General features: G+C 43.3%; 1 protein-coding gene across 4 annotated transcripts; it reads left to right on the plus strand.

Moving 5' to 3' along the window:
- The first annotated feature begins 8,443 nt into the window (after positions 1-8,443).
- GPR75 (G protein-coupled receptor 75) lies at positions 8,444-52,667 on the plus strand. 4 transcript variants are annotated; one of them, XM_085613134.1, is made up of 2 exons: positions 8,444-8,541; positions 45,364-52,667. In XM_085613134.1, the coding sequence occupies exon 2, from the start codon at positions 45,469-45,471 to the stop codon at positions 47,080-47,082; it is 1,614 nt and encodes a 537-aa protein (XP_085469260.1). In that variant the 5' UTR covers positions 8,444-8,541; positions 45,364-45,468; the 3' UTR covers positions 47,083-52,667. The 4 variants fall into 4 exon arrangements, with proteins under 4 accessions (XP_085469260.1, XP_085469258.1, XP_085469257.1 ...); XM_085613132.1 differs by lacking the exon at positions 8,444-8,541 and adding an exon at positions 15,057-15,469; XM_085613131.1 differs by lacking the exon at positions 8,444-8,541 and adding an exon at positions 15,411-15,578.
- The last annotated feature ends 19,422 nt before the right edge of the window (positions 52,668-72,089 follow it).

The following is a 72,089-nucleotide window of genomic DNA, read 5'->3' on the forward strand; positions in this document are numbered from 1 at the left end:
TAAAGAGCATGATTAAAGGACTCCCAGAAAAGCTTAGGCGAGGATGGGACATACTCTTGTCCTGCCTTTTATTTGCATACAGGGAGGTGCCTCAAAAGGGGGTTGGTTACAGCCCTTTTGAACTTTTGTTTGGTCACCCTGTCAGAGGTCAATTGTGTCTGGATAAGGAAGGATGAGAATTACCTCTCAAGACCCTCAAACAGGACATAGTGGACTATGTACTTGGTCTCCGCTCCAGGATGGCTGAGTATATGAAAAAGGGAACCAAAAACCTTAAGGCTAGCCAGGAATTACAAAAAGCCTGGCATGACCAAAAGGCTGTACTGTCTACCTGCCAGGCCAGAAAGTGTGGGTGTTGGAGCCTGTGGCCCCAGCAGCCACCCAGGACAAATGGAGTGGCCCCCATACAATTGTTGAGCAGAAAGGGGAGGTCACCTACTTGGTAGACCTTGGAACCCCTAGGAGTCCTCACAGGGTACTTCATGTCAACAGACTAAAACCATATGTTGACAGGGCAGACATGGGCTTGCCCATGGCTACTGATGAAGGACAGGAGGTAGAGACTGACCCATTCCCTGACCTGCTTTCTCAGAATCCTGATGATGGGTCAGTTGATGGTGTAGCCTTGGCAGGCACCCTCACTGCCCAGCAGCAAACTGACTGCAGAAAACTTCTCAGCAAGTTCAGAAATATGTTTTCTCTGACTCCAAGTCAGACCACCTGGTGCACTCATGAAGTGGACACTGGGGACAGTCTGCCTGTGAAGAATAAGATCTACAAGCAACCTGACCATGTCAGTGACTGTATAAGGACAGAAGTCCAAAAGATGTTGGATTTGTGAGTTATTGAACCTTCAGTTAGCCCTTGGGCTAGTCCAGTAGTCCTGGTACCTAAACCTCACGCCACACTAATGTATTTACAACTTTTGCACAGTGACAGTGTTCTCCATGTAACTGAATTCTTAAAACTGTCTGTTAAATTGAGAACCTGTATGGACCAATGAGGTTGCTTCTTCACTGTTTGACTGCCTCATCTACCTCAGGAACCTATATGGATTATACTATGCCTGCGCTATTTGCACTTTACTGACTATGAATTCATTGTACGGTATTGGTGATATCCTTGTTTTTTCTGTTTGGTTATGAATTATGGCACTATTTAATATTTGTCTTTTAACTGTGATGTTTATATGTATACTTTTATGGTTTGAATCAAAACCGAAATAAAGTCTCTATTGATTGATTGACTAGGAGGGTGTGTTTAGCAATAAATACATATATTTTATATATATACCTGGTGTGGACATCTTTCATTTAGTAACTCAAGAGATTATAGACTGGTAAAACAAGCTGCTTTACATTCCTTCAAGACTTAGCCTGAAGGCTGCTCTCCATAGCTACCACTAGGATAGCTTTCAATAAATGTTGTCTTTAACCTATAACCAATAAGGGGTTGTTTGGACTGATACAAGGTGCCCACTAGAACTAGTGGACAGCATATATCAGGCCAACTTCTCACACTCTTTGCTAGCCATTTACCCTGATTTGGGATTAATCTTCATTAGAACGGATTTCCTACACTCAGCCAAGAGCCCTGATTTGGTATTTCATAAAAACACCATAGCTCTTTGGCTCAAACCTCATGGATGGAGATCAACCTGTTTGCCATTCAAATGCGCTTCTTCAGCCATATCCATCATTTTTGCTGGCAGACCCAAAACAACCAGTTGCTGATCTTGCCATTGTTTCAATGATCTTTCAAGACCTGTGCATGGATCTTGCCTCATCTTAAACCGATAGGTTATCATGTCTGGGTCTAGATTAGGAGTATAACATACTTTATTCTGTGGTCTAGAACACCCTGCCTTTAGGACATTCCTCACCTCCCTATCTAAAGGCTTCCTTAACCACTATTTTATAAACTTGCTTACATGGTCCAAAGGCCACCAATCAATACTTCTTGGGTGACGTATATTGTAGGGACTGAACATCTCTTCCCCCACAGGATCTTTTACCACAGCATCAGATGATGAACTAGCATCACCGTTATTGTCATCATTTAAATCATCATCCTGATTGATATCCAAAATGTATTCATCATACATTTGCTGTGCCCCTTGCATAACACTATCAGTTTCCATCATATATTCATTATCTGTTAAATCTTACGTGCCGCCAAAGATACCCTTTGCTTTGAATGTCACCTCGGACACCCACTTTTGTCATGGAGTTCAATCTATTTGTGCTGTTTGTATCCAAATGCTTAGTTTTCCAAAGCCTCTTTCCCTGTTTTCTTACTTTCTTATATCTTTCCTCCTCAGATAATGACCCAAATTCCTCACCTGATCCATCATCCTTTCTTTTCCTGTCCAAAGCAATATCCACAACTTCCCTCACCGAAGTTTTAACCTCACTCTGAATCAACCTCCTTACACTTTCCTTGCTAGCCCTACCTTCCACCACATACTGCTCCTAATTATTACCTTCTTTGGGCATCGTTCCTACCACACACTGACTTAAACACTTAAACTGTACCCATCCACACCTGACAAACAGCTGATGCCTGTTCACCAAACCCCTTCCTAATATACTTTTTCCTGCTTCCTCACAGATTTAATCTCCTCAGCTGATCGAGAGTGTGCCTTCCATCCCATAAAAATTGTAAAAGCTGTAAGCCGGCGACATATTGTCATGTGTTTTAATTCTTAAATGCCTAATCGCAGATGGCCGCCATGATCTCATAAGATTACAGAAAACCAATCAATGGGCACCCCCGTAATGAACAGTGGGCGTGCGGATAATCCTGAAACCTGTCACGCCACTGAGCTTTTTTTTTTTTTAACAGAGTCCACGCGCCGACCTTTGCTCCCCTTTACAGGAGTCCTCTGATTTTCGCACTACAACACGCGCTGGTTACTGGTCACCGAAGAAACGGTAAGCCTCAGACTGCACGTACACAACATCGGGCCACCTGCCTGCTCTAAGACGCGAGATAGACTCCCACCTCCCGAATGGCAAAACGGAGGGAGTCTATACACGATTTCTAAAATCATAAAACCTTCACATTCATAAATGTTTCCTTTTTCTTACTTTTTGTATAAAACTAAGACCTCATAAAAAATCAACAAATGGAAACGCTTAACCATACGCTCCGCTTCTGAAACTTAGAAGCTTCTTTAACCACAAACCTCTCTCACACAATCTCACAATCCTTACATACTTTCCAATATAGCACTGAAATGATAGATAAAAGGTACTTATCTGAACAGGAGCAGCTTTTAAAAGAGGAGGAAAGTTCTACGTCAATGACATTTATTGATTGTTAAAGTTCCAGTTCTGGGTGGTTCTTGTTCGGAAAGGTTCTTTAAAGGCGCTGCTGCAGGAGTGGCAAATAAAAGGTTATGCATAATGGTAGCCTCCAATCTTGTAGTGAAATCTTGAAGGCGAAAGTGGTGGCCACTTTCAGAAAGGCCAGGCAAATGAATAGGTCAGCTTCATTCACAATACAAATACCTCTTCAGTCAGGATGGAGTATTTTTCCTGGCCACTTCCATCTCCTTCCTATGCTTTCTGAGCTACAAGGCAAGTTTCAATGGTGGGTTTTCCCGACAGCCTAAGACATGTTTCTGTGTTTGATATGCATTGCATAGAATAACACAAGTAAGGAGGCAAAGTAGTATTTAGGTGGACTGGAAAAGAAAGGGTTGGGCAGGGGAACAGATGTATATTGACCACCATCCCACCAGACAGCTGGAGTATCATGGCAGTGACCCACTGTTTCATCTCAAAGCAGGAGTCAGAGTACTCTCCAGCACTGGTATGTTCCACTGACCTCAGGTTGTGAGAGGACTGTGTCTCTCTAATATATGTGCTCGGTACATGGAAGATGGTGGGAAGTTTCTCTTCACTCCACATTCCTGGCATCTGTGTCTCCACAGGTCCTGTGGAGCACTGAGGGCCTGAGAGGGGTTAAAGTGCAGAGGAAACATTGATGTCAAACATGGAGTTCTTCTTTGGATGCCTTTATTTGCAAACACCATGTCCCTATAACAGCAGGTGGATCTAACCATACATCTATGCCTCTCAAAGATAGCTGTGGTTTCCTCGTTGGCTGTCTGAGGATTCCAAACCAAGATGGCCTTTACCTCTTTCACTGCTATATAATTCCCTCCATAAGCATATATAAGCAGGCTTGGGACAGAGAAGTGTGTGCTGCAAGAGGTTAATTCCCTGATGTTTTATGGCGTTCCCTACCCAACTGGTATTATTTTTGTCCCCTATTTTTGCCCTTTTTCACTAGGATTCATTGTGGATTTTTCCACCTAACTAGAATCTTCTTAAGAAGAAACTTTACCCCTTTATTTTGTCTATTAAAATGTAGGGTGGCACCATAGCTACTGGAAGGAGTTGCCCTTTCCTAGGACAATCGAGAAGGAATTTAGAGAGACTTACTGACAAATTACCCCACTAGAGACTCTCTTGGCCAGTGCGTGTGATGGATCCTGTTCACAATTTGGCACAAGAGTTACAACAGCTCCGTTTGGAAAATTAAGCATTAAAAGAGACCTTAGTATTAAGGTCCAAAGATATCCTTCAGGCACCCTGCTTTTCATGGGATCTAGTTAGGTTAATGAAATGTTTAGATTCCCTAGCAGTGCATTTTAGTTTGACTGATACAAGATCAAGTAAAGTTTGAGCTTGTCACTAAGGAATACATATTGGGTCCAGACAGGTGGCCAAATTCGTAAGGGTTCCAGAACAGAAGCAGGAACAGTGGGAGAAGACAGTAACACTCTAGAAGAGCCACTGTGGCTACTTAGAAGTCTATAGAAGTAACCTCTTTCACCCACTGAAATGTCTTGCGGTAGGATGGCAGGAATCCAAAAGAGCAAGCTATCAGGTCAATTTTGGATCCTTGGTAGCCATTACAAAATGGCAAGCTTCAGCTGAGGATCATCTTTACGGTCTCATAGTAAAGTGGGAGTACCCACACCGGGGTAAAATGACATGGTCTAACTGCAAATCCTCACTGATGAGGCCTATGTTGGCCAAAACCTGTCTGGAAATGTTTGTATTCCCATACAGAGGGGACTTGGCTCGGCATTTTGGGCTGGAATGTTTCAATTGCAGTACGGCCAATGCCAATGCGCATCTAGCTTGTCTCTTTACTGGAGTGACATGGAGTGAAAAACGAATGGCTGAAATGTGACCCCAAGCGACTGCCACTGGCTGAGATGTTTTGAAAGCATTCTACCTATTAACTTTGTGTTTTCCTTTGTACAACAGGTATGCACACAAGAGGGTCCTTCACCTGCTGAGCTACAGGACTTTGGCTGTACTTCACAGATAAGGCCTAAGAAGGCTGATACAGGTCTGGGGTTGCTTGAATTTGTGGATGTGGAACATTACAGTACAGTTGTAGAGTGGCCTTTGCCATAGCTTTTAGTGTTGCTTATAATTTTGCCTTTGCAGTGTGATCTAGGGCAAGAGAGCAGTGGTGAATGCAAAGATAGAGGGTGTGGTAATAAGCAAAGAACAGGACAGTAGCGTTTGGGGGCTCTGCTTTCTTCCATATTTCAATGCACCCTAATAGCCAGTATCTTTTTGCTTTCTCGTTTTTTGGTGGGGGTGTGCAGGAACTGTTAAATCAAGTGGTCTTGTCTCAAACAAGAGTATACAGAGTCACCGTCTATATTTTCACAGGCTCTGAAGAAAGATTTGGACACCCTCAACTTCAGGGAAGGATGAAAGGTGGTTACATTTGTGGATGATTTCTTAATTGCTTTGGACTCTTTCAACCAGTGTGAGGGCATTTCCCTGTACCTGCTCACTGAAATGACTAAAGGGCAGCACACATCTTCAAAAGATAAGTTACATTTCTGCTTACACAGTTTTCGATATTTAGGCTATGTCATCTCAGTAGGGGAGCCTGTCCGTCCAGCACAATGAAGCAACCCGTAACCTACCTGGACTCATTACCATCTCAAAAGTAAGCACTTTAGGATATACCAATATCAAGCTACTGCAAGATTTTGTTGCAAGAAAGATATGCCACAAACACTGCAATGGTCCAAAGAGGTAGAACAGGTCTTTGTAACTTGGAAACAAGTACTGTCCTCTGCAACTGCTTTGGAATTACCAGATTATAATAAGCATTTCATGTTGTTCTGCAATTAGAGGGTGGCTTTGCTTTGGGAGTGTTTGTACAAGAGGACAAAAAGAAATTGTCTGCTTACTATTCTATTACTAGTGGAGAAGTGTGGCTCACTGGTTAGAGTAGGCAGACCTGGAAGCAGAAGTCAGCCTGGGACCAGGGTTCAATTCTCGGCTCAGCTGGGTCTTGAGTCCATAAATTGTCCATGGACTCGATAATTCTCACTCCAGTGCATACTCGATTCATGGGTTCACACTCTGCGACTCTGGGCAATAGCTTGCTTAATCTCCACAATGGCCCCTCGCGGCGGGATGCCTGGCTTTCACCTTGTGGATACCCTGCTGGGTTATCTCACGGGGGAATACCAGGACGGGTTCCCTAAGCAAGCGCTTAGAGACCGGTTGGTGATTTGCGCTATATAAATATCTGCACATTTACATTTACTATTCGTCTACACGTAATGCCACTGGAGCAGGGCTGCCTCTCTGCTTGTGCACGGTGTCCACAATGTGTCTTACCACATCCCATAATTTCTTTATCATTATTATAACTCTGCCGAGGGGGTACAGTACGAAATAGAAGCCACTACAAACAAGAAGGAATAAAGCAACTGACTTCTACCACACCAATACTAGGAAAAAAGAACACCATCGCCCTCAACCCTTCTGCTGCGAACGGTATCTAACTTCCAACAGCAGCATCTTAGAAACTTGAGAAGTATATTCTCCACTGTGAAACCTGCTGTAAGGCAAAAATATAAGAGGGTGAGATGGCCTTATAATGGCTGCTGGAATTAAAGAAGCTCATGATGAATGAGGTATCTAAGAAATACAAATATAATAAATAAGACAGGGCACCTTGTAAACATTATTACCATGTAGAGATGGAACAAGTCAAAAGATGAGCACCAGAGGATTGACGTATACTCAGCAAATAATCATACGGAATGAAAAATAAAATGAGCAAGCCGCAGGGGGTAAGAATGGCAGCCAAAGTGCTCAAATAAAATAACCCCACCCAACCATAACGCAACCGGTCTATGGGTGCCACACAAAATGTGATTTATGTAAGGGTGCAATGCGCAATGAAACCTGTGTATTGGTATGGGTCTATGCAGTGTCACATAAAAGGGTGACATGAGTGATGGGGATTGTCCAGTCAGATATGCCACAAAACCTTGATCTGCTCAGGGCCATTGGAATTATGCAACAGTGGTCATTTAGGTATTTTATCCACGAGTACAAAATTGAAACAATTCTTCTGGTAGCCAGGTTTAAACAAAAAGGTTGCTACTTTGATTGATAAATGTCCTCAGTGCTTGGTTTCGGACAAACATTGGATCCCCACTGTCAAGCCACTCCATCCTGTTACTTTGCCTTCAGGCCCCTGGGTGAAGGTAGCTTTCGGTTTTTCTAGGCCTTTCAGTTTGTTACTCTCTGACCAGAATGTTTTATTGTGCCAGTTGATTACTACTCTAAATGGGTCCACTACTCCTTTGTGGATTCACCAAGCACAAAGTCAGCTATTGATTTTCTTAAAAATGTATTTTTAATTAAAGGATGTCCACAATTTTTGGTTACAGACAACGGTACCCATTTTGTGTCTAGAGAGATGAACAATTTTATAACAAGCTTAGATGCTACACCTTTGAAAGTAGTTCTCTACAGCCCATCTTCCTATGGTTTGGTGGAAATTGCCAATCGCATTTTGAAAGAAGGTATTCAAACTGCTCTTTCTGCTAGATTGGAAGTAGTAGAATTTTTAGAGGACAAAATTTGGAGTTACTTAACTACTCCTCACTCGATCAATGGGGTAGCTCACTTGAATTGTTTGAGAGGTAGAGATGCCACATCTAAGCTTATTGCAGGGTGGCTACAACTAGTCTCAGGGCGTAAGTCAGTTAGGAATGATAGCCCCTCACTTAGTGTAAGAGAAAGAGTGTTGGACAAACAGAGCAAACAAAAGAATTGTTATGATAATAATTAGAGGGTACGTGATGTAGATCTCAAGGTAAATGATTTTGTCTTAATAAGAAAACCACACAGAGTCTTGAAGGGTAAATCACAATATACTTCTCCAGTGAAAGTGATCAAAACTGGGGAAGCTTCAGGTTTTGTTACAAGGCAGAGGGTGGTGTAACAAGAATAGTTTGGTTCCTCTTTCCAAAAATAAAGCTGTCATTTATAATCAGACAAGCAAATTAAAAGAGATTTTGATTCCATGTTACCCACAGATGTTATTATATATAATGGAAACAGTGGTACTGGTGTCAATGGGTCTGGTTCCCAGAACGTTGCCAACCCTAATACTTCTGAACAGTTGGTCACAGGAGCAAGTGTCCCAGCCATTCCAGGTGCTGTAGTCCGTCGTTCCTTTGGAGTAGTTAAGGTACCGGCAAATCTCAAGGAATATGAATTGTATTGAATTAGAAAAAAATTATATATATGAATTGTATTATCCTTATCTTTCTTTTATTATCGGGAAAGGTGATGTGGTATATGCTTATTATTGTTTTCTTTTATCTTCATTGTATTTTGTAATCATTGTTTCTTGTAAAGTGTATTTCTTTGGTTGGGGTTTCATGTTCTTTAGAACGGGCTGGACAGTTCTTGGTACTTCAGCAGGTTTTCTGCTGAGTCCCTCGAAGCATCCAGACGCATCCTGAGTCGTTCCTCTGGATTAAATACTTCTTGAGTTCATACTCCTATTGGGTGCTGACCTCTTCTATTACCCTTCCCACATTTCTGAACCACTGCTGCTAGAACCCCCGACCTTAAAAAAGGATTGATTTATGGCTCAATACCCCTTCAGGAAGTGCTTCAAGTCTGGAACTCCTTACTTCTGAACATATATACCACTCTTTCGCAGTATAGCTTTAATTCTGAGCTGAAATCTCTTCATGAAAGGCATTTTCGTTAATTTCTCTTCTCTGTTCTACATAATTGGCTTAGTTTCCGTAATGATCAGTGCCTTGAGGCTTACCTCTAGAGCTTCTTTGACGTCACTGGTCTCATTCCTGTACCTGTCACCAGCCCACATCCTGTTACTCAGTATTTGTAACTGTTGTGATGGATACCTTACTTTAATGCTTTTTGTCTAGTGTAAATGTCCCAACATCCTTATGTACTATACGTTATAAGGCTTATGTAACAGTCAGTTTCTTTTTCAAAGCCCTTGAGCATATTTGAGAAATGTCTGCACTATAGAAAATGCCATAAATTAAAAAAACTAACCACAGTAAACCAACACGTGCTTTAGAACTGCCAACCCGGATCCTGGCGGGCCCAGCTGCGCCGATATGGCTATCACGCCCAACCTGAGCCCCACGAACAAGAGCAGGAAGCAAAGAGGGGTCTGTCTGGCTAGCGAGAAGAGACCATGACAGGTCGCTCACTCACACCAGCCAGTTTCGTACTCCGCGCAGCCACCACTTCAGCTCCAGAAAGCAACGTGACAGCAGCGAAAACTAACCTACCGGCCCGGCCTAGGACATACTATCGCAGTGGGGTCCATTACTGTGACTATTACGTCTCGGGCAGACAAACCGCCAATCAAGCTAAAGCCCGCTCCAAAGAGGTCGACTCCAACTGACGGCCGAGGTCCGGAGGGGCTAATCAAAGACACATGATGACTCCACAACCAATTAGCATTTCGGAATTTTATTTTGTGCACTAGGATTGGCGAAGGTTAAGCAGAACAATGCAATCGCAGGTCAGTTTACAATTAACAATACCTCTCACTCGCAGACGACTCTCAGAATACGTTCAGGTGGTGGGATTGGTTGTTATGTAACCCAGAAAAGCCCAAATTACAGACAAACAACATCCATTGAAAGATCAACAAGAGGCCATGGAGTTTAGGGTATTCGCGGATTATACCTCTGAGTAGCAGGCAGATGGTCATCTTATAATATATACACATTATGTATGTTGTGGGCCAAATATGCATTATTTTTTTACAGCATGCACAGGTAGAGAGAGATAGGCTATTTGCTACTGCATGCAGCTATGGAGTTATTTAATCCCTGGTCGCAGATATACAGAGAGTACTATAGTAGTCACCAAAATGTATGTGCAGTTTGCAGTGCAGTTACGGTTTGCAGAGGAAAATACCTACAGTATGTAGGGCAATTTTTAGCTGCACTGTTGTATTTGGTGCATTATACTATGCAGTTACTGTTTGTTACACTATGCACGGGCACAAATCTACTTTATTCGTTATGCTGTTATCAAAAATTACTGTTTACTACCCAGGTCAAACAGGATTACTTTAGAAGTCATCCCAGAGTCATTGGATGATCATCCACTTACTGTAGAAGCCATTTTCACATCATCAGACATCATCAAACTCTTTAAGTCATCAGTAAAGTTTAGAAACTTGAGCCTGATTATTCAAGGACGACTTGAAAATGAGTATCTGATGACTTCACAAGGTGTGACTAATCCTGATGACTTCAGGAGGATTTAAAAATGAGTATCTGATGACTTCACAGACTATTCCCGATGACTTCAGAAGGATTTAAGAATGAGTAGCTGAGCACTTCACAAGGTGTGACTATTCCAGAAGACTTCAGGAGGATTTAAGAATGAGTATCTGATTACTTCTTAAGGTCCAGTTGTTCTTGATGATTTGAGGATGATTAGAAAATACACATCCAAACTGCACCAGCCTCATTTCTTTTTAACATGATGAAATTGCTCCTGATGCTTTGAGAATGATTTGCTGATACCCCAAGAATATACACACTATTTTGGTTTCATTTTTTGGAAGAGAGGTCCAACCTGCTGTGTGATTTCAGAATTATTAGCTGATTACTACTCAGTGAACACTATTTAGGTATTAAGCGAGTCATCTTTAAATGCAATTAGCATGCAGTGTGCTTCATAAAATGATGTACAAAAATGTCACAGGTAAATATTTTTTTTATTTTACATCAATTTTATTTATAATAAACAGTATTCTCAACATGCTAATATTGATTCCATTTGATCAATTGTATGTAGGGCCAATAGAATTAGGCCGCAATTGAGTATGAAATTACTGGGCAGTATTACCTAAAACATGCAGCTTGGTAAAACAAATTATGAATTCAATGAATGAAAATTAAACAGCATGTTCTGTGAAATGTAGCTACATGGCATTTTAAAAAGGCGTTGCAGACCTGAGCAACTTGAAACTTTACATACTTTTTTGTAACTGTGCAGAGCGCAATACTGCAAAGTAATTAAAAATATAGCAGCTTCAGCAAAATTCTGCGGCAGTGAGAAACCATTCCTACTATGGCAACTTTCGGTGGGTGGGCTGTTGCCGCTTGGCTGTGGTCTCCATCGGAGACCCTCTCTGAGATTGTGAGTTGAACATTAAGCACTATCTCCTGCAATTGGCTAGATCACTTGGTCTTACACCCCCCATAGACATTGCTTCCGGAGCTAGAGCGCCACCCTAGTCCCCACCTTTTTATTGTCCAGTGTTCTACTTTGGAAAACCAAAGGCTGGAACACACTAAGCTAGAAAGAAAGTTTAATGTACAAATTTCAGATCAAGTGGCCAAAACTTTGCCTTGGTCAACCCATGAAGGTGGACGTTTCCTGACTTTGTGGGTGAAGGGTGAATCTTCACCTGCCTCTATTTTCACCACATGGAGGTCTGGATACAAAGTTCATCCCAGTGCTCTATACGCCTACTTACCCACCAATTGCTAAGCACTTTACTGATCAAAAGTCAGACTGATTGACTTTACCACTGCTTGCAATACTGCATTTTCTTTTTTTCACGTGGAAATACTTAGTCTAAATCATGTATTTGCACATGTATACATAGGGGAGTGCAAAATCTGCTGACTTTTTTTCACAAATAAATTTACAAAATTGCACAAATTGCGATAATTACGTAAAATGCAAATCCATCATTTTGTACTACGTTGTAGTGTGAAATGTGTCGATTTTTGGTGCAAGGACGCATTTACACAAATGCACTGTGTGTATGTGTGGCATTTGTATTTGCAAACCGGAGCAAAAGGATGAAAGGCAAAAATACAGTCAAAAGATTGTATTGGAGGAAAAGCTGGTTTCTGGCAGTAAAGGTGGACGGTTATTAAAGAGGTGCGTCTTCAGCTCTCTCCTAAATTGAAGCATGGTTGGAGTGGTTTAGGTAGCTCTAGGAATTTCATTCTAAATGCTGGATGGATAAATGCAGAAGCATATAGTATGCCTGGCGGGAGAAGAGCATTGTTGGGACAGTGTGGAGTCTGGAAGGCCGTTGAGTAGGGCTTTACAACCATCTGCATGTGAGAGTACAAGGACTGGGACAGCAGTTCTGAAGTAATTTTCTCCCAAGAATGGTTTCACTTTATTCAGTACAGAGATGGTATCCAACCGTCTTGGTTTTCTTAAGGATACACTCCTTCAGGGTGAGGTCAGCATCTAGACTATAGACTGAATCCGAATGACTTGGCATGGGTGAACGGTGGGGTTCAAATACATCCGTGTTCATGTCACTGTGCCAAGTTTGCACTACTTGTTGTTTTTGACAAATAGTGTGAATTGTGTCTCGTTGGGGTTGAGCTTCAGGTATATGTTGGACATCCAGATCTGGATGAGATGAAGGCAATGTTTGAGGTGGTATCTTTTCTTTGGGAACTGGATGCATATTGTATTCCTGACATACAGAGATACAATTACCATATTCTTAAATGTATTTTAAAGTTATTGTATTGACAGTATATGCTATACTCTGGGCGACTGGAATTATACGATTTAGTGTAGCAGTATTTTCCACATTATTATGGATTTGCTGCAGTTCGCACATAATCCATCATCTACTGCCTAATCTGCAGATTTTTAACAAGAAAAAATGTTCTGTTAAACAGATCAAGCATTATTAAAAATGCAACAACACATGTTGCTGCAAAGTGGAAGACCCTTTTCAAAGGTTGACTGGTCATCTTTCTGTTGCTTGTTGCTGTATTTCGGTTGTCAGACTAGTAGACGGTATTAACATGTGTATAACTGACAAAGTAATAAGGTAATAGTAAATCAAAATGTGCTGCTTTACGCTGCATAATTTGCCTTCTCTTGCTGCATAATTTGGTAAAGCTTGCCGCATAATTTGATCCAACCCTGCTGCATAATTCCAGTGGCCTGTACAAAGAAGGAGACTTTGTGAGAAAGAGGCATAATTGTACTCCTATTTGCCAGCATTCCAGTGTTAGGTATGATGCTTCTGGCTTTTATCGAAAAAATGCTGTTATTTTACCGTTCTCTTGCTTAAACTTCCTTCACTTTGGGTTAAAGAAATTCCTCCGATTTTTCCCACATTGCTGCTCTTGCACGTGCTTGTGTGCTAGCTATCATTTGACCTGCTTAGCAGTCCATTTATTTTAAGCAAATAAAAATACCAATAAACAAAAATATCTATATTTTTAGTGAAATAGTTGCAATTTGTGTGTGCAGTTTCATATAGTACAAGGGCAACGTATGTTTAGTGTTTTGTTTATAAGCACAGGCACATTTAGTGATTACCCAGGATGTTAAGCAGACGCCAAGAAAAACATGTTGAGTCTAAAAGTCCTGTACCAAATTGGAACCGGTGCCCTATCCTGTGCCCAGAAATTAGAAACTTCATTACAACTGATTTTAAAAACCGCTTGCGGCAGTGTAGTTTTCTGTATTTGACCTTTTCAATAAAAATAATAAAGATTTGCTTATAAAAAGTGACTGGGGAAATACAGTTTTTGTACTGTGTATTTGTGTGCGATTCTAAAATGCTCCACTGAAAATTTGAAAAAATGCCCTGTGGAAATTGTCTTTGCCGCATGTTTTACCAAAAGGCATTCCCGTCTTTCACTGTTTTGTCAGCACAAGTGCAAATTGTGCATGAGAAAAAACACTGGTTGAAAACACAATATTCATGAAACCCTGATTTCATATTAGGTCAAACAATGTTTGCACCTGATTTTAAACTTACATTGGCAATCAATTGAAGTCAATGAGGAAAATTCCCCATTTTCCCCCCCAAATCTCTCACTTTCTTTTTTTTAAAAAATATTTGCATAAATCCCCCTTCGCGCGCACGTATAATAATCTGCCATTGCATTGCTCTGCTCTAAAAAAATGTTACATTTCCTGTATTTTACCCAGTCCCCGTTCTTGCACATCCCAATCTATACGCGTCAACACAAAGAAACTCATGCAGAGACCTAAAACATCGAGAGAAATGCATTTTCCAATTAACTTCCATTTAGGCATTTTTAAGTGTAAGGAAAAAAATAAAGTTACTTTTGCTGAAAAAAAATGAATTCTATAAACTAAATCAGAGCGCTGGTTTTAAACTTTACCAAAAAGAGTGTACTGAAACGCTAGATTGTTTTATTCAGCTGCATTGTTTCCACGCAATTTTATCTCCACCTGCAACAACACGGGAGAAGATGTAGCCTTGCGTCGGCCCAGCTCCCTGTGCCTGCCAAATACTGAATGTTATACACTCCATATTTACCACCCTTTGCCATGAACGTAACTGCGCTCATGTAAAGCGCTCCAATACCTTCGGGTCGAGTTCGGTATATAAATCTGCAAAAAACAAACGAACAGCTAGCTGAACCACCAATTTACAATAATCATACATGTCAACATTTCAGAAGATTAAAGTGGGAGATTTAAAAAAATAAAAATCGGGAGAATGAGGCCTTGAATCGGGTTACTGTCATGTATGGGCTTTGGAAGTGTGCTGCTGCAGGATCGGACATTTGAAACGCAAATGCACGTTTTTTCTTACCTTCCAGAAGCATGGAGCGCAATGGCAGGCAGAGAGAGGGTGATGCAAGTGTTGTGCACTGGCCTGCCAGGTTGCTGGCAGTGCATACAACACCCCCGCTCCGCCCACCCCTCGTGTGTGTGTGTCAGTCTGGGCTGAAACAGCTTCCCTGGCACGCACACAGCCGCCCCAAGGACTTCGCAGGTCTTTAAAAGACCATTCATTTGTTAATGAGTCTTTGTTGGTTTTTCACCCCTTCTAGAGCCCCTGCATCGCCACTCTGACTATTGCTGGAAGAATTAGCACATTACACAATACCATGCCCTGTCAGCTGAAACTCCGAGGAATCGGGTTTTTTCTTGCAGGAATCGGGAGACTAGCCTTGAAATCGGTAGTCTCCCGCCTGAGTCGGGAGGATTGGCATGTCTGAAGAATTTGTGCGTTTTCAAACCCATTTCTACAGCTCTTCGGGGCGGACATCCGGTAGCGCCGGAAGGGACGTCACCCAGGAAGTAACGTCACCTGCCTGTGCCGACATTTTTAGGAACACCCGAGGATCGAAGAGGTACTCGACATAGGATAATAAATGCATTTTTTTGCTCTTTTCAAATGCATTATTCAGCAACTAACGACTCGAAAATCTCACATTCAGCCCGTTTCCGAATTGCTTTGAGGTAAAAGCGTGATCAGCGAAATAGTGGGGATTGTTTTCAGAAATGGCGGGCCCCTGGTAACTAATTGAGGGGGTATTGGGTATTTGTCATTCTGGCATTGCATCGCGTCTACACTATTATTCCAATCTGCAGCAGTCTTCCTCATCGTTTAATTGTGGCCTGACTCTGAGCATGCTTTTGTATATAAGCACAATTACGTTTTATTTTACCTAAAACTAGTCAGTTGTGTTATTATTCTGATGGCCTTCATTGTCTTCAGTTTGCCGGATCCGCCCTTGTTTTTGGTCGTGTTTATAATATGACGGTCCTTTAGACAGGCAGGCAGAAGAACGGTAAATTAATACGGCGTATTTCTTGTTTATTAGGCTTACAGCTGTCTTTGTCCTGGACTCTTTATAACGTTCTGCAGTGAGTCATTGTCTTTAGTATTCAGTATAACATGTACTGCATTTAATATTTACAGTATGCACGGGAGTACATATATACTGTTTGGTACAGTATGACATTCAGTCATTATTTAGTATAATACGCAGTGGATTATACGTTGACAATATTTACTGCAGTATGCCCCGGCGGTTAATATTTTTTTGCGGTAGGCACTGAAGTATTTTTACTACAATATACCCTGCAATCAGTATTTACTTCAGTATACACTAGATTATATTTACACCATGTAATACAATGCGCAGTGCAGTCAATATTTTCCACAGCACACACTGCAGAATCTTTACAGTATTTACTACATTGCGCTCTACAGTCCGTATTTTTACCAGCCTTTACAATGAATTACACGGTGCCTCGGGGACTTTTAAAAAGATGGGGTACAGCAGTTCTGGAATGGGACTTTGAGAACCCATAATTGGGGGGGGGGGGGGGTAAGATGTGCAAAGGAAAAGTTTTGGTTTCACAAAGTGCGGAGTCAAACTGTTAACTTACACTTTAAAGAATAGAATCTTCCGTGATTACATTGGCAACAAGGATAAAATGTGATCGCAAGTTTGTTCTAGCTTACTTACTTGGTCACAAAAAGTTGGCATTCTAAAACATCTCATAGGGTTAAGACACCTGCTGCAAAGATCTTTGTGTGCCCAGCAATTTTCAGGAGGGTTTAATAACGGTAAAACAAATCTGGTGAATAATGCAGCTCCGGGAGAGTTTTGTGTCTTTTCCAGTCGCTGATTTGACTCATGAGGTTGCATAAAGGATTAATGCCTGCTGCAAAGCACATTTTTGAACATGCAGATCACAAATTTGTATTTTATCTAGATAGGTAAGTGGGTTACTGCTTTTGACGCAGAGATCCTTTTTGTTATTTCCAGTTTACAAGTTACAGTTACAGTCCTAATGTAGCACAGTGTGCTATCAACCGGCATCAAGGAGCTGCATGCAAACTGCAAGTAATCGGTTTAGGTCTTTATTGTTCTTCTCTCCAGCTGTTGTTATTCTAAGATTGCAAAGAAGGGTTTCTTTGGGTAGTAATAAAGTCGTTAGTACAGACAACCCCAAACACTAAGTTGCATTTTATATCCTAATTTGTGTTTCACCTGACCATGCCCTTTTAACGTATTAGACCCTCCAGGATATTGCGACATAGACCAGGAAATTTTGCAGCACAATATCTGAAAATTTGCAGCACGATATTGAGATTTTTATTAACATTTCGGCACCACTTTATTTAATTACAGTTTGAGTCACCAAGTAGAAGATATATAAAGGCCCCCCCACGCTATCTTTGGGCCTATAGGACTCACTGCAGCATCTGTGAGTGGGAGATCAGGATGTATTCTCTTTTTAAAATGTGATTAGTTAATGATCTCAAAAGACTGAGGTTTTTACAGCACAACACTGAATGATCCTAAGCAAGAATATAAGCAAGTTATTGAGGGACTCCCCTGATTGGGCTTGTGAACTAAGCCTGCACTGGGACAACAGATGTCACAGAGGCAGAGTGCTGGATAGTTGCTGCAGTGAGAGCATATGCACCCAATTCCTTTTATATTATCAGGGTCACCGGACTGGTGACACCTGTGAGAAATGGGTTTGGCAGAAGGTGGGGACAGCCAGCCCATTTAGAGAGTGAACTGTTCTTTGACATGTCTTAAAGAGACCCTGCATTCCTCCCGAAAAACAAAGCAATGTCAAAAATCCAATGGAAAAACAATACAGGACACTGCAATAAGTCTATCAATCGTGTAGCCTCTCAGCATAACCGTGCAGGACAACTGTACAAACAATGCCATCTGCAACAGGACACCATAATTTAACCTGATGGGGAGTAATGACATGAAACCGATGTTGAGAAGTATCTTATGGAAAACTATAAGGATCCTTTGACAGCGTGCATGGCAGGATAATGACCGGTGCAGAGTCGGTCTACCCTGCTGATGCTTGTGGCAGTTCATGTGTATTATCCATCAATTTGAACAGTGCATCAGGAGCATTGCTAGAGTTGTGTGTAGTCCACAGTGTAGCTTGGTTTCCACTTGTGTGGTGCAGGGCTCTCCAAAGAACTCCCTTGGGGCACCTCAAACTCTTGTATCCTTTATTGGAACAGCAACTTGTCCATCTTTTGCATCAGGCGGTTCCTTGAATATTTCACCATAGGACTGAGTGTGGTCTGTTTGAGTTGCATATGTGTGCTACTTGTGGGTCCCAGCAGGACTGCTGATGAACCACGGACACTCTGGGGCAGGGGGATTATGATCAAGGGGTGCTGAAGATTGGACTAGGATAGTGATAGGGTGAGCAGATTTAAAGTCACTGTATGACTGTTGCATTGAATTTCCAAAGATACTTCATGAACTTTCCTCAGTAATGGTGGGATTCCAGTTAAATTGTAAATTGCTATGCTGATGGTAGAGGTGATGCACTTCTACCGGAACTGACAGGTTCCCTAATCCGCTGGGATACGCATGTCTTTGGCTTGTGCGAGTGTTAGCTATTATTGGTGTGGATGGGATGGTTTGTGAGGCTGCTAGTGATGGTGTCTGAACGGTTGCTGTGGGAAGATTCTGTTGCGTATGCATGCAGCTTATTCCTGGTTTTCTTGCTAGGCCTTCACCAAGTTGTCGTTGCTACTCTGTGGCCTGCCTGATGTGAGTTAATCAATGCACTTCTGTTCAGTGGTACATGTCTGTTAAGATAGTGATCTTTAGGTTTTATCAAACCGGATCAGAAGATATGAGAAGAGTATTCTCTTTTCATCTTCGTCGGAGTAGTCTTCATGTTCGCCGGTGTGGACTGGGGGATCACTCTGTTTTGTTCCTGGTATTTAGGCTGGGATATTTAAATAGGCCAACTGGGCCTTAAGGTGGTTGAATGTCTTCACTGTAGTGTATGGAGCACACTGTGAACTAGTGCCCCTCCTCTTCCCCTTACAAGGATGACAAAAACTGTCTGATGTGATATCATGCCACGTGCTTTCCTTCATCAGGGAGACCGTGAGTTGGAGCTATGCAGCAGCGAGCAGTGCTTGGAAAGGCAGGCAAGTCTGCAGCAGTGAGGAACTGCTTCTTGGGGCTTGATTATGTGGTGTGCTGGATTTTTCAGAGTGTTCATATCATGTGTCGTAGACCTCTTCTCTAGCACTTCGCCTTCAATGACTCATTTGTCATAAAGGCGCTCTGCATGCCAGTGAACACCTGACTGGAGGCACTGATAGCAGACACTTTGTGTGGCTATTCTGTAAATGTTTTACATAATTCTCAGTTCAGTGCTGGGGCTCTCAAGCACAGAAAATAACTATACAGGCACTGTTGTATGCCAGCAAGTCAATGGATCCAGAGGTGGGGGGGGGGGGGGGGCACTATGTGTCTTGATACAGCAGCTTTAGGTCTTAAATGTGTGGTTCTCACCATGTGTTTTTATGTATAGCTAAGCCTATCTTAAACTGGTGTGTCCCTCTGGACCCGTCTCCTTAGCGGCTAGGAGAGCAGGGCCTAAACTTCTGTTGTTTCACCCAGCTTCAGTGATGAGTTGAAGTTGTCCTCCGCCAGTGACGCATGGTCAGGTCTGATGGTTGTGCAGTTATCATTTAGTCTGGGAGACAGCGAGGTCCATGAGGTGGGGCGGGTGAGAAAGAAGTGTGGGCTCAACTGATGAGCCTTTTCAGTTCAGGCAAGGCAGGAAGATCATCATGCGCTGACTGGTGTTTTCTTTGTGTGCCGTGCTGAGACCACTTTGCAATGGATCTATGTTCTGGGCCCGAATGTATGACATTACCATGCATGTAATCGAAGTTTTCCAGTACTGGTATCTTTCATAGATTCACATGCTTGAATCATCCCTTTTGTCGAGCTGGGAGCCCCACTGTAATGCATAGTGAGCAGTAAAATGTTAAATATACACATAATAGTTTTAACACAGTCACAACAATAGCCTCTCCACCTCTTTATAAAACACCTGAACTCAGCCAATCATAGCAAGGAACAACATTCACCTCTCCTCACCCATGCTAGCAAGGTCAGATTTCTCTTTCTTTTTGCCAATTTTTTTTATTAGCATTTGATCTTTAGGACAGTTACGCCAGTACATGTACAGTAGATACCCCGGGCAAAGATATTAAATTTGTGGTGCATGTCATCACTTCCTGTGCAATTACATAAGTGTTGCAATTACAATGCGTTCGGTTGATATATCTGTTATAATACATATCACATATTGAAATTAATAGTCTCACCCATAAACAACCTAGAACATACCCTTAGTTACTATCAAAGTAGGCATTTACTGTATCTTAGACGTACTGCATTGTCTCATGGCTCGATTAATTATATTACCATAAAATAAGAAAGAAACTCTGGTAGTAATTGGCAGTATAATACAATATCTCTTCGGCATTTAGACGGACTGTATGTATGGTAGTATCTGGTTGTCCCCCCCCCCCTTCCATTGGGGTGTGGCCCCAATAGATCTTGAGTGGCGGGAGGGCGATGTTGTAGGGGCCATTGGTGAATATCCATTACCCAGTTACATAGTTCTGATATCGCATTTGATTAGGCATGGAATCATAGGATACACCAACTTCCTCTCACCGAGAACTCACAGGAAGGGAATGTAGTCTGAGAAAGGGTCCCCGACCCCTACTTTGATATTCGATTCAGTCATCTGTTAACACATATCACTCAAACAATGGGGGATTCTCCGGCGACTGTGCCCACTGTGAGGGGAGGGGGTCCCTATCCAGGGCAAGTCCACTGTGGCCCCACTTGACTGATTGGTTGCCTGCAGCCTCTCTAGCATTTTACCCCACGTCTCCAAGCATGTTTGTCTGAGCGAACAGAGGGAAGACGGCATTTCTCTGCTACCCCCCATTCACACATGTCCGCTTTCCATTTAACAAAACGAGGGGCTGTAGGCTGTGTTCAGTGTATAGCGTTGCGTCACCTCGCCAGCACCTACCCCAGTAAAACAAAATTACACTGCATACAGGTCTATGATTTTGGGAACGGTAAAACTCCTAAAAGGCAGTGCTTGATCGACATCTTAACTGGGATTCTTGTCGTGTCTCACAACAATTCCAGGATCTCTGTCCAGTAGGGGCAGATAGGTAATTTGGTTGAAATAGGCAGTCTCTGCTCTGCATTGGGGGCAAGTCGATGCGCACTCTGGGTCATATCGAGATAATCGGAGGGGGGTTGTCAGGTAGGTACGAGCAGGTTTAAAACGAGTGTTGCTGGCCACTTCCTGTATCTGCGCAAATGCCCTTTTCCACTCTCCCTCCGTTAGAAGTATCGGCAGGTCTTCAAACCATCTACTCTACTCTGGACCCTCGATACATCTACCCTACGGTTTGCCTACAGCCGAGATATCGATCCCATGAAGGAACCCGGGCCCATAATCGTCATCAGGGTGTGGGACTCCGCAGGTTCCTCAGGGAATGCGGTCCATATTTCATCCCAGTTTTGCGGAGTGTAGAAAATGGCCCTCCAGCACATAACATTCTCTTGCGTTTGCAAAGGAGAGAAAAGTTCCATTAAAGTATAGGTCGCCTGCCGTTACACAGCCACTATCAAACCATCCAAGCAGGTTCATCCCCGTCTGTATGTGACAGAAGCTGTGAAGCCATTTTAGGGAGGGAGATCGAGCATATGAGGCCTTTCGCATTACAAGGGTTACCGCGCGTTCCCATGCAACCCGGCGGACCACAAATGGACAATCCTGAGGGGGGTCTGCGATCCCATCATAAGATAACCTGGAAGGTTTGCCTCTGCTCCAGCCTGCCACTAATTTCTTCTCTGTATTTGGCGCATCAGCACACCACTGTGCCGCATATTGGAGGAGTCCGGCATGGTAATAAAGACAAATGTTGGGAAGGCCTAGGCCCTCCTGATCCATATCCAACTTTAATATTTCCAGCTTCACCCTACTGCGTTTCCTAACCCACACAAGGGAGACGAGAAAACTGTTTGGGGGGTAGAGGTGGCATTGGGGATTCAGCAGGAGGAGTTCTGCAGCACATAGAGGCAGCACAGCAGTAGGACCATTTTCGCCAGGGCTATGCGTCCCATAACAGATAGTGAGAGGTGATTCCAGAAACGTATCATGCCTCCAAGCCTGTGAGGAGTGCTTTCGCATTCCAGGCGTACTGCACTGCGGCTGTATGGGCAACCTGGATACCTAAATAATGAAAAAGATCGCTCTCCCATGTAAATGCCAAGGCAGGGAGATTCGCGGTGTCTCTCCCAACTAAAGCCACCAGGTTGAACATAACCGAATTCTAGCTATTAATAACCACCCGACACTGGCCCAAACTATGATGCCTCATTCAGGAGGGCAAGCACAGCCAATGTTGGATGTTTTTAAACATGATGTGAGACATTCCTGGCCAAGCCCCGATGACAATGCATTTAATGAATTAAGAGGCAAGTTTGTAGTCCACTGTATCTTATGTATCTAGATTTGCGTTCTACATGAAGCTAATGTTTAGTCTATTAAATGAAACAAAAGTGTTTTCTGTACAGCAGATGTGCCTACTTGAAAGTGCTGTCATATGTGATGAAGAAAATGGCGTCTCAGTGAATTAAAATATTTAATCCGTCCCATATGTCTCCTACTCTGAGTGGCTCCACAACTTTTATTTTGTAGCTTGGCCAATGTGCTCTCTGCTTTCGTAAGGTCCTTTTCTAACCATTTCTGCATGCCACCCACCTTAGGCAGTCCCCACACATCACCACCTTCAATACATTCCACTGGGCCCCCTTGGCTGCAGTGGACAGTCAGTTGGTGCGAAAATAGCCACAGGTCACACCTGAGTTCCTCTCGAAAGATGTTATCTTTCAAGGTCTCAGGTTGCACGCACCAAAGAGGGACCTTTGGCCAGCCGCCCCTTGCCCCCCATTCCAGCAACACAGGGGAGTGGTCTGAAAGAAATCTCCCTAAAACCTGTACCTGTAGGCCCGCCACAGTAGCATCGCCAGTAAGCAAGAAGCGTTCTAAGCGGCTAAAGACTGAACACGCGTGGTGTAGCACATGTAGCCCTGTTCATCTGGGCGTGTCGTGTGCCACAAGTCCACTCAACCTAGGCCGTTCATGACCTCCCAGAGAGCAGCTGAAATATTAGGTTGTGTATGTGCTTTTGGGGGTTTCTATCCAACGTGCCATCCAACACACAGTAAAAATCACCTGCCCACAGAATTGGAATCCCAGCATATGGCAATAGTTGTTTCTCAAGATCGAAATCACCATCAACATTGGGGGCGCATACCTTCTGCAGGCATACTTCCATGCCATCTAACACTCTGTGCATCAAGACATATCTCCCCACTATATCTGCTTATATAACAGAGGACCTGAAAGGGGATTTGCAGGGCTACCCAGATCATTCCCTGTGCGCCCCCACACGTGTGCAATCACCGTACAAACCAATCACACATCAACTCATACCTCAGTCTCTCCACTGTTATCTCTGTTCCGGGATGAGGAGGCGCTCCAACCGCTACAGTCTTCAGTGAGCCACGGGTTCACCCATCCACCACCAGCCTCACCACGCATTCTATTACGCCCATTCAACTACTGCAGTCTCATTCAAATCTAACACAACAAAGAAAATTAGAGGTTAGAGGAAGAGAAGTAAAAAGGAAGAAAGCAAGAGGCCAAAAGAGAAAAAGATGGGAAGGGGGGAGATGGCCAGCAACATACGAGAACTGCGCCCATTTTGCCAGTGTGGGATCTAGACTAGCGAGCCAACTCCAAGTATCCTTAATGGGCTATGGTCACACCTCCAGTCCCCCTGACTCCTCATTCGCAAGCACTCCCATTTCCAACTGTACCACAAGCTCACACTGTCCCAGCTGCTTGCTGAGTTTTCAGGTGTTGGTGGTCTGAGGGGTATCTTCCATGACATCACCCGTACTTGCTTCTGAACTTGTAGCAGTCACCACCTTTAGTAGGATTGAAGCTTTCTAACGTTCAGCCTGCACACTACAGTAGGGCAGGGCTCATCCGTGAGGGATGCACCCCTTCGCTGCCTGGATCCAATTGTTCCAAGTCTAAGGAGCCATCCTGCCGCACCACCACTCGTTGCGTGGATCTCGATGCACGTCTACTCCACTGACCACGTTTGTTTGCCCTCACTGAGTCCCATGTATCCAAAGATCGCCCATTGGAACCTTTCGAGGCTAGGGTCGGAACCTTTCGAGGCTAGGGTCTGGTCCTTCCCTCTCACCTCCAGCCAGTCCCAAGCAGTCTTAGACATAGTGAAATAATAAGTGCGAACCCCCCCCCCCCCCCAAGAATGATCCTGAGCTCAGCAGGGTAAAGCAACATGTTTGTTTGTTTGTTTATTTATTTATTTATTTATTTGATGAGTTTTATATAGCGCTGGCTAGACCCGGAGGTATCAGAGCGCTTTACATGAGGTTACTACTGCAAATTCATCGCCCTCCGCTTTTACTTCACGCCGCCAAAGGACATCGTCTGTTGCGTGTACAGTCCGGATAAATGCGGATGGTATGATTTTCAAAAACCGGGTCTTCTCCCCGTCTCGCCTCTTTAAAAATACAGCCTCGATCCCTGTAATTGAGGATCCCCCATTCAATCACAATGAAGGAAAAGAGAGGGGTCGATGGTAGTCCCGCTTTGATCCAATTTTCGAGGGACTGCTCAGGGGGATTTTCTTCGGCACCTTCCGGTAAGTCCTCAAAACGAAGATTGCATCTGCGGGAGCATCCTTCTGTATCTTCATCTCAGCGCCCCAAGACCGCCATTTTTGCCGCTAGGTCAGTAAGGGCCGTTTACAGAGTGGAGACCTTGTTCTCCAGCTTAGGGACAGACTGTTCGGTGGCCTGGGATATCTTCATCACTGCACGCAGGCCCACTCGCAATAGACCAGCATTAAAGGAGACAGCGTCTATTCTCGCCTGCACCGTCGTGTTGGAGGACCCAATGGCAGCAAGGATCTGAGCACCAGTAGGACCTCCTGCGCACTCTCCGCCACCGGTTGGGGGTCCTTTGATGGATCTAGGCACGGTGCGCCACCCTGTGCCATGTACTTATCCATCTTAGTTTGATGCCCCCCCCCCCCCCCCCCCCCCCCCAAGCTGTGGTCTGTCTTTCTTCTAGCAATGGGGGCTGGAAGTGATACAGTCAGGCCCTGTCTCACAAGGGCCCAAACACCTGGCGACATGGGGGAAGGTGGGGGTCTTTGTCAGGGGAACTCTGTGATCTTGGCAGGAGTAGGACGCCGTCAACCTTCCCCCAATTGCTCGCCATATTAATGGGCATCCGCTGGAGGGGGTTATCATTTATACCCAGCAGGTAGGTGCAGCTGCTACGTCAGGTCCATAAGTGGGCAACTCTCCCCAAGCAAGGCTCACCACCTCATCAGCATACCTCAGTTTGCCAGTAAGGGAAATTAACAGCAGGTGTAGGTCGACTGCAGCCCCCGTGGAGTATGTCACCACACTATGCAGTCACAGTTCCCCAGTGGTGGAGCATGCTATTTACAGTGACAGGAGAGTGCCCTCCGCCATTTCATCCCTCCTGTCTAGCCACCAGCACTCTTCTTTTCCCCCCCCCCCCCCCCCCGACCTCTTCACATGGGCCCAGTAGGGGGGCAGCCACAGGACCCCAGCAAACGACAGGATCTGCAGCACAAGTGCCGCGCAGGTAGGCCAGAAGGCCTCATGATGAAGAATGGGCGTGTCCCATGTGGTGCATCAGCGGGTTCGTTCAGGTCAGCCGGCCCCACAGTCTTGCAGCATCTCTCCTCTGCTCCGTGGGGCCCGCTGGGACAGCGTCGTCCTATTACAGCCAGGCTGCTTCCTTCTGCCAACAACCGCAAAGGGTGGTGGTTGGGGGGGGGGGGTTAAGATCCCGGCATTATGTGGCAGAATGGGCAGGATACTGAAGGAGAATAAGCAATCCGTTGCTGCTGCCATCTTGCCACGCCCCCAGCAAGGTCAGATTTCTAAGCACAGGAGTAAAGAAGTTGCATTTTAACAATATATATATATTTTTTTAGTCTCTGTTTGGGAGGAGGGTGGGTTGCATGTGTTTCAATGAAAGATCCAAATACTGGAGAACTTCAGTTTCAGGTAATTAACTTTGGGTGTTTAATAGATTCCCATGCTTGAATCAGAATAGCAAACTGTAAACAGGTTATAATTATTACAAGCGGTAGGAGGGAGATGAAGGCTAAATAGTAATTAAAATAAATGACGCAGGACTGCTTGGCCTACTGCTGCATCTTTCTTTAATGCTGAGTCTAGGCAGCAGTGTTGCGTAAATGTATGCCCATTTTTCCATTTTGCTCCTCTGCCAGTGTATCCAGGAATGGATCCACCAGCAAAAAGAGTGCTGTAGATGTAGATATAATTATTGTACAGTGAGGGTTAATGCTTCCTTGTAATGAGTGACATGCTTCTTTATGCCAGGAAACTATTTCTGAAGATACCCAGCGATCTATACCTTATTTTTGATAGTGGGTGACCTTTACGATTTCTAAACGTAGTTTGTACACTATATAGTTTTATCAGTAGGTAACATGTAAGTGGGACATTGTGTGGCCATTTCAATGGAAATTCTACTAATAGCAAATGAGTGTGCTACCACTTCATGCTTTAGGTATTTAGTTATTAAAAGTGATAGTTTTTAAACATGATTTGAGAAACATTCCTGCCCCCATCCTGATGACAGTGCTGTTAATGAACTAAGAGGCAAGTCAGCGGTCATGTGTACCCTATATGTGGCTAGATTTGTATTCTCTATAGAGCAAAGGCTTAGTCAAACATAAGTGTGTTTAGGTCTCGCATACGCAGCGCGCATACGCTGCATAGGAGGGCCTTTAGAAGGGCCTTTAGCCGTCGCTCTGCTAATTTTCAAGCACTGCACTCGTGCTTGTGGCGGCTTACACCTTGCGGGAGCGCACAGCTGCGCGCCACTAGCACGAGTGCAGTGCTTGCAAATGAGCAGACTGCGCGCGCATGCACGCACCACTTCCGGGCTTGTTTTCCTTCCCTGGAATCTGTGATTCCCCCACCTTTCACACAGATTTATGCAGCCTACACTCAACCTATGGGTTCTGAACTATACTATCCAGTAGCCATCCTGCCCTGTTGTTCCGACTCCAGGCTTCAAACTCTGCTCACACTCTGGGATGTCCCGGCTCGACCCAGTGCCCCGTATCTGAACCGAAAGCTTCTACTACAGCTCTGTCCAGGATAAGACACTATGGAAGCAGAGCCCGTCTGAGCATGTTTCCGGGTTGACACACCTATATCAGAGCCACTGTGAAGAAAAAATCAATACGTGGCAGACAGATGTGTGCTGACCTCCAAGAGCAGTCTGCGTCTTCGAAACAAAGTCTTGTGCGCTGTTAGTTGAGTCACGCGCAGGATCGCTCACGTTTCATGCTTGGCCACTCCGGGCAAGGGATACTGTTCTATTGGTGCATGGGGTTGATTCGGCCCATCTCCTAGGGAAACATTTTGCTTTGAGAAGGGAAGAAAAACAAGCATTGGCATAGCCAATATATCGCGCCTTTGGGACCTTATAAGTGTTTAGACATGCAACAGTTGATGTTGTTAAACCAAGGATATTATACTGCATAACTATGGAATAAGGTTCCAAAAGCGAGACCTATTGGCTATGCCAATGCTAGTTTGTACAGCAGACATGCTGTACTCGCATATTTGAAGGTGCTCTCATATGTGATAAGACGAAAATGAATTAAAATATTTGACCAGGATTACATAATTAGAAACAAGTTTACGGGTCAAGAGAATTAAATTAGATTGAGTAGATTTTTTAGGTTACTAGACCTGCATTTCTAGTAACATTTTTATGATTTTTCGAGGCCTGCATAATATTGTCTCTCTGTTCTTTAATGTTTTTGTAGGAAAAGTTCTACATATTTTACATTCTTTGGCTTTATGGACCAGTTGGAGAGAATATATACAGTCTTTATGTGGGTCGTCAGAGAGAAGTTTCTTTTTACCAAATTTCCCACATGCTTAAAAAAGGCTCTTCTTGGAACCTTCAAATATAGTCTGAACTGCAGTTCTTATTAAGTCCTTGAAATAAGTTGATCATGTCTGGAAATGGCCACTTATCTGAATGAGTAAGCAGAACTCAGTGATTCCCTTCACACATGACGTGCAGTAGAAATCCAACCTTGCTAGCCTTTGGCGAGGAGAGGTGAATGCTGTGTTTGCTCTGATTGGCCGAGTTTGGGTGTTTTTATATAGTGAAGGTAGGCTACTGTACTGACTATGTTAAAGCTATTATGTGTATGTTTAACGTTGTGCTGCTCATTATGTATACCGTGGGGCTCCCATCTCGTAGACGGGGATGATTCAAGCATGTGGATCTATGTGAGATCCAGTACTGCAGAAGTATAATTAATATAAGTAAAATCTGTGTGTATGTCGATCACCACTGGGTAGATATAGTTGGTCTGTTTCTCCATAGGAAATTACTTTTTTGGTTTACTAATAACTTTGGCGCTGTGTGAAGAATCCTCCTGAAACTTTCACAAAAAAGTGCTCTTTGTTAATTAACTTCTTCCTGGAAAGTTTCGGGGTGCTCTGTCAAATGGGGGCCCAGAAAAACAGGTGTCACAAAAAGCAAAATCTCCATGCATTTTCCATATACTTTTTTGGAACGTGGTCCTGCTGAACCAAATTACACCAGATTTGGCAGAAAGCTAGATCTTAGTCCAAAAAGCATGATTTTTTGTCGTTTGGTGTAAATCTGTTATATAGTTTTTAAGAAATTACACTACAAATGTTTTTGTAAATCTGGATAGTTGGGTTTGATGGACTCTAGCGAGAGTTTCACGAGCACATCTAAAAAAAAAAAAAAAGAGTTCTGATTGCTCGAGGAGGGGCTTTTTTCCCTTGGGCCAGCTCTCTCCTGCGGGAGCGAGTGCTCCGACCGGCAGGCTGCAACTTGAACAAAGATGTTGCAGCAGCCATTACAGAACTTTGGGACTGAGTCTCCTGTCCGGAAAATATTTTAAAAAACAAGATATAAGGGGCGCGAGTTATAGTTACTTTAGAGCATTAGTTATAGTTACTAGAGAGGACTAGAACTGGAGAATTTGTGGTTTTTTGATATATATATATATATATATTGAGATAATTTTAAATGTTACTTTTACTTTCTTTTTTAGGGGAACCCCCATACCTCTTTTATATTACTTTTACCACTACCCACTCCTAAACCCTTAAATGACCCTAACCACTACCCTCCCTAAACCCTAAAATTACCCATACCACCCTATACATTAGCCACCCCATATACCCTAAAATTACTATCATCACCCTTTACTACCCAGCCTAAAACCCTAAATGTAGCCCACACATACTTACCTTATATACTTCACATGCAATGCAAAGGCACTCTTGGTATAGGCATTGCTGGTGAGGGGTCTGAGCCCAGCAGTGATCTCTTAAGCTACACCTAAGGACGGGGTGAGGCTGTCTGGCTCTGGGCGAACTGCAGCACTAGTGCAGAGGTAGCTGTTGAGGCGCTATCAGGCATGTGTTGCAAATAGGTACAATGAGTTAGATTGTGGATGCATGGGCAGAGTCTGTAGTGTCATTAAGGTGGGCCGCTTGTAGATCTTGGTTGGGAGCCCCTTAACAGAATCTGGTACTTCTGGTTCAGCACCAAGAAGAGAGGGCAGACGGAGACTGCCATCTGGTACTTTGGAGCCAGTCTCATGACCTCTCACCTACTCTATCTTAGATGAACTGTAGGTAAATCAAAAGAAAGTAAGTACACTGTCTGGAACTCAGTAGTGCAGGTGTTGGGCCTGGCAGATTTTCTTCACTTCTTGGTCTCTGTTGTGGCCTTTTTGGCTGAGTGGTGAAAACTGGGCTTATGAAAATGGCACGTCATCTGGGCTAACGGGTGCACAATGGCTTGCAGCCTCTTCTTTTTGGGAGCAGGTGAGCAGCTTGGGTGTTAGGCAACCCTGGTCGTGAGTACTTGGGACTAACTGAGCACCCCTTTGTCCTTGGGTCGGATGCAGCAGTGGCAGGGGTAATGATTGTAGCGGGCCTTCTGATGATGCCTGTTTCTTGTTTCGCTTCTCAGGCAAGAGCCTCTCCTTCCCCATTGCTGGTGCTGAAAGCGGCTGAATATGTGTCTTCTGTGAGGGATGCAGAGCAGATTCCTCAGGCAACTCACATGCCCAGTAGTACAGCGCCATTCTTGCCCAAAGTAGGTATTTGGTAGGAGGCTGATTTCTCTGCTGTGGGGCTGGGGATTAGCCTGTTCACAGCGGCATCGCTCCATTGGGGCATTTCTCTGTGGCTCAGGCTGCCATGTGGCACTCACCCACGAACTAAGGAAAGAGGGGTAGGATACCCCTCCCACTGTGGGCGCTGGGGACCCCAAACCTTTGACACCCCAAAAATGTATCTTAACCGAATTCCACAATTGGATGAATCGGAGACGATATTAAACCTCAATGTCTTGGGGCAATATGTCCTGGGTTAATAGGGCATTGCAGAGAAATGAAAGAGTCTAAATTATTTTAATTGCCATGTGGGCAGCAGAATCATAAAAGAATCAGACAGCATCCCTAGTACCATAGGAAAGTTGCCTCTCTGGCCCACCCTCAAAATCAAGGGTTTTTATACACTATTTTCACATATGAAATTAACAGAGCTGCAGAATCATTGGTGGTGTGATGGAAAAGGTTATTTTCATAGTAAATCGGAACACAGTTTTTTAAAATCTCCATATTGCCTTAGCATGAATAATAACTCTGCATCCAGCATGGATTAAAAACATTAAGCTGGGACAGGCCATTTTTTGTATGCGCATGCATGAAGCATGTCGCAAGGGCTTTTTTTTCCTTCCATTTTGTTTGCCAATCCCAGTTAGATTGGTAAGAAAAAAGAGGGAGGCCAGGTAGAGGGAAGCAACACAAAGGTAGCCTTAAGAATGACAGGTGGTCGACCAAGCAACATGGAGAGTAGGTGGAAGCAACACAGGGGCACAGGTGGGAACTCAACATGGAGGGCACAGGTGGGTGAAGCAATACGAAGTGTGAGGGGGAAGGAAGAAGTGGGTTGAAGAGCAACATGACAGGATGACAGTGCACAACATGAAAGTGGAGCCGAGAACCACAAGGAAAAGCATTGTGGGGTGAGAAGCACACGAGGGTGGTGAAGAAGCACACAGGCAGGGCAACAGCAACATGAGTGCGGGGAAGGGCAAAGAGTACAGGAGGGATACTGCTGGCAAAGACATGCACTCTAGTGGTAAGTAGTGGATGAGCTATGAGCCCACTGTAAGCTAAAGAAAAATATCCTGAAAGCAACAGCACATTAGCTGTCCCAGGTGATAATTGATTTGCATAGTAAATTGCACCTATAGTAAGAGCTTTCCAAAATTATTTCCTGCCTCTCAGTGTAGACTGATTTTGTCAATAGTTTGGACTCTGGATCGACGGTCTTGGACTTTTAAGCCTAGAATATGGAAGCCTGGATCACATGTTGGGCATGGGCAAATAGAGCATGATTGCAACCCTGTTCCAATAACCTAAAATGTAAACCTACGCATTGAACCCTTCCTTAAAGTGTAGTACCAGATTATCGTGCTACAAAAAATATCATAGCACAATTATCGACTACCAGAATATAAAGGGAAGTATCCATTTGTACGTATAGATTTACTGTACTTAAATTCAGATGTATGCACCTTAGCAATATGTCTACCTCCAGGCTCTCAAAATCAGAAAAATGTTACTAGTCCTGCAGGTCTAGTAACTTTAATAATCTACTGTACCTAACTGTAATGTACTTGACCCATGAACTGGTCTCAAATTGTGATCCTAGGCAAATATTTTGTATTATGGAGTTGCCTTTTTCTTTATTATCAAATAAGAGAGCACCTTCGAATATGCAAGTTCACTATTTCTGCTGTACAAAAAAACTTTATTTGTTCCATGTATAACTAGAATCAAGCCCATATATAGGGGTCATGTGATTCCTAGCTTGCCTCTTAGTTTACTAATAGCATTGTCATCTGGGCAGGAGCAGGCATAATTCCTAGTTCATGTATAAAAACTCACTTTTCATAAATATATTACCAAAGCATGATGTGGTAATGCATTGTCCTTTACAGATATTTTTTCATTGAAATGGCCACAACACTTCGCACTAACATGTAGTTTTACTGATAATAGCGCATAAACAATTTTTGGAAATTGGGTTTCAGCAAAAATATTAAAAAAATGTGCACATCACCAAGTAAAATGTTCTAATTTGTTTTGATCCTATGAAAATATTTTCTTCACCAGAGTTACAAAAATGGGTGTTTATAACTAGTGAAGTATATTTTAAATGTTTGAACAGTTAATTTAGCTATTTCTGTGTTGTGTTAGAAAATAACCTGACATCTTGCAGCCTTTCATTTAACATGCTGTGCACAGTTCAATAGTCAGAGTTCTCAATCCTCTAACTAAAGTCCCAGAAAGAAAAATAAATGTAACAAGATAAGCTGACTTTTGACCTCTGTCTCTGAAAGCCTGCAAATGTGACAAGATAACCAGATTAAATGACATTTTTACTCTTTCACTTTGTGAGCAATAAAAGTACCTTCAAATATTTTAATATTGTCACATTTCCTGGCTATCAGAGACAAAGGTAAAAAAAACTCACCAGAAAGGACGAGTAGTCCCTAAAAATAGCTTGTCCTGAATAAATCTTGCTCGACAATGCGAGTGGTCGAATGGATTTTTTGAGCCCTGTTGAAAGTATATACCTGCTGTCATGATGTTTTAGCTATAATAGTTTTGAAGCATGATATTTATGTCCACAGTAATCTGCAGGCCTCGAATGTATAAAAATGTTACCAGACTGGAAAGTTTAGTGACCGGAATAATGTACTCGACCTAACTGTATTACGCTTCATCCATAAACTGGTCTTGAATTATGTGATCCTAGGCAAATATTTTAATTCAGTCGCCTTTTTCTTGATTATCACATATGAGAGTGTCCAAATGTTTTTCACAAGGCACATGGGCTACAGGGCCCAACCGTGGTGGTTGAGGCCTTTTACCACTGATTTCCCAGGGCTCAGCATACTAAGGGTACTGAGCAAATAGGCCAAGTAACCCTTCTTCACTTGACTCTCATTGGTAGCTCTGGACGAATAGTCAACAGGTCCCTCGGGCAGGGTGGGGTGAGGGGCGGGGCAGTGTAGATGCAGGTAAGTGAACATGATTTCTAAATCATAGTGCACACGTTACAAACAATAAATCAATGTCCAGTCAAATACTTACTATCATAAGAAAAAGAAGTATTTTATTTCTAATTCTACGCATGCAAATGTATAAGGACATTCACAAGCAATAATATAAGCCACTTGATGTAGGGGCTCTAGTAGTTGTCGGGCACGTCCCTGTCCCTCCATCTTGCTTATAACTTGGTCAGGGATTATTCCCCATTCACTGGTGGCCATATCCAGGGAATGCTCACTAATAAGCCGTACTCAAGAGTTCCCCTTTGACTCTTAGGAATCAGTCAAAAGTGGCTATGGTGTTGCAGGGTGCCCTGCTCCTTATTTTTCCCTTATCCGCCCCCATCGCCTTTCCTGAGAAGTGTCCAGACCCTTTCCCTGTGATATATCACTGAATCAAAGAGTACCTTTTTGAAGTGTAAAGAGAGGGTCCCTTCCTCCAGTGTCCCACCCAGTACACACAAATGCAGCAATAAACAAATATGTCTGGATGGATTTTTCCACTCCTCATGTCTTCTTCATCAGGCAGGCCTGAGCTTCCAACGTGGAACCCAGGTTTCTCCATATAATGTAAAAAGAGAAACTCTCTTGGGAATATATAGCCACCTAGATCACAATCCTTTCAAGCTCTATCAAACCATGTCAACAGACAAACTCAACTAGGGGTCTGAAACACCCAAAACAATAGCCGCATATATCTCAAAGATAAAGTGAAAAAAAGGGAAGTAATATTGAAATTTTAGTTTATTAACAACGATATATCCACATATTCGCAGTTATATAGCAGAGTGCATACAGACAATCAATAAGGAATATAAAAACATCAACAATATCTAAAAAATATAGTTAGAGAGCAAGAGTACAATGTGAAATCGATATATTCATCACAGAATGGTGTAATTCCAGTATAAATCAATCTGTGTGTCTCACAGGTCTATTCATAGTACAGTAGATCCAAATATGAGACAGTTTCTGGATATTAGACCAATTCTGAGTAGTACAGGCGTCGACGCGTTTCGGTGGGAAATTCTAATTGAGATTCCACCTTCATCAGGACAAAAATAAAAAACTCTCCAAATTTTCTATACAATTAAAAACCCCTGTTGTGGGTGTAGTCCATTTGAAAGAACAGATATGTAAATATTATCTCTTCCGAGTGTATTCTTAATGAAGTACTTAGAAGTCCCTGTTTGTTGAAACTCAAGGGATCTTAATGCTTGCACATGAGTGCAGAATATGGGGAACTCAGCTTGATGAATCCAGCCCCACCCGACTCATTCAAAAAATCCGCACGAATACTGCAGGATTATCAGTGGCCAACGTGCGCTCCTTGCTGGAAATGTGCTTCAAACTTGCACCTTCATAAAGTGGCGGTTTCTATTCGTGGTGAGGCGTTTTCTGGTCCTCTAAATTATCGTGCCGTCTCCCCGTTTTACTCGTACCCGGATCAGTAGCCCATGATGGGCTCATATTTGGATCTACTGTACTATGAATAGACCTGTGACACACACAGATTGATTTATACTGGAATTACACCATTCTGTGATGAATATATCGATTTCACATTGTACTCTTGCTCTCTAACTATATTTTTTAGATATTGTTGATGTTTTTATATTCCTTATTGATTGTCTGTATGCACTCTGCTATATAACTGCGAATATGTGGATATATCGTTGTTAATAAACTAAAATTTCAATTTTACTTCCCTTTTTTTCACTTTATCTTTGAGATATATGCGGCTATTGTTTTGGGTGTTTCAGACCCCTAGTTGAGTTTGTCTGTTGACATGGTTTGATAGAGCTTGAAAGGATTGTGATCTAGGTGGCTATATATTCCCAAGAGAGTTTCTCTTTTTACATATTTGTGGTACCCTGTCTCTTGGGCAGTGGGGTCCCTCCCATATTTTTATACACGATTCTCCATATAATGTACCAGTGCAGGCACACTCGCGCAGTGTACATTCACAGCACACTCACTGTCCAGCACTGATACCTCCATGCAGTGTACCATTTCTAGCACACATACATTCAGCGCACACATTAAATGTGCGCGCACTGTTCAGCACTGAAGCTTTCTTAAACTGTACTAGGGTGTGCTGTCTGCAAACACACACACACACTATCACACACGCTCCTCGTGTGCGCTGCACAACATTTCACCCTTCATGTATTGTACGTCATGCAAGCACACATACACCCATCACCTGTTTCCATACACTTCCTGCACAGCACTGCATCTCTCATATAATGTATTTCTCACAGGCATCCATACACCCAGTACATTACACAAGTACTCTACAGCACTGCTCTATTCCCTGTACTGTAACCTTCCCTGCACACATACACCCAGTGCCACTACTCCTGGGCTGCGCTGCACTCCACAGCTACCTGATGTAGCTCAAGGGTGAGTTAAGCACACAGCAGCAGAACCTTTAAAAAGGTATTCGAGTCGATAGGCCTCACTCTAGTGACTCGGGGTTAAAAGGATCTGTTCACTACTACTGATGACTACCCTATTTGTTGCCACTACCATATATGTGCTGAATAACTCTGGATGAAGGCGGTAGTCCACCACCACTATGAGGGTAGCACTTTCGGTGCCCCTTCTGGTCCAACTAGACCGCAATCCTTTAGACAGCCCTATATCATGGTGCACAAGCATGATCCGTGTTTACCTATTATTAAAAAAAATCTACATTCCGGATCAGTACAGTTGGGTACTCAAGGCTGGGGCACACATCTTTAACCATGCAGAGAACTCTTTAAAATGTCTTCATGTCTGCTGTACAAAAAAAAATTCTTTGATTTAATAGAGTATCTGTATGTGGCCCTTATGGACATGAGGGTTGCATTTAAACTAGTACCGAGACATACACTCTGAGAGGTGCTGGAATGGATGGTGTTGCTGTATGATCTCTTGCATCTTTTAATCACGCTACATACAGATACGTATGCCCAGGTGAGGTGGAACGACCTGGGTGGCTTAACCCCATGGGTCACTATATAGCGGGGTATACACCAGGGGTGTGTGTTGGCTCCCACCCTTTTTTCTCCGTTTATGAACGGAGTGGTCGACGACTTTTTCAACTATCTGCACAACACCCCAAAGATAGCTGGTGCACGTATTCCAGTGCTGCTCTTTGCGGGCGATACCCTGTTAATCTCATGTACCCCTATGTGTTTGCAGCATATGTCGAATTCAGCAGGCGCAGGGGTCTTGAAGTAATGCAGCGAAATCCAAACTGATGGTACTAAATCCCCATCGCTCATTTAGAAATAATTTGACTGTTGATGGATCCCCAATCGAACAAGTAAAGAGCTTTGACTAGTTGAGAGTCCGGCTCTCAGAGAAACGCACCTGGGATTACAGTTACCTAACAGCAACACTCTCCTGTCCCACAGGTCAGCAGTGATTGCCAGGAAACATTAAACAACATTTAATAGAGCAGTTTCCCCAGCTGTTGTACTGAGCGGTGCTTGAGGCTAGAGCACTTTATGGGGCTCTGTTGACATTTCAAGACTTACCATCACTGGAAAATAGGTTCATAAGGTCCCCGTTGAATGTTCCTTTGAGTACTCCCCTTACACCAATAAGGTGGGATTTAAAGCTGAAAAGAATTGATCATGTTGCTTGTCTTAAAATATTGACTTACTAGGCTTGAATTTGGACAACTAAAAAGCTGATTCCATGTAAAGCAGCCTTGTAGGACCTTATTCCTTTAGACAAGAACTGCATTACACTTTGGCTGAGTTCTGTAGGATCTTTATGTAACAATCTAAATTTAACATGTTTATAGGAAGATCCCACTACAGTGTATAGGAATTCAGCCAGACGAATAAAAGGGCTTTTCTGGGACTACATTTTAGAAAGCATATGGCGTGATATGAGGTCTGAAGGGCCTGTGGACAAATGTTTGAGCCATAAGCTCACTCCACACTTTGAATCATTCCTCGACAGGATTACCCCTGCTGAGGCAATCTTTGTACATTTGTTTCCGAGTTGGCACATTGCCTCTAAGATCCTTTAGTGCCAAGTGGGAACATCATTAGCAAAGATTTGAGAGCTGCCCTTTTTGCTTCAATACTGCTGAATCTGAGGGACTCTTTTTATTGTTTTATCAAAAGTATAAAGCCCAGAAAGCCAAATGGATCCTCCCTGTTTGTCGTACCTTGGTAGTTGAACAACATGAGGTAGCTTTTTGCGCAAATTGAAAACTGACACATCTGAAGTTATTGTATATGCCCTTACAAGATATTTAAAGTGAGCCTGGTTTCTTCGTGCAGGTGAACTGAAGGCTGGGTCCTGAGGCATTGGACAAATGTTAAGGTTGATGAGTTAATGTTTGCAACTGATCAGCAGTTACTTTCTGGCAAAGTAGATTGCGTACTCTGTCCAATTGGTTATGAAATGGTCTATGGTAAGCATTATGCACTTTGTCTGGCTATATTCTTGAGATCTTACGAATAGACTTTTCTACCTTGTATCATATTTTATCATCTGTGAAGGCTATATTTTATTTTATTTTTAAATGAGATGATTGTACGTATGCTTGATGTTGATGTATTGTACTTTTATGGTCTTGTGGTGAAATAAAGTAATATGATGATGATTTAATAGACTAAACTTTTGGTCCATGTATAATGAGAATCTAGCCCACATATAGGATACACATGACCTCTGACTTGCCTCTTAGTTCACTAATAGCATTGTCTAAAAACTCTAACTACATTACAAAAGCATGATGTGGTAGTGCACTGCCATTTACACATTTCATTACCATTGACATTACTATAATCTTTCCCACTGACGTGCAGCTTTACTGATAAAACTCTATAGCATACCAACGATAATGTGTCGAAATAAGGGTTCAACAATTTCCACATCACCAAGTAAGGTGGTGGGCTTTTTTTGATACTATTAAAAGCTTTGCTTCCATCACGCAGAATTACCAAACTAATGTACTGTTGTAACTATTTTGGGAAATATTTGTTCAGTTCATTACAACCTGTTTAATTTTGTGTATCTAAAAAAGACTGACATCCCATATCCTTTCATTTCACAGGCCCATGTCAGACAGTTCACTGTACAAAATCCTCTAACTTTAAAGTCAGAGAAAGAAAGTAAACACTAATTTCTAGGACAAAATAAGCAGCAATTTGTAAGAAGGCATAAGCTTAAAATATAAACAAGATTTAAAGGCATCTTTATTGTTCATTCACTTTCTGAATGAAAAGAAAAAACAGATGTTCTTTACTAGCCCAAGCTCTCTTACCAGAAAGGACCAGTAGACCCTAAAATAGGTTGCTGTGCTAAAATCTGACTCGCCATATCGAGTAGATTTTTCTAAGCCTGATCTGACACACAGCCATGCCTAGAGAAACCCAAGTCCCTACCACTGTGACCGCACAAGGACAGGGAAGGGAATAGTGAAGGGGTTATTGGTAAGATCGGTCAGTGGTCTGTGAAAACTGGTTATTGGCCATGAGAACTTTGAATACCACATGCTGGTAATGCGAAAATGAAAATATCTATTAATGAGGGAAATTGTGAATAATTGTATAATGGACGCAACAAAATTTGCTTCACCTAGATGTTGTTTCAAACTCCCAGTTACCCTTATAAAGTCTCCTTTATATTAATGCAGTTCTATGTTTGCTACAGTTGCTAGCTCACTTTGCTTTAAAATACATTACACTATTTTATAATACCTTTCTCAATGTTGCGATTAGAGATACAAATCTAACACCGTTTGAGGAGGGTTGTAAATCTTATCAAGATTTGTCTAAAATTGGAGGGCATGGCCTGGTAATCTGACATGGCGGACGTGTGCTAGGAAAGCTCCGCCTCTTATTTTACCACTATCCTGCCCAATCCTCGCCTGCAAATACAACAACGTTCCTGCCACTCTCGGAGCACTACTGCTATGTGGCAGAAGATACGGCGGAGCAGTGCGACAACCAGCCCTGGGCGGGGAGGGCAGGACGAGATTGTAGGGGTTATCGGGCCCGTCCACCTGGGTCTCAGCGGGGTGCTGCTCAGTGGCAGTGGCGCCTAGGGGGATGAGAGTCCACAGCCGTCCTTGGTGAATATATATATATATATATATATATATATATATATATCCACCCCCCCACTCCCCCCCCCCCCAGCCCTGAACCGACCATCTTTAGCTGTGGAGTGGAATGACTGCACCCACAAGGGACATTCTTATAGGCTACCCTGGGCCACAGTGGTGAACTATTGATGTCTGAGAAGACACGGCAACAGTCCAGAGGCCCGGCCTGCTAGGATACGGTTGATGCATGGGAACGGGAGCCGCGGACTTGCACTCCTAGAAGTCTCTTCACGTACAGTGATCCATATGCACCACGGCGGCTAGGGATAAGTGGTGTCTGCTGGAGGGCCCCTTGCGACGCCCTTGTGCCCGTGGTGTGGTAGTCGACTCGCCAGGGAGCAGAGAACACGTGACAGTAATTGGCCACCGAAAACCACAACCGCATCGACCCATGGATGAGGTACCCATTGGGGGAGGGGGGGGGGGGGGGTTGGATATCCCTGCTTGCAGAGGCTGTCTGGCAAGGTCCCGATGCGGCTTGTGGGTGGCAGGTCCCCCATCAAACCTTGCTCTCTACAGATGGCCTCAGCGGCCGACCCGCTTTGAGTACAATGGGCCCAACCGGACGCTGACCTCATAGAAGGGGGAAGAATCTATCTGCTGGCTAACGCACAGACTATCTCCCAGGCATCCATACTTCCCCACAGCACAGGATACAGGCAGGAACGCCCATCAAGACTCCAAACAAACCGGCAGGTGGGGCCTCAAAGCAGAGCACCATTGATCGCTATACAGAGTCAGGGGCCCCGGCTGCGGAGGAGCAGAATGCACCTACCACCACACCGGACAAAGCAACCTTATTGGATGCTATCACTCTATCTAGGGATATGTTGGATGCCAAGATAGGCGCTGTGGAGTCAGATGTCATGCTCCTTTGACAGGATCTCAGAAACGCAGTGGATAGACTCCCCCGAAACAAGAGTCTCTAGCATCAAAGACACAGTGACCACTTTCCCCCAAAAAGTCTCTACCCTTGAGACTTTGACACAAGGCCTTGCAACACGAGTAGAAGACACTGAAGAAAGAGCACGCCACAGCAACTTCCGCTTCGTGGGCTTCGTCCAGGGCAGCGAGACTCTGTGAAATTTGTCACTACCTAGCTGCTGGCGGACTCCCTCTCCACCTGCTTCATTATTGAGAGAGCGCACATGGTCCTCATCCGAAAACCTCCTCCCGACAACGAACCAAGACCAATAATTGCTAGAATACTAAACTTTCACGACAGAGACTTACGTTAGGCCAGGTTGTGGGACTCTCGGGTGTGGCTCGCAACTCACAATGATCTTTCCTGATTATACCACATTAGTCCAGCAAAAAAGTCAGTCATTCATGGAGGCCAAGGCACAGCCCCACTGCCTCAAAAAAGTGCGTACGCCCTGCACTTTCCGGCCCGCCTACGTGCGATATACAAATCTCGCACCCTGTTTTTCGATACACCCGAAGCGGTATTTGCCTGGACAGATGAAGAATTTCACGTGAAGTCCTGCACCTCACCACCACCCTAGTCAGATTCTTTCACCAGCGACAGCACTCGCCGACAACCCAAAGGAAAACTGTGCCACAGGTCCGGGTCCTCCTGGCGGTCATTGGCACACAGCGAAGATCAGTCTGTACCTCCTTGAACACTGCAAATTAATTCTGCAAGTTGGACACATGGCAGTGGTTCCATGGGCGATGGAACACGATATCCTCGACATGTACCTTGTTTGGTTTTCTTTTCTCGCAGGTTATGACTGGGTATTAATGTCTGGCATGACCCCAGTAGGGACCTCACCTGAACATCATGGAAACTTTGTTAGTGGGTTGGTTCCTGGGGATCCATTGTAAGGGCACGGTCACCAACCCCCGTTGGAGTAGGCCAGACCTGCCCGCCGCAACAGGTACTTCAATACTTCAATGTTCCTGAAGTATGGGGGGGGGGGGCATGTGGAATGTTTACTAGTTCAACATGTATGCTCCACATAACCATCATGGTGGTCCATTTAGGGGCAATTATGCACCACCTGCAATATCCAGCACACACGACATCCTGATCACGGAAGATAAGTCTGCCACCTCAGGGCAAGCTCCATATCATCAGCTGGAACATTAGAGGTATTCTAGATAAAGTGAAAAGGGGGGCAGTGCTATGACCGGCCAAGCGCCTAGGTGCAGACGTCCTAATGCTCCAGGAAACACACCTTATGGGAATAAAGATCCTATACCTGTCCAGATTCGGCTATGACTTAGTCTATCACTTAGGCTTCGTTGGAGGCTCCAGAGGCACAGCGCACCTGCTACACCTCAGAGTTCCCTTCCATTCTACACACTCCTAGATAGACAAACAAAGCAGATATGTCATTGTAGCAGGCACCATATACTGTGAGAATGTGGTCCCACCCTGGGCCCAGACCCTCATCTCACGACTATTTGGCTAGATATACCAGAAGGATTAATGACCATAGGGGGGACTGGAATGATGTAATGCACACACAGACAGAGGGCGACCCCAGGGGGGACTAGGGGACACACAAGAATCACACCTGTTGTGCTTGCCTAAAGACATCGATGGACGATACATGGTGTATGCGTCATCCAACGGAACAGGGCTACACATATTACTCACCGGTTCACCAGATGTTTTCCCACATCGGTTATCTATTTATTCCCACAAGCTATACCTATAGGATCATGCTCCGATATCACACAGCCTTCGCATAGGACCCAATCGGCCCTCCCGATTTTCCAAACCGCCCACCCCCTTCGCTGGCGTAAGTCCTTGTGGCAACTCCATGAGCAACAATATCGAACACACGTATATCGTGTACCAAAATTTAACAGACACTCATCACAAACAGTCACAACTCTTGACAGACCTCCAGGAGACATGGCACATGGAAATTGGCCCACTTGAAGACAGTGACTGGAATGAGGCACTCGAGTCCCCCTGCAGTGCAGCCATCTCATCCCACCTACGACGTATCCAATTTAAATACTTACATAGGGCATATTTCACACAATGTAAATTGTGATGGTCCGTCCTGGTGCCCTCTCCTACCTGTCTGGGCTTCAATGCTGCGGACTGTACATTCCTACACACAGTTTGGTCATGCGATGTGTTAGCCAAGTTTTGGCAGAGGGTACTTGCATGTCTATCCGAGGTTCTGGGTTTGGAGCTTCCCCCCTCTCCCCCCAAATTACCCCTCCTACATGTAGCCAATGAAATCGGGGGCAATAAATATAAATGCCACCTTCTGTTTCTAGAGTCAACAAAAAAATGCCAGTACTGCACTTCAATTCAATAGTTTCTGCTAATTGAGTAACAATCCTCAATTCGGAAAGACCAATCTTTTAGTCTGGTTTCTTATGAACATTTCTTTTTATTTTGGATTTTATTCCTAAAGTTTTTTTCTATTTTTTTTTGTTGGACCTTCTTTAAACAAAAATTATTTCACAACAAATAGAGACTTGAAAGGTACATACAAAAACATCCAATATATACAAAGACATCAAAAAATGTCACAACTCACATATAATGTATATCACTTTGCAAAATATTTAGTGGACACATTAAACATTCAAAGGACAACATTAAGTGCACTTAGAGACATGAACATACAAGACTGGACAAATTGACGAAACATTAACAAATATAGCCTGTTCAGAAACAAGTGTAAACGCCCTGTGTTAAATAAAGTTTTTTGAGAACAGGTGCGGATACTAGTGATTAGTACAAGATTTGTTTGTTCATATTTTCATATAATAGACCATCAAATAATTCAATTTTTAAGTTGTAATCCTGGGGAGATTGGTCTATTTGAGAGAACGGAGGTAAAGAGAACAGGGGTCGACGTGTTTCGAATCCCTTATGTAGCAGGGATTCTCATCAGGACCGTGAAGATTCAATCTGTATTTATGATTCAGTGGTCGGTCTCCCAACAAAGTGTCTAATCGTGTAGATAGAGATGCGGTATGACCGCGTGGTCAGTTACTTGTTGTCAGTTTCTTCAAACAATTCGGTATTAGTTTGATGGACGTGGACGCGTATGGAGGAGACTTGAGAAACTAATACCGAATTGTTTGAAGAAACTGACAACAAGTAACTGACCACGCGGTCATACCGCATCTCTATCTACACGATTAGACACTTTGTTGGGAGACCGACCACTGAATCATAAATACAGATTGAATCTTCACGGTCCTGATGAGAATCCCTGCTACATAAGGGATTCGAAACGCGTCGACCCCTGTTCTCTTTACCTCCGTTCTCTCAAATAGACCAATCTCCCCAGGATTACAACTTAAAAATTGAATTATTTGATGGTCTATTATATGAAAATATGAACAAACAAATCTTGTACTAATCACTAGTATCCGCACCTGTTCTCAAAAATCTTTATTTAACACAGGGCGTTTACACTTGTTTCTGAACAGGCTATATTTGTTAATGTTTCGTCAATTTGTCCAGTCTTGTATGTTCATGTCTCTAAGTGCACTTAATGTTGTCCTTTGAATGTTTAATGTGTCCACTAAATATTTTGCAAAGTGATATACATTATATGTGAGTTGTGACATTTTTTGATGTCTTTGTATATATTGGATGTTTTTGTATATACCTTTCAAGTCTCTATTTGTTGTGAAATAATTTTTGTTTAAAGAAGGTCCAACAAAAAAAATAGAAAAAAACTTTAGGAATAAAATCCAAAATAAAAAGAAATGTTCATAAGAAACCAGACTAAAAGATTGGTCTTTCCGAATTGAGGATTGTTACTCAATTAGCAGAAACTATTGAATTGAAGTGCAGTACTGGCATTTTTTTGTTGACTCTTGTATTGGCGCAGCCTTACTGCGTTGGAGCCAGAACCCCTATTGTTGCCACCTTCTGTTTCTAGGCCTCACCATAGCTAAGAGAGACCTAGTCCGACTCTGGAAAGCTCCTACCTCTCCATTTATAGGAGCATGGACTAGATTTTTGTGTGGGCCTGGAACGCCCAGTATTCATTGCCCAAGGGTGTCCTAAAAACACGCAAAGATATGGCAGCGCTGGGCAGATTACTGTGGTATTCTATTACCCCCCTACCTCTGGATACACATGATACGCCCGAACAGAGTTACAACTTTCCAACATTAATTAAATATTGTGTATACAAGATGATAAACAGATGTCTCTGGGAACTTGCAAGGAGATACAAATGGGTTATGGCATGCGTTAGTATTAATGTTTAATACGGTTTAGTTATTGATGCATTCGCTACAGAAACTAAGCCATGTTTGTGTATTCTACCTAAATACTCATGTATAACGGGCCCTGTTGGTCAAATGTTGCTACAAATACCAATAAAATATGTAGTGAAAAAAAAAGATTTGTCTACATTTACTGGCCAGATTTCTTTAAAATGCACCACTTGCTACTTTCGGTTACATAGATGAACCGCAACGTTTAGCAAAACAGCTGCCCAATTGATCAACGGAAGTGGCAGAATTGTGTGGTACAGCTGGCATATTTATGTAGGAACACTAGCACACCTGATCAGCCTATTGGCATAATTGAGCACTGCCCTGAGATTGTTAGCCACATTGGTAAATTTGAGTTGCTCATTATTGTATATTGGTAATAGTATGAGTTACGGGATAAAACAGATGTTATATGTCCTAGCACGTGATTCACAGAGGGCATTTTTTTTTGTCCACTATATATCGAACTCCATTTTACCTGAAATGTACGCATTTATCTTATATTTCCTAATATCCCCTTCAGTACTTCTACAAACTTTGATATTTAGTCCTGTATTAAGAAAAATGTATTTCAAATGTATGGTTTGGCCTCATTTTGGGAAAGAATTCCTGGCAGAGAGTTACTCCAATAGGAGTCACTGTTCTCTTTTGTTCCATGACTTTTTCCCCCATTTGTGCAGTTATTCTATTTTATTCATTGTGCTAATTCCACAAACATTGATGGATTTCTCTTTTTCTGCTTTTATTTTGACAAAGGATTTCGTCGGCGGTGGTACCATCGTGACAGACCAAACCAGTGTCAATGTCGGCCTTTCGAAGTTATATGAGCCATAAGGTCCTCTTGGGGCAACGAGCATTAAGATGAACCTTACAGAATCAATGACCAACTCGGCAGACCAGAGCCATCATGATTATCTCAACAGCTCATCGACACTGCAGAATGGCAATGGAACCTTCAGGGAATTCCAGGAGATTATCCACACTGCAACCCTAGTTACTTGCACCTTTTTACTGGTTATCATATTCTGTTTAGGATCTTATGGGAACTTAATCGTCTTCTTGTCCTTCTTCGATCCAGCCTTCAGGAAATTCAGAACCAACTTTGATTTCATGATCCTTAACCTTTCCTTTTGCGACCTTTTCATTTGCTGTGTGACTGCACCCATGTTTGCCTTTGTTTTGTTCTTCGACACTACTGCAAACGTTCCAGAAGCTTTCTGTTTCACTTTTCACTTAACAAGCTCTGGATTTATAATTATGTCCCTCAAAACCGTGGCTGTCATTGCACTCCACAGACTGCGGATGGTTCTTGGTCAGCAGCCCAACAGGACCGCTTCCTTCCCTTGTACCCTGCTGCTCACTGTTCTTTTGTGGACTACAAGTTTTACTTTGGCAACCTTGGCTACTCTACGGACCCGAAAATCCAAGATCTGCCTGCCAATGTACAGCCTGAATAGGGGAGAAGGGAAAATTATCCTTTACTTGTATGTAATTGACTTCACCTTTTGTGTTGCTGTTGTATCCATCTCCTACATAATGATAGCCCAAGCATTGAGGAAAAACACCCAAGTGAGAAAATGCCCCATCATAACAGTGGACACCAACCGACCACAGCCTTTCATCGGCCCTGTCGTAGATGGGGTACAGTGCACTGTCCCTGCCTTGTACAGGAACCAAAACTACAACAAGCTGCAGCATATCCAGACCCATGCCTATACGAAAAAACTAAGCCAGCTGCCATTGCCAGCCAGCAAGCTGCAGCTGGTATCTGCTGTCAATCTGTCGACAGCAAAGGATTCCAAAGCTGTTGTGACCTGTGTTGTGATTGTTCTTTCAGTTTTGGTGTGCTGTCTCCCGCTGGGCATTTCTCTCATCCAAGATGTACTTACCAATAGCAGCAGCTTCATTCTGTACCAGTTTGAGTTATGTGGATTTACACTCATATTTTTCAAATCTGGATTAAACCCATTCATCTACTCCCGCAACAGTGCTGGCCTCAGGAGGAGGGTTCTTTGGTGCATCCAGTATGTGGCTCTGGGCTTCCTTTGCTGTAAGCAGAAGACAAGGCTCCGTGCCATGGGCAAGGGAAGCCTAGAGGTGAATCGGAATAAATCATCGCACCACGAAACTAACTCAGCCTACATGCTTTCCCCAAAACCTCAGAAAAAGTTTGTGGACCAGGCATGCGGCCCAAGCCATTCTAAAGAAAGCATACTGAGTCCAAAGGTTTCTGCTGGGCACCAACATTACGGGCAGAGCAGTTCAACCCCCATCAATACTCGTATAGAACCTTACTACAGTATTTATAACAGCAGTCCGTCAGAAGAAGTTAGCACTCCCAATAGCTTGCAGCCAGTAACTTCCACATTTGGATTTGCCAAATCCTACATTGCCATGCACTATAATACCACAAATGACTTGATGCAAGAATATGACAGCACTTCTGCAAAGCAGATACCCATTCCGTCTGTTTAACAGACGGATGCAAGGCAATTGAGTCTATTTTGTCAAAATATTTCCTAACATTCTAATTTATTTTTGTTGATGAGTTGGGTATTTTTCATACCTATGAAGGATTAGTGTTTGGTTTCATTTTTTTGCACAGGAGTTCTTAACTTGGTTGCCAAATTCGTTTTAGATAGCTGGTCCTCCTAATGTGTAATATAACGTCCCTGTCTGACCATGTTTACGCTAGGGAATTTGTAAAAATTAGGTAAGACTGTACATTAAAAAGGGCCAGTGTGTTTTCGCATTCTTGTAATGTGTTTTTGCAGTATTATTACATTTCTTTTACCAACAGTACGTTAAAAGTTTGGAGCAGGTGGTGAAACATGTCGTTTCATATTGTTCTGTAGCAATTCACTAGATCCCTATCACATAGGATTCACATTTCTGAAACTGAGGAAACAAGAGGTAATAAGGGCGGTCCTTGTCTGTGTCCTCCCAAACTAATCTGCAAAGTAGCAAAACAGCCAACTGGACTATGACCGGGATTACAGTGTCCACCGGAGGAAAGTTAAGTCTCAGTTTATGGAAACCCAATGACCTGAATATCTCCCCAGTCAGAATATCAAAGGTAATTACTAAAAGTATAAGACCAGGCCTCACACACCACCGGGATGTCATGATTGTTATCTAGCAAGTGTGGCAGGCCAATAATGAAGCAAGATGGTGGTGTGTGGGGCCATTCCTTATATATTTTTTAGGTCTCGCTGAGCCCAGCACATGCGCTGGCTTGGAGAGACATTTTGGAGGTGAGTTTTCAAAGTGCTGCTGGCTGGCCTAGCGCTTGCATTCACGCAAACCGCTAGCCCTCAGCAGCACTTTGAAAACTCGTGCTTTAGCGCGTCATCGTGATCGCTTTCAGAGCGATCGCGATGACTTTCGCTTTTACGGCCGCGCAGCGTTACTTTTACTGCCAATGCTTTCGCTTTTCTCTCTCCTTTCCGTTGCTCTCCCGCTTGCTGTTTCTGCCCCCTTCTGTTTCTTTCCCTGTTGTCTCTCCTTTTGCTCCCCCACTTCTGTTCCTCTGCCTTTCCCTCTACTCTACCCCTGTTTTTTATCTGTTGCAGTTTTTATGTGGCGCGACCTCAACTTGAAGGTATTGGAGCGCTTTACCTAAGCACCGGTTTAATTACGCAAGGACACATTCATTTTTGATAGGAAGGGGGAGATTAAGTGATTTGCCCAGAATCACAGGCTGATGAGCTGACGCCGAGACTCAAATCTGTATGCCCAGTTCCAAAACCAGCTGTTCTGTCGTTACGCCACATCTTCGCTCACCTTATTTCTTCTTTCACCGCCCTACAGTCTGCTGTTTCCCTATCCTATGTAAATTAATTCCGAGACCTCGTCTCCACTGCTGTTCCTGTCTTTCCTGTTACTGTAGTTTCCCTGCTGTCCCATCCCTCCGCGCCGCCTAGCTCTGCTGTTTATCACACCCTCCCTTTGCTGCTTCCCGACCCATCCTCTCTGTTGATTTGCCCTGTCCTGCTGTTGCTCTTCCTTTTGCGCCCGTCACCTGCTCTCTCTCCTCTGGTGTTACCCTTTAATGTTCAATATATCTTTCACTCTTCCTCCATCTGCTGTCCCCACGCTTTTCTCTTTCCCTCTCCCTTCTGTTTATATCTCTCTGCCCTAATGACTCTCCCTGATGTTATTATTTATCGCTCCTATTAGTGTTTCGGTCTCTTCCCTCCCCCAGATTTCTCGGTCTGTTTTTGTCTTCGATTTCCTATAGTTGATTCTCACTCCCCCTCCTTGCTGTTTCTCTTTCCCATGCTGTTATGTTCGCCCGTATGCTCTTTATCTTTCTTGCGTCATTCCTCCCCACCCCTCCTTTCAGTGGGCTTCCTCACTCCTCATTACTAACTATTTTCCACCCGCTCCTCTATACAGCTAGCCCACCCATTGCTAAAGTCCATCTACCTCTCCCCACTGTCCTCTCATCCCTCTTTGCTTTCCCAAGATTTCACTTCTATCTACCCATCTCTATATGCTGTGCACCTATTCTTCTCTGTTGTCCATTTACCCACTGTACAGTCAGCTCATGCATTTCTACTGTCCACCTATCCTAACCTATAGTCCACCCACCTCTCACTACTGTCCATCCATTCCTCTCTTCTATCCTCAGACCACTCTACTTTCCACCCATATCTTCTGAAACATCCACCAGTTCCTCTCTGGCATCCACCCATACCACTCTACTGACACAAACTTCTCTTCAAGTCTACCCATCTCTCTGCTGAAAACCTATTCTTCTATGGCAGCTACCCATACCATTTTACTTCCCCAAACCTCTCTTGTGTCTACCTATCTCTCTCTGCTGTCCACATACTCCTCTCTATTGTCCACTCACCCTTCTGTACGGTCACCCATACACTGCTAAAGCCCACCCAGCAGATTCTACAGTAGACGCATCTCTCTGTTGTCTACCCACACATCTCTTCTCTCCTTTGAGGCCCCTACGTCTATCTACCCTTTTGCTGCCTTTCTTGTTTGCTCCTCCAACCCTCTCCCCTTCGCCTCCCTTACTTTATTCTCTTCGTTTCTGCTTACCTCTCTCCGCTCATTCGTACTTTGTGTCCACCCTATTAGTTTCTTAACTTGTGTCCTCCTCTTTTATCTCTTATATTTTTTCATCCCACCCTTCATTGGTTCTCACTTTACTCCATTCACAATACAAATCTACTTCGTTGCATCGCTTCACTATGCATCATTCTACCCGCCTGCATTTTTTTTCCTGTCTTATCTCTTTCTGTCTGCCTCTACGCTCGATTGCCTCTCTTCTCTCTGCTCCTTGCATCTCTCCCATTATTTTTATGACTCCGTACCTTTCCTTTGCCTCCCTTCTTCTGGGCTTCCCTCTCTGTACACCGTTCTGTATCGCTTTCTACCCTTCTTTAAATTAAATCGCTCCCTGTTGACCTGTTTATTCATCCTCCCCAGTGCCTGTCTCCAGTGTCTACCCAGGTTCTCCCATTAATGCCCCCTCCCGAGCCTGTGAATCTCACCCTCTTCTGCTTCTCTTACTCACACTGCCGTTTCTCCTCCCTACCAGATGTTTGGCTTATTCTATAATTTTTGTTACTCGAAGGTGATCTTATCCCCTGCTGTTTCTCTTACGCATCCCGATGTCTCATTTACTTTCTTATTTTCCATACTCTTTAAAGGGGATCTTCCACTCACCTGTTTCTCATGCTCTCTCGCAGCTAGATGGTTTGCTTATGCTCTCATTTTCTTTACTCAAAGGTGATTGTACCCCTACCTCCTGTTGTTTTGCTTATTATCTTTTAATACTTTGCCACCTCTCGGTGCCCCCTCTACCAGTATCTTTGTAGTGCCTATATCTGCCTTTTCATTATTTTCGTGTCGGTCTTCACCATTTTCTGTACTACTTCCTTGCTTTCTCCGCAACCCTTTCGTCTTCTATTTCACTACCTTTCCCTTCGTGTTTTCGCTCACCTCTTCTCTGCCATCAGCCTACTAACGCTTTCCCCTCATTCCCTCCACGTGTCCCTCTCCACCATTGGCTCTCACCCTCTCACTTGGCAGGGTTTTCACCTCACAGCTAACACACACAGCATTTGTTTCCTGCCCATGCACTCTCCCCTCCCTTCACGTTCGCAGCTGTATCTCATCCACAGGCTGGATTAGACTCGGAGACCGCTTTATTGTCCCTACATGTTTCAACAAAATGGGTCCTTCCCCTTTGGTCTCTGTGTTTTCACCCATGGGGCTCGTTGCTTTTTTCCCCGTTGTTTCTCTATTGTTGTTGTTTGCCCCGTCGTCATAGCTTTGTCATTGCTTGCGTCGTCATTAACAACCCCGATGTTGTTTGCCCCTTCCACCCCCTCAGGCGATGGAACCTGCAACTTAACATGCGCCTTCCTCCCACATTGCTTGCACTGAACCCCACACGCTCTTGCTTACACCTCCCAATCTCTAATGCCATTCCGCGTCCTTGCTTACTCTGCCCCCACTCCTGCATATGCAGCTTGTTATAAGTTGTTAGGACGGTGCTTGAGTTACTGTTTAAAGTTGTCTTTTTGCACTGTGTTCATAATGGCCAATGGAGACTGCACGGAGTTAGACATGAATGAAACGTTCCACAAAGTATTTAGAATCCATTTTGTATTATGCGCTCGCTATCCGAGTCTCAGTGGAGCTCGCTTTCATAGTAAATGGTTGACATTGCCTTATTTTGTTAATTTACTTTCTCCGATCTGTAGTTGCAGGCAGGGTTTTCACTTTACAGCTAACACACACAGCATTTGTTTCCTGTCCATGCACTCTTTCCCCCCCCTCCCCCCCCCCCCCCCCCCCCCCCCCCTTCACGTTCGCGGATGTATCTCATCCACGGGCTGAATTAGACTCGGAGACAGCTTTATTGTCCCTACATATTTCAACAAAATGGGTCCTTCCCCTTTGGTCTCTGTGTTTTCACCCATGAATTAATTTAAGAAACCGTTCTCACCACTTATCGATGGCACACACAGCGCTGTTGAGGGTTCATTAAATAACAAAAGGTGAAGGGGTTATTCAGTTCAGCGTCTGCATCCTGAATGCAAGAGCCCGAGTCCGGACGAAAAGGATACAAGAAGAAACCAGCATTGGCATAGCCAATAGGTCTCTTTGGGACCTTGTAAGTGTTTAGCCATGCAACAGTTGATGTTGTTGCACCAAGGATATTGTACTGCTTAACTAAATACTTATAAGGTTCCAAAGGCGAGACCTATTGGCTATGCCAATGCTTGTTTTAAATACCTTCAGGCCATATGAATAGGGAGATATTCAGGATATTGGTTTTCCACAAATTGAGGCATACATTTTGTCCAGTGGACACTGTAATCCCAGTGTTCTAGTCCTGTTGGCCATTTTGGTGCATTAGCAATTCACTAGGTAACTGAATTCAGCCGAGGAAGTCATAGATTTGAGACCGTTTTCTTTTTAGTCACTTCTCCGTATCTTATTCTTATAGAGTACTATGACATGTGAAGTAGCCCCTGCCTCAACGCCGGTCCCCAGCCCATTTATGCAAACCGTAAGCACTACTATTCCACAAATTTCAAACCTGTCCAATCTATACGTTAGTGTAAAAAGGACTGGAGGGATGTTTTGGTTGGGTTTCACTGCATCTGAACTTTTTTGCAAGATTGCCAGTAATAATGAGCGATAGCCAGTATTTTGGGATTTTCCACTTATAATCCTGCAATTCCATGTTGAAAAAACATATTGGACTGAATTACTTTTGATAATGCCAATGCCTGATCATCTGTATTAATTTTTAAATATTTGTGAATATTGCAAAGCTGAGAGGTAATATTCATACAAATGCAACTTTATTTTAATTTTATTTTTTTAAACGTGAAGTGTTGTTAACAGTGTTGTGTGTTAATGCCTTTTCCTCATTAAGACACCATTGGTGGGTTCCTATTTACACCATCTCTTAAAGACTGAGAATGGTAATACCATGAATGCGCACACCTTGTTAGGCCAAGTAACCATTTTGTTATTGATGTTTTTATGCTTTCGTTATCTATTAAAACACTGGAAAATTAGGCACTGTGTATTTATTTCTGAGGACTACCTAATTTTTGCTTGTCGCCACAAGAAACTAATTAAGAAATCATCTTTTTGTCTGTAAGAAAACAGTAGCAGGTAATTAGAATAAACTCCTCATTATGTGGATGGTGACAAATAAATAAAATATTTACTTTTTCAAATATTCAGAGGTTTTCCATCTTCTCTTTTAAAATCCATCCGCATTCTGTTGATCCGGTTAGTCTTCATCTTTTCCTGTTGTCCAGTCCTTGCTTTCAGAAACATTGTGACATAATTTGTTTTTAAAAATTGATTGTTTAAGGCCACCTCCAGTTTTTTTGTGTCAAAATGTCAAATAGTATTTTTCATCCATGCACTCTTCTTTGTCATTTCCTTTTGTAAAGGGCTACTCCTAGGACAATAGGATTATCAGAATGCCACAGTGAAAATGTGTCTTAAAAAATGTTCTGACTTTGATGTAGCGAATGGCGGATAATTCCACAGGGAGGAGCTCTAGTAAAAAAAAAAAGAGAATGACCACAGAATCTTTTGTATCTGAATAAATGGGGTGACAGTTGTCCTTTTTTAGCTGACCTGAGGCTTTGAGTTTGCTGATACGGAACATATAGGCTGGTGATGTGTTTCGGAATTTGGTCATGAAGTGCCTTATGAAAAATATAGAATGTTTTTTAAAGGATGTTCTTTCTTTCACACTGAGCCCATGGTGAGATGTGAGTGCAGGGATAATGTAATATTTGCATTTTATTCCCAGTACCATGGTATGCATAGTTTTGAATTTGTTGCATCTTGGTGAGGGATATGTGTGGGAGGCCAGCAAGGATAAAGGCGGTTTTTCTGAGAAGTTTAATAGTGTTAGAATCCAGTTCAATTAGGGTTTGTTAAAAAATGCAGATATACAACCCTGGTTGTTTGTCAGACCTTTTGGCATTGAAGGGCAGAAAGAAAAAAGGCTTATACGACCAAAGGCAAAAATGTCATTTTTTTACCATTAAAGCACAGTCAGTTGTACTAAATGCAGCGGTGGGTGTGTGAAAGAAAGAGGGAAAGCTTCGATAGATTAATCTTAAATTTGTAGGGGTATCATCTGCATGCCTTCGGTACCTTATCTTATAGGAGACCAAGATAGATGTCCAGGACACCATGTACACGTTAAAAAGTGTGAGAGACAAGGCGGAACTTAGGGAAACGTGGTAAAAGATGGTGGCTGTTTTTAAGAGGAGAAGGCCCACTTTGACTCGATGGGTGTAGTTGTTTAGGACCGGTGTGAGCAGTGCCAGAATAGTGCCTTTAATGCCCATGAGGAGGACAGTCTTTGAATGAGCAGTTGATGGTCAGTGGTGGTGCATACGGCAGAGAAATCAAGTAGTGTTACGGCACAGAGATGGTCCTGGTTTATTAGTGTTGTTTTGGTGCTCTTTTGTGGCCTAAATCCAGACTGAAAGCAATTGAGGTGGTCATTGATACCCATATCTGAGGAAAGTTTGCGAGAGACAACAGTTTCAGTTACCAGGGCAGCACTGAGGAGGTCTGAGAGTGTTTATAATTTGCCAGGATATTGGGATCTGCAATTGGTTTCTTTTGAAATGGTGTCATTTCATTTTGGGATTTTCCACATTACAGTAAATTACAGTTTCAACAGTACATATATAGTATGTTTTGCAAGATGGAAACTCTTCCAATTGCCTTCCGTTTACATTACCTTACAGTAGTCTACAGGAGATGAAGATATTCATAAGAAAAACATTGAAAAACGAGATCTTTCCAACGTTTTGCGATTCCAAATAGTATCAACCCTTTCCATTCCATCCATTGTTTCGCTCGTTGTCTTGCCTAAATATGTTTGGTATGGATACCTTATACTGCAGAATCTATTCCTGACTGACCTCAACATGCTAGAAGTGTCATTTCAGTATGTTAAATCTTGATGGCACTCATCCAGTGTGAGAAGTGATCTCTTACACCATCTCATTTCTATGCGCTGTTTTACCAGTAGCATTGCCATGGCAGTGAGCCTTCTCATTGGTTTAGGCTCTTCCTTAACGTATGCAAAAACAACAGTTGATGGGCAGAATGTAGAACAATGTCATACATTCACCCCAGTACAGAGATCTGGGCCTAAATCCATCGTGTTTTTGCTCACCATGCGACCCCAGTTTAGACCTGGCCATATGCAAATCAGTCTTGACCCTGTGCCTCATGGCAACAGTCCAGCCCGAACTGCCAAGCCAGGTCCTCCCTGGACCGGAAACAAGCATCCTAGGACCGGTTTCAGGGTTTCACCCCTCTTCAGCCAGGATAGCTTGATTCCAGTGGCATGGAGAGCACGGGGCTCACGTCTGAGCATACCCGTCCCACTCGGGGTGACAAATGCAAAAATAACAGTTGGACAGAAAGCAGAACAATGTCATACATTCAAACCAGTACAGAGATCTGGGCCTAAATCCATCGTGTTTTTTGCTCACCATGCCATTCCAGTTGTTTTTGCACAGGGTCAAGACTGATTTGCATATGGCTGGGTTCAAACTGGAATGGCATGGTGAGCAAAAAAACGGTGGATTTAGGCCCAGATCTCTGTACTGGGGTGAATGTATGACATTGTTCTGCATTCTGTCCATCAACTGTTGTTTTTGCTCTCTTCCTTAACGTAGCCAGCATAGGGTCAGGTGTGATCTGTGTTTTTGGTGTTTTACTTGGGTCATTAAATACATCAACTCCATATGTGCTTATTGCTGGCAAGGCTTGGTAACATGGAGGAAAATGCCACTTCTTCAGTGCATCTACAGCACTAGCTCCATCTATACCTATGGAGTCTGACAGGGGTTTAGTGATATCCTTGTATGTACTTGAAGTGTATTAGCCTTTTGCAGCTAATCAATGATATGGTTTTTATCACTGAGCAACAGTATGTCCATTGTTCGTCTGTTGTTTTCTGCTTATTACTTTGCCAGTCGAGCCTATTTTTCAGGTTTTCTACTAGTTCAGTATTTCTAATTAGTATGTATATTTGTGTGATAAAATGGCTGGGATTCTCGTTGTGCAATATTTCCATTAATAGGTTTAAGTGTATTTGGTTCCTTTAGTTCATCACCCAATATATCCCGTAGGGAGTGACATATCTTATAATACATAAATATTTCTAGTGCAGTGAAAGTCTGTCCCTGCTCTTGTTACTTATCCGGTGTCTGCCATCTCTGAATAGGTCTCCCATTTTGTTGTGTAATTTCTGTAATTGCATTGCATTGCAACTCAAGTCAAGTCAAGTCAAAGATAGCTTTATTCGATTTCATTAAAAACCATAAAAGCACAAAAGAAACAACAATCACATGTTAAAAAGAATGTACAAGTAAATCCAATTAATTACATCTTAAAAAACAGACTTATAAAATCAAGGGGTACTAGGAAATAGAAGATCTGCATCTGATTACATATTTCAGAAATTTAGATACAGCCTTAACAGTCATTTCATCTTCAAGCATAAGCAATTTTACAAAGGCTGGTCTACACTGCCTTAGACCCCAAATTTTCAATAAAGGTATCAAATGTCTCTTTCTGCCCCACGCATAGAATTTACAGAACAAAAGACTATGAATAGATGATTGCTCAGAAATATCATCGCATGGACATTTGATTAAATGGGGAGACCAGTTATTTGTTTCAGGGAATGTGATTAACCTATAATAACAATCAGTTCTCAAACGGGCCAGTAACATTCTATCATAACAGGTATATTCAGGTGATAGATAAAACTGTAGACCAAAGCCCTGAAGGAGTAACTGATGGTGTGAAACAGATTTTTTCATGCTCTCTTTAGTCCACCGACTGTTTTCTAGGAAAGCAAGACATCGATCTTTAAAATCCTTTCTTGAAAACGTGGATAATAAACTTGGATTATTAAAGTGATGTGGTAGGCCCATATTTGTTAGAAAAGCCTTAATGTATGCTAACCATGGGATGTTTTTACTTCTTTCGAGGTTAATACAATCAGAACAGTTCTATTTAGAGTAGTAGCTAATGAGGTCCAGATCTTATACCACAGTAACAAGGGGCTAATTCTGATCAAATCAGAAATATAAGTTATGTTCAATTCATTATGGCACACATACGTGGAAATAGACCTGGGGACTGCTAGCAAATACCGGAGGAAAATGTTTTCCCTTACTTGAATTACCCGGCAGTCTGCGATACCCCAAAGGCCGGCCCCGTATGTAGCGATTGAAACACATTTAGCTTTGTAGATGTCCATTAAGATACGGACCGGTCTACCTCCTAATTTGTTTGCGAACTGTTTCAAGGCTCCAAGTGAGCGTGCGAAAGCTAGATTTCTAGCGTTGACTGCTGGTGTCCAAGAACCCCTGTAGTTAAATAAAATCCCTAAATAAGAAAATGAATCTATTAGTTCTATCTTAGACTGGTTTAAAAAGGTATTACATGGAACTTTGGACGCTGATGAACAACTCATGGTAAAAGTTTTTCCAGTATTAATTTTTAGGCCCCTGGATGACATGAAAGTTGAAAAGCTAGTTAACGCTTTTTGGAGCCCTAATTGAGTTCTGGCCATGATAACTGCATCATCGGCGTATAATAAAATAGGAACGGCCTCGCCGTTTATCTGGGGATAATCTACTTTCATCTTCAATAATAACTCAGCCACACCGTTTATATATAAGTTAAAAAGAAAGGGAGCCAGGATGCAACCCTGGCGTACACCTTTCATGATAGGAAATTTGTTAGTGCATTCACCATTTTTACCAAAACGGACCTTAGCTCCTGCTCCACGATATAACTCTTTGATAAAATTCAGAATGTTCATATCTATGCCTAATGAGATTAAAGTGTCCCACAGAAGTTCATGGCTTAAACAGTCAAAGGCTGAAGTTAAGTCGACAAAGGTCATAAAAAGGTTGCCCTTCTTAGCTATCGTATATTTTGCAGTTATAATAGCTAGATTAAGTCCTTGTTCGACTGTACCTAGTCCTTCTTTAAAACCGTATTGAAATTTAGAAAGGATGTCACTGTCTTTGGCCCATACCTGTAATCTATTTAGGATAAGTCTTCCGGCTACTTTCATCAACGAATCCAGCAGCGAGATAGGCCTATAACATTTTGGATCATTGCGGTCACCTTTTTTAAAAATGGGGACTATTATTGCTTCCTGCCAAGTCAAGGGGAAACCCTTTTTATTATAGCTGTTTAATAAGTTGGTCAGGAGCGGGCCCAAAAAGAGATGTTTTCCTTGAATAGATCTATGGGAATCCCGTCCGGGCCCGGAGCTTTGTTATTTGAACTTTCAGTTAGGGCTAACTCCATTTCTGTTACAGAAAACGAAATATCCAGAGGGAAACCCGTAGTTAAGGTGGACAGGCTATTTTTCAATGTACTTTGTGTAGGAGTTAATAGACTACACAGGTTATCCTTCTTATACAGTTCAGTGTAGTGATCAACCCAGGCAGATTGTTCAATTGCCAGGTCTATCACATCAGTTTTTCTATCTATAAAAAAAGGAGCATTAACTGCTTTCCAGAATGCAGTATTGTCTCTCAGACAGGACGCCTTTATTAGGGCAGTCCAGGCATTCTCCTTAATCTCTTGTTTTCGCTTTCGTATGGAAAGTTTATAAACTAATCTGGCTGCTCTAATATCTAAGTAGTTCTTAGGCGTGGTTTTTAAGCACTGTTTTAGATTTGCATGGGCTTTGCTGCATTCAGAGTTAAACCAGCCCTCGAGCTTTTTTCCTCGTCCTTCACTGGGCGTTCCAGTCAAATTGTTAGATATTTGCAGCGCAATCGAATGGAAAGCTTTAATGACCAAGTTGGGATCTGGAGAATCTGCCAAACAGATCATGATGTTAGAATATTGGTTGGAAATTAGGCTATGCAAGAAGTTGACTGAATCAACCATTTTCCATTTAATTGCGTAACCATTTTTTCTCGCCATTTGAATAGAATGACCATAGAGATTTTCCACTGTGTTTGGTAGTTTTCCATTCCTCAGTCCAATATCAAAGATTAAACTGATGGGAAAATGATCACTCATAGCAACATCCTCTGTATTAAACATGAGGATATTGTGACGATAGCTGTTAGTGATTAGTATGAAGTCTATCGTGGAGTGTTGTCCATGCCCAAAGAAGGTGGGTTGAAAACTGATTTGTGGGTTACAAAGCTCGTTTGCATAACCCAAATTCCAATCATGAATTAAAACATTTAGTGAGTTACCTAACGCTGAGTGCTCGAAATGGGTGCAACTTTCGCCCAAAGGATTTAACAGACCGCATGTATCCTTACTGCTATGTGGGCATAAGTGGCAGTTAAAATCACCGGAAAAAATAATACACGTATCTTTATGGCCTCTGTCTGTACCACAATAGATCAAATTATTTATATCCTCGAGTGCATGCTTGTGGTCTCCCTTGGGAATATTCTTATATAAATTCACCAAGATAATTTGTCGATTGCCTCCAATGACGAGGGAAAAAATCTGATAAAAAACGTGACCGCCATTTGTCAAGAGCTTTATTGTCATGGTTACCGTATTAGAGATATACGTACAGAGTCCTCCCGAGGGTCTGCCCCTTCTGGACTGTACAGCAGGGGTACCCATCAAGATGGATCTCTTTAGTTTCCCATGACTCTTGCAAGCAGATAATATCATACTTGTCGATAAAGTCTCTAAAGCTAGGATCCGTTATTTTATTTGATAGGCCCGCGATGTTCCAGGTTAACAAAGCTAGTTTGCTACACTGGGGGACTATTATCGGATCCATGACCAATAGATTCTCGTGGGCATCTGTTAAGTCAGACTGTAGGAGATTAACTCCTGTAGTCTTTCCTTGGCTTAATCGCGGATATTGAGTGGGCATAGAGTTTTCGGGAACGGTATATGTAGGTCCTACGAGCTCACTACGGGGTACATCTTCTGTAGTTGATCCAAGGAAAGTATAACTCACTGCTGTTTCAGGGGCTAATCTCTCAATTAAAGGCCCTATGGTGTCAGTTAATGGACTAATTCCTCTTTTAATTTCCTCACTAGAAGCTCCACTAAGGGCGCCCTCGGGGGTGGTGGATAAGAGGCGTCAATCGACCGATTCCAGGCAGCTAAACCGGTTATCGGTCCGTATTCCTCTCCAATTGTCCAGTGGGCACGTGTCTCTGGTTGTTTGCCGACCCCGCACCCACCTGTCGGCTGCTCTGTCTTGTGTACCTGCCACACCCCTGCTCTTATCAAAGTCTAGTTCAAAGGGATTCCTAGGAGGATAAAAGAAGGACAGCCGCATTGTTGCAATATCTTCATTGTTAAACTGATTTGGCCATGAGCAAATATAGTCAGCTGTATCCTGGTCATCGAAATTTACCAATATACAATCACCCTTCAGCGTTTTTTTACCTTGCCCTATCCATGGTACTCTACGTACCATAAGGATCTTACTCGACCTATTGGGAGGCAGGGGCCGTCTTGAATTGAGCCAATGTTGAACCTTGTTCTTCAAAGATCCTACAGACTCCTCTACGTCTTCCCTCAGTTCTGGCACCCCAGTCAGAATCACCAAATATGGGGTTACTTCCGGGGGCAAATCGATTGATGGTCTCTGTAGTAATACTTTTCCATCAGGATTTGTCTTGGGTAACGGGGCGGAATTTCTGGGTGGAGTAGCCTTCTGCCTGCTAATTTGAGAAGGTTTGCTAGCATTACTAAGTAAATTATTCTCAAGAGCAGGAGGATCAATAACTAAATTAGGATCTATTAAAGGTGTGCTTTTGATAGATTGTGAGACCCTCGTTGAATTATTATTAATGGTTTGCTTCCTTATTCCATCGTTATTTACTCCAGATTTATTCAGTGGTTTAATGAAAGCAATCAATTCGGTTAATTGTTTTTCAACGCCTTTTAATCTGGCCTCTAGAGGGGAAAGGTGTAATTTGAGTAATTTGCTCATTTGTTCAAGTATTTTAGTATCCACCTCTACTGCCATGCTAGTTGAATTTAAACTGGGGGAAACAGTAATGCAATCTGTGTCCATTGTAATGTTATGCGAGTCTAAGCAAGGGTTGCTATGCGTAGACTGTTTATGGTTTTGTCCCTCCTCTTGATCACTTAATACTGGGACATCGGTCTCCCTATCTTTGGGTTTTGGCAATTTCTGAGGCTTTCTAGGTTTCTTAGCGTGTCTCGATTTTCTTTTTTTGACAAGTTTTAGGGATTTAGGTATTGTTCCCTCCCTGCTCCTCCTCCGCTGTGTATCAGTTGATTTAACTAACAAGGAATCATGTGGGTGAGTCGAGGACCTGTCTGGTTCTAAGACCGAAAGGAATTCAGAAGCCGATACTGATAGGTCGACCATATTAGGGAGACTCTGTCGAGGCGGTAGGGTATCTGTAGAAACCACGCCAGTTGTTGGTTTATTTGGAGTTTTAACTGAAGCAAAATGGCCCATCGAAGATCGTTTTGCCCGTGCCAACTCCTGAGAGACTCTACGCTCCATGAGTGCGATCCCTTGGTCAATCACAGAGTTTGCTCTAACAATGAAGTTGTCCAAGGGACCAGTAATACTAATCGACTCCGTAGCTGTTTTGTTCCTGCTCCCTTTTGCTCTTGTGGTTGCCATAGTTTCAGTAAGTAACAAAAGCGCTGAAATGGCCTAAGACAAACAAAAGATAATAAAAGTATTTAAACTATCAAGTAGCAAGTCTTAGGGAGGTAGCCCGGTCCGGTCTTGATCGGTCTTTAACGGGCTTAAACGGGCCCGCCCTTGGCCCGGGCTTCGCGAGGCGGAGGGCGGCGTCAGTTTTGTAGCGCCTTCGGGCGCGAAAATGCGGCGAAAATGCGGCGCTTCCGGGGTGCCAAGGCTCATGGGAGATGTAGTTTCCAATGCTTCTCCCCCCACACGGCGGTCGCGTTTGTCCGGCGACGGCAGGAGGGAGATTCAAGCGCCAACAGGGAAGGCTGCCCCAAGGGTCAGGAGGCACAGCAGGTAAGTGCAGCAGCACTCAGATTATTTCCACCTCGTAGCACCGGGCCCCGCTCTGCCAAGGGCGGCGTCAGTTTTGTAGCGCCTTCGGGCGCGAAAATGCGGCGCTTCCGGGGTGCCAAGGCTCATGGGAGATGTAGTTTCCAATGCTTCTCCCCCCACACGGCGGTCGCGTTTGTCCGGCGACGGCAGGAGGGAGATTCAAGCGCCAACAGGGAAGGCTGCCCCAAGGGTCAGGAGGCACAGCAGGTAAGTGCAGCAGCACTCAGAGATTATTTCCACCTCGTAGCACCGGGCCCCGCTCTGCCAAGGGCGGCGTCAGTTTTGTAGCGCCTTCGGGCGTGAAAATGCGGCGCTTCCGGGGTGCCAAGGCTCATGGGAGATGTAGTTTCCAATGCTTCTCCCCCCACACGGCGGTCGCGTTTGTCCGGCGACGGCAGGAGGGAGATTCAAGCGCCAACAGGGAAGGCTGCCCCAAGGGTCAGGAGGCACAGCAGGTAAGTGCAGCAGCACTCAGAGATTATTTCCACCTCGTAGCACCGGGCATTGCAACTCCCTTCTCCTGACTGACCAGAGGCCAAGTGTGTCAAACTACCGGCATTGTAGTTGTAAATAATAATTTACCATGTTGATATTTAAGTAGTCAAATCCACTGTGTCCTTCACCAGGTCAATGGTAATGCAATATCCTGTTGGGGTATTAAACAGTGCAGGTTCAAGCTTGCATGGTTCCATTGTATCTCCCTCCAACCATAGTTATGGTAGAGACATCCGGCAGTGCAACCAGTAGTACTCAAAGTGACCTTGAGGTATTCTGTAATCTATCTCTACATCTGGGTTCTTCATTCCCCTTTTCTCATATAGGGAAGTGTGAAAGTTCTCCATCTCTTTCTCATGGGCCAGTCTTACCATTAATTTTTGCAATGTGTGAAAGCATATTTGGGGAAGCACTTTTGGTATGTTTAAGTATAAAACCTGGAATCTAGGGAATACTACCATTTTCATTATTGCTGTTCAGCCTGCCAAGAATAGAGGGAGTCTAATCTGTTTATCTAAGATTTCCGTAATATTGTCTATTGCTACTCCATTGTTTAGTATGACTACATTGGGATCGTATGCCCCCAAGTATCTCACAGGATCCTCTGTCTACAGCAACAGAAACTCTTCCTCATATGTGACTGTGTTCTTCGTCAGTGGGAATATAAGTGATTTTTCATAAATCATATGTACGCCAAAGTAACTGCCAAATCATGCTATTTCCTGAAGTATAGACCCCCAGGTTGGTCCTGGCGTCTCTTATGTACAGTATTGTGTCTGCATTTTTTAAGAGTGTTAAATTGTAACTCCGGAATCATAGACCTTCTGCGCTTAATATGCATGCCAGTGGTGGCGCAACCAGTGTGTACAGCAACAGAGAAATCTGACAACCCTGCTGAGTATCCCTGCTTATATCTATAGATTCCATGGTTCTGCCATTTTTTCATATGTGCGCCTTGGGATCTGTATATATTAGCTTGACCAACTGTAATAATAATCCTCCAATTCCGATCTTGGCTGGTACTGGCAACATAAACTCCATTTCTGCTGAGTCAGACTCTTTCTCATCATCAAGATTACTGCTACCACTTTCACTTCTGGGTCCGTACAGGAAATGCCACCAGACAGAGTTCTAAAAGGAGAAAATACTGTGGACCTGCCTGGAACAAAACCCACCCATCTATAGTGCAATACTTTTTGCAAATATTTTTGCATTCATGTTTGAGTGGCAGTGGCCTCTTATCGTGAACTCTGATGTGCTGGTTTCCCTGGCTTGAATATTGTGACTATTAGCGCTTCTAAAAGGGTAGGTGAAAGGTGGTTTTCCTGTGCCTTGTGTTCAAAGAGTGTATTTTAATATGGAATTAGGTCTATGAGAAACTTTTTTATAGAATGCTACGGTTAGTCTACCAAAGCCCGGGACCTTACTGCTCAACATTCCTTTAACTGCATTTATGATTTCCGTTAGTGCTAGGGGTGCTATCAATCTCTCTCTGTTTTATAACCATGCCACTTTTAGGTTTCCAGAGTAATCCTTAATTTCTTGTGGAGTATGTGTGGTATATAGTTCTAGGTAATAGTTTCTGAATCTGTCTGCGATTTTGTTCTCGTGTGTGCAATATATGTTCAGTCTTTGAGTGTGTACTAATAATTGGAGCGTTTGCATGTTTATGGCGTGTTAGGGCTGCACGTGTTGTCCCAAGCTATCCCCCTTCTATCCTTGCTGTTGCATTTTTGGAATTCATCTTTGGCTTTATTTCACTCAGTATGACTTTGTTTCGACTGGTTTCATGGCTTTTTCGAACGTTTCAGTTTTGTTTCTCCTTCCAGTCGTCTCAGCCTACCTCTTATTGACCATAATATCCATGCATGCTTGAATATGGATACTCCACAGATGTAGACCTTAAAGGCCTCCCAGACCGTCTTGAATCGTTCAACCAATCCTTTATTGTTTTCGAAGTACTGTGCTCTGGCCATTGCCATTTCTGCACAAAGAAACTGTGTCTAATAGTGAGTCTGATGTGAATCTCAAGGCAAAGTTACAAGGTCTGCTGTTTATTATCACTAATTCTAACACTACCGGAGAGTGGTCTGAGTAAGTTTGCGTAAGATGTGTGCATCGTTAAACACGGAGTACCATGTTCTTTGTTATTAAGTCAATACACAAATGCATGTCATGTACTGTTGAATAATGGTGAATTCTGCACCATCCGGATATATACCTCCAGACATCTATAAGCCCCTACGGCCCCATTTTGGCATCTATGGCTCGAGTTGCTTCCGATGGTAATCTGGGCGGGGCCGCGGATCCGTCCTTCTCTGGATCCAGTACACCATGTATTTGTGCTCATCACTGGTAGCGAGTCACCAGTTGTTGCAGGTCATAGTAAAATTGCAGATTGTCATAATTGAGCCATAGATGCCCACCACCATAAATCTCATTGCCGCTATGCAGCACTTGGCTACTAAATATCTGCCCCCAAGGTCTGCTATTGTGTTGTGTACTGAATTAGCACTTATCTCTTTTTGGTATTTCTGAATGTTCTGTGCGTCAAAAAGGCTTTACATTTGTCGTGTGCATATTCATACAGTGATGCAAAAAACACATCTCGATAAAGTGACATGTAATAGTTTGTGTTAGCAAATTGCACAACGTGGGTCTGAGGGCAATTAACGTCAACCATGGATGACACCTGTGCTAGTACCAGAGTTCCACATTCAGCAGCGGGCGGCTCTCCCAAACCATGTGTATGAACATGGCATCAAGGTCGCCACATCTTGGGCATGCAGGGGACACAGCAGGGAACATTTTGTGGAGGCGATGTGGTGTGAGGTAAGTTTGATGTACATAATTAAACGGAGTGAATTTTAAACGAGCATTATGCGAAACTCTTCACCTGCTTCAATGCCATAGACCATTGCTTGGAGGTCAATTCCGTGCCAAGAGAATCTTCCCTTGGAAGCTTGATTTGGGTGATTATGTCCATGTTCTCCCCCCCCCCCCCCCCCCCCCCCCTCCCAAGCTTCTATTTCTTTTATGACTAAGACAATCTCTCTGAGAGTGACGTAACATCAAAGAATAAACATGTATTCACTTTCTGTGTCCAAACAGACACACTGCACGATGACCGAGGTTGTACAGTCTGATTGAGCTTAGTTTAAGTGGTAGTACTGGTTGCAAGAACAAACATTTCGGGGATGATTGTTGCAGGTGTGCTCTTAAGGAAAGATTCTCAAAATTCTTGAGTGGGTGAGGGAATTGGCATGTTGTGAAAAACATAAAGTATCATCCAGATTCTTGCTTCCTCTGCCAGCAATATCATGAGAAATCTTTCCCATTGCCAATGCGCGCCACAGACTGCGATACTGGTCAGTCCTCACTGGAGCACCTTTTCATCCCCACTTATATATTTGTTTAGCCACAAGTTACAGCAATGGAACAATATTCCTAATACCCCTCTTGGGTTTCTACTTTCCTGCCGGTATGGTTCCCAGCAGAATAGCCTGTGCGAAGGGATGAACTCCAAATTTCGTGGTGTTAATAATTTCATGTAGTAGCCATTTTCAAAATGTACAAATCTATAGACTGTATCATAAAACGTGCGACAAGGTTCCTTTTCTTGCTATTAGAGTGTGCGTTGTTGAAGCAATTCAGTCTGCCAGGTGTATTTCACAATCTGTGTAATAACTTAAAGGGTAGCTTCCATTTTGTTGACACTATAATACACCCCCACTCTTCCCATGGGAGGTATCCCATCTACCCGTTCTTCCTGCGTAAGATTTCGAGTTCTTTTTCCTGTGCCTTCTGGCAGTTCCACTTCGCTTATTCTCTGTTGCCTGTATTATTTGATAAAACTGTATTATCAGTTGCTTCTCCTTCTATACCATTTGTAAGCGCTTCTCGAATTAGCCCCTTACCTAACTGGACTATGGAGGGCCCAGTGCCGAAGTTGCATGTACCGAACCCTCTTGCTCTGCCCCAGATGCTAATCTCGTTATATTTGTGTGAATGGTTTGAATCTTCCTTTGTGGAAGAGGTTACGTTTTATACATCTGTTGATTTCCAATTTGGAGGTCTCTAGTTGGCATAGGTAGGTACCTGTGACAAATAGGGACCCTTGCGTCTAGTCAGGGTAAGGGGCTACACTCCTAAAATAACCCCTGCTCACCCCTTTGGTAGCTTGGCACGAGCAGGCAGGCTTATCTCAGAGGCAGTGTGTAAAGAATTTGTGAACACATACAGTAATACCGTGACAACACTACAAATGGACACCACACAGGTTGTATTATCAAAATAAGTATTTTATATAGACTCAGCACACGACCAAACTACGACAATCCACAATACTGTACTCAAAAATAATCTCTCAAATGTTATAAAATAGCTCAGTTCTCTCAAGTTGTAAATGCAACACTTTACTCTCAATGTACCTTAGATGCGTAGCGCAAAGAAAACGAAAGGGTTGCAGGGAAGGTGATGCATCGGCTCCTTACACGCAGAGGAGTGGATGCGTCTGTTCCTTACTGCTGTGCAGGGGAGTTGATGCTCGCTTCCTTACTGTGTGGGGGGTTGATGCGTCGGTTTCTTACTGCTCTCCGGTGCGATGCGACACACTGGCACCTCGATGCGATACTCTTCTCCGGTGCGATGTGACAAAATGGCGTCTTGGTTGTGATGCGACAACGTTGGTGTGATGCGTACAAGCCTGACGGCCATGCAGCGACTCTCTCTTAAGAGCTGCGACAGGCCCTGCGGCGCGCTTCTCCGGTGATGCGACTATGTCCTCTGTGGCAGCGTCCCGCTTCTCCGGCGATGCGCCGCGCTTCGGCGATGCGATGAGAACAGCGGCAGCTCGCTTACTCTGTGATGCGATGACAGCTGCAACGCGCTTCCCGTTGTTGAGTCGCGCTTCCAGCCCCCAGCACAGCGCAGGCACTTCAATTCCCAGCAAGGGAATTCAGGGGGGAGCTGGTTGGTGAATACTTGTATCCCTGAGACTTCAGGCAGGAGGCAAGCTCTAGTTCAAGCCCTTTGAGATTCTCCTTCAAGTTGATAGAAAGCACACTCAGTCCTTTTCTCCTCTCTTTGGCAATGAAGCAACCACTGCAGGCCAACCCCCAAACACACAGCACAAGGTTAGTCTCCTCCTTCAGCTTCCTGGTTCTTCTCCTCAGCAAAGGTTTGTCTTGATTCCCAGAAGTGATCTAAAGTTCTTGGGTCTGGGTCCCAATATTTATACTCCTTTTTCCTTTGTTCTCTGAAGGCAGAGAGGCCTTTGCCTAGTGCAAACCAGTTCTGGTCAGTCCTGGAGCACTTTGTTGACATGTCTCCTACTTTCCTTACACAGTGCAGGGCAAGGACATCAGAAACACCACAGGAGGTGGAGCCAGCATTGTGAAGAGAAGGCCCAGCCCTATTCAGGTCCCAGGTGCAACTCCTCCCTCCCATCTAGATGCAGATCTCTCTATTCACCACTGGGCTGACTCACCCTGTCTCTTGGAATCCCCCAGCCCTGACACTCAAACTCCAGACAAGAAATACATAGCCAAGCAGAGGCATGTTTGAATGGTTAGACAAGAAAATGCCTACTTTCTAAAAGTGCCATTTTCAAACACAGAATGTTAAAACCAACTTCACTAAAATATGTATTTTATCATTCTGAATTCAGACATACTAAACTCTAATTTTTACCATGTTGCCTGAGTCAGTTAGGATTATAAAATGTAATAATCAAACTGCCCATTCTGGCCTATGGAGAACAGGTAGCCTTGCAATAGTGAAACACGAAAATGGCTGTAATTCACTATTAGGACATGCCACACACACCAGGGCATGTCCTACCTTTTACCTACCATGCACCCTGCCTTTGGGCCTACCATAGGGGTGACTAATATGTATAAAAGGGAAGGTTTAGGGACTGGCAAGTGGGTGCACTTGCCCAGTCAGCATTGCAGTACCAGACTGCACACAGGCTCTGCGGTGGCAGATCTGAGACACACTTTACAAGCTGCTCCGGTGGGTGGCACAATCCGTGCTGCAAGCCCACCAGCAGCATTGGTTACAAGCCCTGTGCACTGTACTAGGGTCTGACAAGTAAACCAATCAAGCCAATCATGGAGTCACTAATCCATACATCAATTTACCATAGGGAGCACTGAACAGCAGTGGCACAGTGCCCAAAGCATCTATAACCAGTAAAAACACGAGGCAACAGCAGAAAATGGAAGGGAGACCCACGCCAATGGTGCCAGGTCTAACTACTCCATATCTAATCCCAGTTGGAAGTTGGTATCGTAGAATAGGGGATGAATGGGGCTAGATAGCTAGTTAGCCCCTGCCTAATGCAGAAGGCATCCCACCTGCCTTGATTTCCGCCTGGTGATGCGATTTCCGTAACCTTGCTTGTACTCTTTAGACATGGGAATTCCCAGAGCAGAGTGCCCTTTTATCGTATGGTTGAAGAACCAACATTGTTTCTGATTCCACCCTCAAACATTTTTTATGAGCACTTTTATAGAGTGCAAACTCGACCCCAGTGTGTTAAAGCACTTTACATGAGCACCAGTTACATTACACAAGGTCCCATATCTTTTTTCTTTAATAGGCATGGGGAAATTAAAGTGATTTGACCAGAATCACAGAATGTTGAGCCGATGCAAAAACTCAAATATGGTACCCCAGGTCCAAAGTTAGCAGCTCATTCCCACACGTATGACAGCCACTTTACCGAAGTCCTATTATTATTTTTTCGTTCCTCCTCTAAAATAATGGTAGGCTTTAACTATTTTGATTACGTTTATTCTAGGTAGTAAAATCAGCAAAAATTGGAAGAGGAAAAAGCCTTTTGCGGGATCATCTTAATGGGTGCGCTTTTGGCCTCGACAAGTGAGATGCAAATTATGCCTTCGGTGGAGATTCTTCGTTGTGGACACAAGGTGGAGCTGTTAATTTGCCTTTAGAAGAGGCTTGCCTTTATGAGTGTTATTGATGCCTACTTTAATGCAGCAGTGCTCTACTGAAAAGGAGTGGCCTTGTGGCAGCATTTGGTAGGGAAATAGTGAAGCACATGGCTTTTAATCTATGCATATTTATTTAAAATCTAAATACACTTTGGTACAGGTCTACTTCAATCTGATATAGAAACCAAGATGTTATCTTGTGATTTTAAATATATCAGTGAATAGCTGCCAACTTTTGATCGGCTGGTTAATGCAAATTCTTTGGGTCCATTGTTCCATAAATGGGGCAATTAGCAGAGTGCCCTCCTCCCTGATTTTACTTCCATAGAGCTGATGCTGATTTTGCTACTGGGTCAGCAAATCCTGCCCATGCCAGATTCTGTAATGCTTTCCCAAATCCGCAGGCCATCGTCGTCTCCCTCAAGAATCCCCTCTCTACCCTGTTGAATGTGTTTAAAACACCAAGGGAGAGAATAATATTGCCCCATTGAGTGGTGTCTGTCAGTTGTACAACTTTTACAAACATTTTTATATCCAGAAAGACAAAACCTGTATCATAACATATACCACACGAAGCAGCTATTTACATAAACATTGGTTATTGTGCCAAGCATTAAGAACAGGAAAAACATTTGTTTAGAGTTCCATCTACCTCTCTTGCAAAATGAAGCCTAACAGAAGGGTTAAACCAGGAAATTGGAGTGGGAGTCAGGTTTATTTAATACAACAATTGAATCTGTTTCCTGAGTGTGCCTGAGCCTAAATGAGGTTCTTTTCTTCCACAAAAGTGTGATAAGATGTCTAGCCGCCCACATCATATGTCATGTCAGAGACCAATCGTGTGACGCAATTTCCTCCACTCCTTCACGTCTTATTGCTAGCAATGTGAGCTCCGGAATATCTGGGACTGGGTATCTTGTGTGTAGTTGATATACCTGAAGACCTTCTTTCAATTACTTTACAGGCCCACCAGATGTGGGTCTGATTCCCGTCATTGATGGAATGTATGCCTGCTGGATTGTTTGGTATTTTGTAAGATATGACATGTGTAAGATGTCAGTCCTCTAGATCCGTAGAAGCGGTGTATCAGCCTTTCAGATGGAGCTAGGGGTTGAATGGCTGCAGCCCTGTTTAGTGAGTATACAACTCGGCAATATTACAAGCGATTTAGTTCAGAGATCCTGTATTGCTGTTTACATTGTTCAAACTACTATTTTAAGCTCACCGAACAGGCCTCGTTAGGTTCTACATTCCCCCTCCATCCAGACAGAATGTTTCTCCTTTATGGTGTAAAAGCAAACAATGGGGGTTTTGGGAGATGGAAAAGTAGGGAGGCCCCCTTTAACTGCTCTTTGGCCGCAACCTTCTAGCTCCGCTTCAATTGTGGTGGTGAGGCAGTGTTCCTGGCGCGACGAGCACAATCTAACCTTGATAGATTCCATATCGAATGGCCCACTTTTGCTCTATCCATAAAAAGTCACTTTCAATTCCCCTCATCACCCACTCAAATGTAATGTAGGTGTGTCGCTGTAGCAGTTACTACAGGGCAACTAGGCCTCCTTTCTCTTTAGGTGTCCTTAACAGTTTTGCAGGTTTTTGGGGTTCTCCCCCCCCCCCCCCCCCCCCCCCCATTTACAAACTTGTTTTCTTTTCTGCAGTGCATTTATTTCAGCCAGCAGTATTGATCTTGGGAGCATTTGAAAAACGGTACACTACACTAGGGAGGATTGCCATTGCGACACTGTTAATACACCCTACGCATGCTGTTGTTGAGGACACCAGCTTCTGAGGTCCTCTATTAAACTCTTTTGAAGGGGTGGCCAGCTGCCTCCTTTCAACATCTCTAGACATTTAGTCAAGTTAAATCTAAAGTATTTTATTGATTGATCCGTCCACCTGAAGAGAGTTACCTTTTGTAAGGTCTTTGCATTAGTGGGTAGGATCAACCAATGTAGAATCTCCACATTTATTTTTTTAAGTCAGAATCCAAATATCTATTTGAAAAGGTCTGTTAACTTCATAACAGTCAGTAATGATTCACTGGGTTCCAATAATGTAAGAAGAATGTAGTCAGCAAATATGCATTTGTTCAAGCACCTCCCACCTCCCGTGTAGAAAATTATTCTCTACACTGGAGGATCTTGACTATGCAGATGACTTAACCTTGCTCTCACATACTCCAGCATATGCAGGACATTGCATCAAATCTCAACGTGTCTACTGCAAACGGACCTGAAGATCAATATGAAGAAATCAAGTCATGATACTCAACATCCCTAACCCTTTACCAATCATGGTGGTTGGAAAGGACCTAGCCATGACTGAGGAGTTCACCTACAGAGGCAGTACTATCTGACATGATGGAGGGGCAGGCAGCAACATCAAGAGCAGACTGAACAAGGCCAGAATGCTAAACAAGGTGAGATGGTCGTCTCAGTAAAGCACCAATACCATGCTGAGACTTTACCAGAGTTGAATATTTTCTACACTTTTATGGATCAGAATGCTGGCAGTTGATGAAAAGCTATATCACCAAACTGTCAGCACTCCACACCAGTAACCTGAGAAGAATCTTACCCATTTTCTGGCCACAAACCATCTCAAACCAAGAACAGCTAACAAGATGCAAGCAAGAGAGCATGGACAGCATAATTATGAGAAGGAGATGGATAGGACCTGCCATCAGAAAAGAACAAGAATTTAGCACAAGAACAGCTCTCCACTGGACCCCAAAAGGCAGACAGAAGAGATGCAGGCTAAAGACCTGTAGGGAAACTGTGGAAACAACTGAAAACCCTGAAACAAAGATGGGCCATGGTACAGCAACTTTAGCTATACAAACAGAAGTGGCGATGCTTTTTGTTGGTGCCCTAAATGGCATCCGACATAACGGCAGTGGTGATATTTGTAAGTGTTCCCTAAAGATAAGTTGCTTGTCTTGTTCCTTAACCAACTAT

This window comes from Triturus cristatus, chromosome 6 (genome assembly GCF_964204655.1).
Source record: "Triturus cristatus chromosome 6, aTriCri1.1, whole genome shotgun sequence".
In the NCBI taxonomy this organism is placed as follows: Eukaryota; Metazoa; Chordata; class Amphibia; order Caudata; family Salamandridae; genus Triturus; species Triturus cristatus.

Coding starts and splice junctions, on each gene's coding strand:
- GPR75 (XM_085613134.1), top strand. CDS start 45,469: ATGAACCTTACAGAATCAATGACCAACTCGGCAGACCAGAGCCATCAT.